General features: G+C 34.7%; 1 pseudogene; it reads left to right on the forward strand.

Annotated features, from left to right (window-relative positions):
* Positions 1–22,741: 22,741 nt before the first annotated feature.
* LOC149166894 (heparanase-like protein 3) lies at positions 22,742–26,952 on the forward strand (annotated as a pseudogene).
* The last annotated feature ends 45,137 nt before the right edge of the window (positions 26,953–72,089 follow it).

Here is a 72,089-nt window from a genome sequence, read left to right on the forward strand (position 1 = left end):
TATCCAGCTCTTAGTACAATCCCTCACTGCTGCTCATATATAGAATAGACAACACATATGCCTTCCTTCAGTCCTCCAAGCCTCCTATTTCCTTGCGCAGTTTCTCCTGGGTCCTCTAGCTGCAGCCTTTGTGATTCTCACCTCACACACAACACTGACCTTTGAAATAACTACGCAATCCCGAAGGAGATAATTACTTTTGCATGGATGAGTTTCCTTTATAGGAAAATTGCTCCAACTGATAGTACAATGTCCTGTCTTTAATCTCAACTAGGTCTTTCTCTGAACTGACATGCATAAGTTATTTATGAGAGAATATTCAGTTATCTAGAGAACACTGGTTGCATGCATGCATGCATTAACTGACTGAACTCACAATTAGTTCCTCCAACTGTTTGGAACTAATTTAATTGGACTTAACTCAATTAGTTGAGCTAACTAATTACAACTCAAATACAACTCATCCTTATCTCTTTAATTAAGGGATAACTTCCTCAATCAAAGGGATAATTGTTGCATGTCTTCACAAAGACTTCATGTTTGATTTTCACCAACTAATTAACTCAAGGTGAATTAATTAATTATTTTTCAAACAGCTGGTGAGACTAAATTCGAATTTTAATTCCCAATTTTAGTTCAAGGACAAATTAAAATTGAAATATTCTAAATGCTATTTTTAGCATTTCTTGTTGCTATTCTCAACACTCCCTCTCAACAAGAAAGGAATTCAACTCGATCCCAATCCTGAACCTTTGGAATGTTCTACATGCAACACTTCTCTCTAGTGTTTTTGCTCCAACAACTCCAGAAACAAAAAAAAAAAAATATCCAACCTGAATCAGTATGATGCCTCTGTCATCAAAGTCTATGACTACTATTGCCTCTATCGACTGAAAACTATACGCTTCTGCTGACTCAATCTTTTGCATTGTTTTCAATCCTTCTCTGCGCTCTTCAGTATCTGACTGCTCTAGCCTCTGTCACTTTGATCTCTGATTGCATCAATCCCACTGATTCCTCCTGCTACTATGTACTTTGGGCTTCCGTAGTAAGGTACGATCCATGAGATAAAACCTCTCAATGGACCCTGCCCAATTTCAGCCTTCTTGGGACTATCACTTCACATTGCCCCACCTCACACCTAGAGGTATGGCTGCATGTGATCCCTTAGCCCAATTGGCTCAAAATTTCCCCCTGCTGGAGGTCTCTACATGAGTGGATGCTTCCACTCTGTCTCCTCTCAGCATCTCCGATTGTGGTTCCTCCACAATTGTCTGAGACTTCTTCTGGGTCTACATGTTGAGAGGTAATTTACTCTCCCTCTCAACCATCAAGCTTCTAACATTTGCCTTTCTCCTCAAGGATTTGCATGCATCTTGAACCTCAAGAGCATACAGGTTCTTGACTCATGAACCGATCTACTTCACTTGTCCCGTGGTGATGTGCCTAAGGAAAACCTTTCCCTTACTGAAGACAACATCATAGCTTTTTTCCTCCACCATCGTGATTGATACCAAGTTCTTCTTTAGTCCTAGCACATACTTCACATCAGTCAAGGTGATAGAAGCTCCATGATCCCTTTGAAAAACAATCGTGTGCACTCCTGAAACACTATACCTTTCATCGTCACCCATCTCTATGAGTATCTTGAGGTCTTTCTCCTCCAAGGTACTGAATAAACTCTTATTGCCAGTTATGTGGAATGAGGCTCCACTGTCAAGAAACCAACTACAACCCATCATCGATGAAACCATGCATGCGATGAGGGTAAAATCCAATTCGAACTGAGAGGCCAATGCCTAACCTTAAGATCCTTTCGAGGACCCCTTCTTGGATTTATTCAATGGACAAGTAGTTGCATAATGGCCCACCTCATGAAAATTAAAGCATCTCACTTTAGATTTGTCAATCTTCTTCCCACCATGGGAAGAACTCGATTTGGAATGAGAATCCTCCTCCTTCCCTTGGCTAGATTTTCTTCATCCTCCTCAGATGAAAAGCCATCTCTGGTGCTCCTCCTGATCTCCTCCTACATCAGATCCGACCACAGTCGTTCCCAATTTGGCAGTTTCTCTCTTCCATTCACCGAGGAGAGCAAGGCTCACCATGTCATCATTGGCTATCGTGATTCCTACACTTCCAAGCTCATCTTTATAGGTGGTGAGCTTGTTCAGATATGTAGAGATCATGTCGCCCTTTTCACACTTGATTTTCCGAAGCTTGTCCTTTAGCGCCAGCTTCCTCTAATTGTCGTTGTTCTAATATAGATCATTCAATGTCTTCCACATTGAAAATGGTGTCTCCTTCCCATGGAGACTGAAGACAATATGGTCTCGAACTCCCTCAAGAAGAATCCTCCTTGCTCTAGCCACACATTTCTTCCATTCTGCCAATACTTGGGCATTAGCTGCTGCTGGCTTGGGGACTTCTTGATCAATGAAGTCCTTCAAACTGTTGTCTTCTAATACCGCTTCCATGCGATCTTTCCATGCTATGTAATTCGAGCTGCCATCCAAGGCATACTCAAGTCTCAATCCATAGAACGTCATTGACCAACCTAAAGTATGAGATGAATTCAATTTGTACCTTCAATCCTAAACTTCAAACTGCGAATTTCCCTTTTCAGTATATTGTTCACAACTTCGATCGTCTTTGCTCCGATACCATGTAGAAATTTCTCTACAGATCAACTAGCTCTGATACCATATAGAAATTCATGCAAATTCTGTACAAATCTACTTTTGAGATCTATGTAGAAAATCTGACTGTAGATCACCTGATAATGCAATGTACTAAAGAAAAATACTTGATCTACTTCTACTATCAAACTTTGTAGAAGCTTAATCGATTTGAGCAAGATCAATCGGAACACGTATAATAGAGAAGAAGAAATCATACACATGAAACACAGAAGAATACTCTGGGGAAAGCCTCAGCTAAAAACCCCGCTATCTGTATTATCATACAAGTGGAAATATCTCAAGATTACAGAAAGCTTTAGCTCACAAGCTCTCCAGCTCTCAGTACAATCCCTCATTGTTGCTCATAGATAGAATAGACAACACATATGCCTTCCTTTAGTCCTCCAAGCCTCCTATTTCCTTGTGTAGTTTCTCCTAGGTCCTCTAGCTGCAACCTGTGTGATTCTCACCTCACACACAACACTGACCTCTGAAATAACTGTGCAATCCTGAAGGATATAATTCCTTCTGCATGGATGAGTTTTCTTTATAGGAAAATTCCTCCAATTGATAGTACAATGTCCCTGTCTTTAATCTCAACTGAGTCTTTCTTTGAACTGACATGCATGAGTTATTTATGAGAGAATATTCAATTATCTAGATAACACTAGTTGCATGCATGCATGCATTAACTGACTGAACTCACAATTAGTTCCTCCAACTGTTTTGAACTAATTTAATTCGACTTAACTCAGTTAACTGAGCTAACTAATTACAACTCAAATACAACTCATCCTTATCTCCTTAATTAAGGGATAACTTCCTCAATCAAAGGGATAACTGTTGCATGTCTTCGCAAAGACTTCATGTTTGATTTTCACCAACAAATTAACTCAAGATGAATTAATTAATTATTTTTCAAACCGCTGGTGAGACTAAATTCGAATTTTAATTCAAGGTCAAATTAAAATTGGAATATTCTAAATTCTATTTTTAGCATTTTTGTTGCTATTCTCAACACTCAGAACCAATTATGTATCAACACATGGATATATGACATTGGCCTTAGTCATTTCAAAAATTATTTAACTCTTATTTATCTAAGACGAAACTAGTTGACCCTCCATGGCTTGAACCTTAAACACCATAAATATAATGTCTCTTATGCCTATTTCATCCCATATAGGCTCTTTTTACAAGCCTTATAAGTTTATTGCCTATTTTCTAGACTCCACATTACATGCCTTCTAAAGAAAATGAGGTCCACCTTCATCAGTTAAAAAAATATAATTTGAAGGTCAATACCTTTGTGAGTGAAAATGGGGCCTAGTAGTCCTCTGAACCAGCTATAATGGCATGTTTTCTGGTTGGATTTGTTGTAGTAGTTGTTGCAAGGTTTCGTGTTCCTATTGTGCATCATTTTTGACTTGTCCATCATGTTCTTGAATCCACTACTTAGTTACTTGTAACTATGTGATATTTGCTTATTGTTTTGCAAACATGTCAACAATTTTCTTGACATATGTATCACATATATACCTTTTATACATCACTAACACATTAAATACGACATCTTTTCTTCTAATAATTTTGTGTTTTACTGGATCCCATAGATAGTGACCAAAATTATCATCCATTTATCCCAAAAAAATATATTTCATTGATTCATCATCTACCTTGGTCCTATGGTCTTTTGGAATATGCATAAATGCTTTACATTAAATAAAATTTAGGTGAGAGCAGTTTACCTTCTTATCAGTCTAAACTTCTGTAGAAATGCCACCATCCAAGGATGTAGTAGATGATCAATTGATCAGGTAACAAGCTTTCCTCACTACCTCTGCCCAAAAGTGTTTTTCTACTCCATAATTTGACAACATACTCCCCACCTTCTCCATGACAATGCAATTCATCCTTTCTACAATACCATTATGTTAAGGAGTACTAGGGATAATCTTATGATGTTTTATGCCAAACCAATTACAATAACCCCCTTCGTCCCCTTTGTTATAAGTCCTCAAATACTTAAGTAGCTTGTTAGCTTCTCTTTCAATAACAACATGAAAATTTTGAAATATGTCAAACAAATCATCTTTGTTTTTCATGCAGTAGGCCTAAATTTTCCTAGATGGATCATCTATGAATTTGACAAAATATGAAACTCCTCCTCAAGGCTTAACATTGACTTAAACTCTTCATTGTTTACCAATATATTAATACCATAAACCAATACCATGCAAATATTATCTATACCATATACCCAAAACAACCATAACTCATTTATCTCATTTCACAACATTATAAAATTAAAAAAAAAATCAAAATATTATAAATTTTAATTTTAATTTAATTTAATTTGGTTTCACATTTACCACGATCAAAGGAAATAAACCTTCTTGGGTTAAGGAGAGTGATTTCGTATGCCATCAAACGAAAAATATGGCAACAAACAAATTTCTTACATTGGCATGTAGGGCATCTATCTGATTAAATATCACTGACGTGGTTAGTGTAAATATTCTCCACATAGTACGTGACTTTGTCCATCAAAACATCTTTGTTTACAAGCTCATATTTTGTTTCCGAGGCCTTTCTGTCATTGTCAATTGCCAACGTGACTTAAGTCCTATACAACTAATAAATTCACTATCTATATATGCTAGAACATTACATCATACAATATGCTTTATTTTGTATTTATACATATGAACATAAATGGAAGAGTATTAAAGAAAAATAGTTTTATTGTGCATACCAAAATCCATTAAAATATCTCCAATTGGCAAAACCGTTGCCCACAGCATCTTTTATTGAAAAAAAATATGGAAATGGCCAAAGCAAATACGCTTTCACCGAGTATAGCTGTACCGGCCAACTTTCCCGTCAGGGAGTAAATGCTTTTACACATTTTTACGATGGTTTGGCGGTAATCCTCTCACCACAGTGAGGTATGGAATGCAAGGCCGCTGTTTATGAAAATTTATGTAGTTGCTGGGCGACCATGAAAATGGGCCTGTTTTTAACTATGTCATCTTTATGTTTCCATCGAATGTTATATATTGTAAAACCTAATTAAAATGTCTCCTTGGCATGTACCTCAGAATTCACTATTAAGAAATAGTAGCGAATCGTTTTAGTGTTTTTTTAAATTAATGTTTTATATGAAAAATGAAATATTTCATTTATACATTTTCTGTTTATAATATTTACGCAACTAAATGTGAAAGTGAAATTTTATAACTTGAGAAGTTATTATGTTTTTATATAATATATATAAAGTAGATAATTTGGTGTGTTTTAATGCATTGATATAATTTTAAGAGATAAATATAAATTTCTTAAAATAATTAATTAGAAATTAGGGTTTTTTTAAGAGGTGCAAATATTCTTGTAAAACTTAACTCATCATTTAAATTAAAGGAGTTGAAGTAAACTAGAAAGTATTGAGTTGAGCTAGTTACATTAAATATATATTAGAACAAATATTATTAATTTTTATTATTTTATTTAACAAAACATGTTTTGTGAGAGATGTGTTAAATGAAATAAATTATAATATTATTTTTGAAAAAATATGTACAAAATTGATATCATAAATGTATTTCACTTTTGCAATTTTGATAACTAATTACTTTAATTATGCTTCTTACTTATAAGAAATAAGTATAACAATGACTCCATTTGTTATAAATAGATGTCACTTTTTACCATATGTAAAGGAATTAAGACATAGCAGCAGCGAATAGGATTCAAAGAACACAATATGCAATAAGTAGGTGACATGTTTTGTGAGGTGACTACAAACTTCATGGAGTAGTTTCCAAAAATTCCTTTTTTTTTTTTCTTTTTTTTTAAAATCCTAGTGTATATCCATTGGGGCATGTCAAAACGAGGTAGAGATAGGGTTAACTAAATAGCGTAAAATCAAAATTTGTTATCATTGTTGATTTTACTGATAAAGTAGAGTTCGATGTAGTTCCACTTCATGTATGTGGTGCTGTATTTGGGACTCCTTATATGCACTTGTGGGATCTGATGTTTCATATTTATGTGGAGAGCCAACCATTACTGCCTACTCAAGGAGAGAAAATCCTTCATCATCAACATGCACAAGGGCAAGTCGAAAATCTTGTTGGTAAGTTCCAACTAGGATAAAAGGTTGAGTGGTTCTAGCAAGAGGTACGTTTTATCATTTTAAAGAGAAAATAAGTCATTAGAAGAGTCCATGAGAAGTAGGTCATCCCTATAGGGGTGCACTAAGTGAAAGAAACAACAACTGGAAGAGTTTCTATAGGTGTACAATGATTTCTAGAAGCATAAAATGATACCACCATTAGAGAAATTTTGACGTTTGAAATGAGCATCCTAAGGAATATTATAAATTAATATTATTAATAATAAAATAAGATTAGATTACATCATCAAATTTTAGAGGGAAAAAATAAAAACTATTTTTCAACTCATATTTTCAACGTATCACTCTATGGTTTTACTCAAATTTATAGTCGTAGCACTTGTTGGATGTGGAATTTAATTCCCTATCCAAGAACTTCTCATGTTGCATACTTTTGATGGACCCTGCTACACGAAAAATGAAAAATACATGAAAATCATTATTACAATCACATGTTTCCATGTATTTCTCATTTTTCATGTAGTAGGGTCTATTGAAAGTATGCAAAATGAGCACTCATTGGATGAGGAATTAAATTATGTATCCAACGAGTTCTCTTGCTCGAAATTTGAGTAAAATCGTACGAAGATAAGTTGAAAATACGAGTTGAAAAAATAGTTTATTTTTTTTATTTTTATCTTTCTACATTTTTACTCAAAAAATTGTGTATTAGCCCCAATGGTCAACATCATCATCTTGAATCCTATTGGTTCTTATAAAGTTGATTTTCGTTGTACATTTTTGTTTTGAGGCCCAATTTTTACCTCAAAATTTCTCTAATCCCCAAGAGGGAAGTGGAGCACTATATCTAATTACTTTCAGAACCTTGGTTGCTAAGTGTTGGGATATACAAGAATCCCATGAGAAAGGGAAATGTGATTCATAAGTAGTTGTAGTATCTACTAGAATAAGGTGTCATTTGACCAAGTAAGTCACCATGTGGATCACCCATTATCATTGTGCCAAAGAAGTATGAGACTTGGTGAATGTGTATTGATTACAGGGCATTAAACAAAATTATTTTCAAAAGCATGTACTCCCTACCCAACATAGATGATTTTCTAGATTAATTGTACAAAGAAAAATACTTCATCAAGTTGGACTTAAATTTAGTGTATCAACACATGGTTTGAGTATGAGAAGAGTATACCTAGAAGACCACCTTCAAAAATGAACAAGGTTTGCATGAATAGTTAGTTATGTTGATTGGTCTATGTAATGCACTAACTACATTCATGAGGTTAATGAATGATATATTGTGCCCTTTTATAGATTCATTTGTTATTATTTATTTGGATGATAAATTAGAATAAAATGTTAATTGGGAGGAGCACATCTCACATTTGATGCATGTGTTAGAGACATTAAAGAAGCACTGACTACTAGCAAATGTCAAGAAGTTTGCATAATAATATTTGGTGTATCTGGGATATGTGAAATGTTGGGAATAGTTGAATATAGATCCTACTAATATTGATGCCATCATGATGTGGTCATTTCCAACTCATGTTTCTAAGGTCTGGATATTGATTGGGGCAACACAATGCCTAAGGAAATTCATAGCATCATTTTCATTAGGAGTAGCACCACTCCACACCATGAGAGTGAGTCACAAGGGTTTCTAGTGGTGAAATGGTTAGCAGAGGGCCTTTGAGAAGTTAAATAAGAAGATCAAGCACTAGTCTTGGCATTATCAAATTTGAAACAACTTTTCGAAATGGAGATAAACGTGAGTGGGTATGTTATGGGAGTAGTCTTAATGTAGGGAGGAAGACTTGAATTCTACCATTCTAAAGTATTTCATGGGTCAGTTTTGAAATACCTATTTATGACAAGGAGCTCTATGCCCTAATGCAAGACGTGAAGAAGTGGAAACATCATTTGATGGGAAAGGAGATAATAATTTACACAGACACCAACCACTATAGTACTTGCAGGTCTAGAGCAAGCCACAACATACTAGCAATTATAAGTGGATGGGGTTTCTATAATAGATTATTTTATTGATCAGGTACAAGAAGGGTAACATGAACATGCTGGATGACATCTTTGAAGACCACCCATATCAAAGATCATAGATTTAGAAACTCTTATGCACATGGAAACTTTCATCCATGATGAATACAATGAAGCATATACACATTATGAGGACTTCAAAGAAGTGTTTTAGAAATTACAAATCTAGATTCATGTGCAAGATGGTGATAGGACATTTGACTACCATCTCTAGAATGTGTTATTCTATAGGTTAGATAAGTTATGTTTTCGTAAAGGTGAGTGATCACAACTAGTTAGAGAGGATCACACCTCCAAGGTTGTAGGTAATTTTACTATAGGGAAGACAATGGCCAATTTGCAGATCTATGCGCATTGACCCAGATGTAAGAAGAGGTAGTTAAGGTCATAAGAGGATGTGTTTTTTATTGAACCAAGAAGTTTAGTAACAAGAAGGAGGGTCTATATCGTCCCCTTCCTTTACACACTCATCATTAGGAAAGTATTTCCATGGATTTTGTGGCAGGTTTACCAACAACCAGGAAGGGACATGACTACCCATTTGAGATAGTTGATAGGTTCAAATAAATTTCTTCCAATGCCTTGTAAAAAGTCTGTTAGTGGGAAAGAAGCATCGCACATGCTCTTTCCAAATCTCTGAGTTAACTTTGGGATACCAAGGAACAATATTCAATTAGGGACAAAATCTTTTTTAGTGTAATTTGGACTACATTATGGGAGAGGATGGACATGAAGTTGAAGTGGTATACAACAATCCATCCATAGATAGATGGGAAAACATAAGTAATAAACAAGAATTTGGCGCAACTTTTGAGGGGTTGCAATTAGAAGCATATGAATACTTTGGATAAAAAATTTGTATGCATGCAACACTCTTATAATGCAAATCCATACTTCTACTAATAAGTCCCAATTTGAAACATATATTGGATATTTTCCTTTACCATTGGATGTTGCATATGGAAATAAAGGAGGTGTTAGGGATGATCTATTAAGGATGCCTGAAGGGAAACACAATTTGTTGAGAATATTAAGAAGATCCATTTATAAGTACATGAGGTGATGCGTAAATCACATGAAAAATACAAGTTTGGGAATGATCAACACATAACAGGTAAGTCATTCAAGATGGGAGGCAGAGTATGACCATTACTCAACAATGAGAGGCCATAAGGTCCTTGTAGGAAATTCAAGGATCTAGAATATTTTCACTTTGAAATACTAGAGAATATGGGAGATAATGCCTATAATATTAGTATACCCCAATACTTGCACATTCACTTAGTGGTGAATGTAGAAAATTTAAAATTCTATGAGTCTTCCATGATGGATCAGGAAGAAGAACAAGTCCTACCTTCTGTAGATGATTTGGCACCAAAAACATAGCTAGAGATGACAAAAGATATAATTTTGTAGAAGAGATACATAATTACATGATAGGGGTAGCATGAACTTTAACAAACTCGGTTGAAAGGACTCCTTCCAAGTAAGGCTTAATAGTACTCTAGATAGAAGGTAGAGAGAAAATTTCCTCACCTCATCTGGAAAAAGATTTTGGGGAGAAAAAACCTTAAAAAATGAGGAGGTATGATTTGAATCAAATCATTATATAGTTTTTCATATATATTGATGCTTTAAAAGTGGAAAAATTAGAGGAATCTGCTCACAATACCAGTTTTATTGGTGGGTCCCAGCTTGGCAAATTGTGGCCTAAAACCTTCTAAAAGGGTTTGACAAATTAAATGAATTTTTTTTGGGTAGAAGTATACAACTTAAGAATGCCACCCGTAGTTTTATTTGACAGGGAGGTACCATTCTAATGGCTCAATAATCTCCTTAATTGAAGTCTATTGCAAAAGTTATGCCACCCAAAATTTTACCTTTTTGTTTTGACCACCATTATTTGAGAGGATGCCACATTAGCTCCCATTATTCATTTAAAAGGGGCTATCCATGCGATCATGATGAGTAAGACCCTAGAATATTTGATATTATAACTCTACTTAAGAGATGAAGGAATCAAACTTAAGTATTAGTAGTTTATCAACCTGTGTTATAATAGTGCCACTAGGAGGAAAGGGTTTCCATTTTATTTGAGTTAATTTTGTTCCATAGATAAGAATATTAACTAAGAGTGGATAAAGAGAGTGATAGGGAGAAATCAGAGAGGATTTGTGCATTGTAGCAGCCCACAGGGCACAAGTCTCACTCCTTTGTACTTGCATCCATTTTCATTTAGAGAAAAAGAGAGAAGATTTGATCTATATTGGATAGTTATATTATTTTTAATCCATATTGATGCTTTTAGAGTGGATAAAGTGGAGCAATAAACTCATGAGGCCATTTTTACTAGCGGGACCTAGTTTGGTAGTTTGTGGTATTAAACCTACCAGGAGTAGTTTTAGGCATTAAGTGGTGTTTTCTTGGAGTAAAACATTTATTCCATAGAATTACACCTTTTCTTCCTATTCTACAGACAAATTTTTTTCCAACAATGTAATAATTACCTCAATCAGGATCTATATGCAAAAGTTATGCCACTTAAAAGTTGACCTTCCTATATTTATCACTATAATTCTATAGGATACCATTTCAGCCCCATTCACTCATAGACAAGGAGCTAGCAACGTGATCATTATCAAGAAGACTATAAGATTCCATATTGTAACTCTAGTTAAGACTTGAAGGAGTCAAACCTAATCACTAATATGCTATCACGTTGTGTTATAACTATGTCACTAGGAGGAAAAGCAGTTCGATTCCTCTCAAGGGAATTATGGTTCATAGACGAGAAGAGTAGCCAAGAGGGATATGGGGAGAGTAGACATAGAGGATTTGTGCATTGTTGTAACTGACAAGCCATAGGCCTTACTTCTTTGTACCCATTTTCTATTTAGAGGAAGGCAATAGACTTGCCTCACCTTCTAGCTAGGTTTTCTCTCAAAAGGGTTTCCCTGGATATATCTTGTGTCAATTATGCTTTGTGAGTTTTCATTTCTTTGTTCTTTATTTTCTACATCATTATAATTTGCATGCTTACACAATAAAAAATAATTTATATATTCAAAAATATAAATAGAAATAAACCCTCATAATGTAGATTTTGATTTATCTTTAGGTATAACTTTATAGATTTGTTGTGATGAGCTATCTAGTGCAACATCCATGACCATTTACAAATCATATTGGTATCATAAAAAATTTCTTTTAGTATAATGTGGGTATTTGTAGGGGATCTAGATCGACTAAGCCAATAGTCATAAAAACCTAGATATGGTCAATGAATATGTAAATAAACCTCCTAATTTTGTAGAGGTTTTCACAACTAAAAGCACAAGTTGTAAATACAAATCATAATGTAAATCTCCATATGACATACTTGATTAATAATCTAGGGCTATTCGAAGAAGATGGGGTTTCTAACATACATGTTCAATTAGAGGGGGAACATGAGACTGGGAAGAAATCAAGGAGTTGAACAAAGAACATGAAAAGGATCAACCGAGTTTGATCGTCATGAGCTATTTATAGTTCATCTTCAAAATGGAGGAAAAGATTGAATCAAGATGTAGCAAGGTGAGATCAACATTGTAATGTTAAATCATTGTTTGCAGCAATTAAAAGTTTATTTTAGTGTTCATCATATGGAGGAGGAACAAAAGATTTCATTTGCATGGCTAAAATTAGAAGGCCTTGCTTGGACTTGGTGGTAAATCCATAAGAAAACTTAGAGGTTGGAGGGAGATCCTCAACAAATTATGTGGGAGGACTTTAAAACCCTCATAATATCATAATTTTACCCTATCAATTTTGTAGAGGATTAATGGATCTGGTGGCACTACTTCAGGTAGAAGATAGGGTAGACTGTATAGGAGTACACCACAAAATTTGGGATGATGGCCATAATGTTGGGTATCTCCCCAAAGAATCCAAACATACCCGTCAAGTATCTGGAGGTTCTACACAATCATCTACAAAAGCAAGTGATGTTATTTAAACCCATATCGATGGACGAGACTTGTGTACACACATAATACTTAGACAACATAGGGAAAAATAAAGGGAAATAATGTGAATTAGCATAGATGTTTCTAAGGAGAGGAAGCATAAGTGGAAAGGGGAAAATATAGAAAGATAGTAGCCACAACACATTAGTGAAAATATCCCAACATCCACTGCAACCACTGTAACATTGATGGTCATACATAGGAGAAGCAATGAAATTTCCATTCAGAGCTTAACCTGAAGAAAAATAATTAAAGATAATAAGAAGAAGAATCTCATGGCCACTAATTCGACCAACAAGGTTGAAGTAGCTTAGACGAGGATGAGAAGACAATATGTACATCAGTGTAGAACAAGGTGAATTTGAGTGGCGTTCAATAATTAGAAGAGAACGAAAATACCAAACTCTTCCATATGAAGGTACAAGTTTCTAAAAAGACAAAGATTGATGCTCTATTAGACTCAAGATGGTAGGTGAATCTCATTGTACTAGAGCTGGTCAATACGTTGGGATTATAATTTTTTGATCATTGAAGTCAATATCTGTTGGGATGGATAAATAAGGATGTAAATATAAATCTAACAAAACAATTTAAAATTAGATTTTCTATCAATTTTGATTTTATTCATGAAGTAGAACTAGTTGTAGTTCCCCTTGATGTATGTTGAGGGGTCTTTGGAAGTCCCTACATTTACATTAGTGATGCAGTCTTCATGCAGAGAGCCAACCAATACGAACTCATCAAGGATGGAAAATTGTTCACCATCAATGAAAAGGAAAGTAAACAATTTTGTTAGTAAGTGTCAATCAAGCTTAGAAGTGAATAAGTTCTACCAAGAAGTATGTTTTACTATATTTAAGAGACAACCAATCTGTAGAAGAGACAATAAGAGCAAAGACATCCTTGGAGGGGTGTATTAAGAAAGAAAAATAATAATTGAAAGTGTTTCTATAGGCATAGAGGGATGTGTTCTTGCAGCCTAAAGGGTTACAACCCAACAGGGAGGTGGAGCATGAGATCCAACTATTTCCTGATTCTACATTTCCAAAAATCGGGTTGTATAGGATGTATATTATAGAAGTAAGTGAGGTGAAGAAACAATTGCAGTAGCTACTAGAATAGGGTGTCATTTGACCAAGTACATCACCATGTAGGTCACCATCGACATTGCACCAAAGAAGGATGGATTTGGTGGATGTGTATTGATTACAGGGAACTGAAAGAAAAAAAAAATCACACTTAAGAAAAGGTACCCACTACCCAGGATAGATGATCTACTAGATCAGTTGCAACAAGTGAAATACTTCACCAAGATGGTATTAAAGTCCATATATCACCAATTTTGAGTTAGAGAAGAAGATACCTAGAAAGCCACATTGAAAACCAAGCAAGGTTGCTATGAATGGTTAGTCATTATGTTTGGCCCACACAATGCACCAACTACATTTATGATGTTAATGAATGATATATTGTGCTCATTTATAGATTCATTTGTTATTTTCTATTTTGATGATATACTAGTATATAGTGCTACTTGGGAGAAAAACATCTCTCATTTGACATAGGTGTTAGAGACATTAAAGGAGCACCAATTGTTAGCAAATCTAAAGAAGTGTGAGTTGTACTACAGTCTTTGGTGTATCTAGGGTATGTGATAGGTGGAGGAGAGTTGAAAATAGATCCTTCCAGGAAGGAGGACATCATGAAGTGGCATGTGCCTACTAATATTTTTTAGGTCAGCAATTTCATTGGGGAAACAAAGTACATGAGGAAATTCATAGCCTTAGTTTCAATAGTAGAGACATATAGGGAAAATTTTAGGGGCTAATATTCGTAAATGGGTTAATTTTTCATGCTTTGTCCCAAAAAAAGATTCATCAATTTCCATTTTTTCTAAAAATGATTCGCCCAAATTTTGCAATATAAAATTATTTTAGCTTAAAAATCGCCTAAACTTTGTATAGACTATATATAATATCATTATAAATTTGAGTATTTTTGCAAATATATGACTAAACATTTATAGTTTTCATACTAAGGGCTACTAAGATTCGCTAAGGTTTGTAAACTTTATGATAGATTTCCATCCTTAAAATTTTCCCTGGAGACATCACTCCATGCCATAAAAAGTGGCAAGAGTTTTTAGCGGGGCAAGGGTCACCAAAGAGACTTTGAGATGTTAAAGTAGAGGATTACTGAAGCACCAATTCTAGCACTACTGAACTTGTTGTAACCCTTCGAAGTGGAGATAGATGCCAGTGTGTATGTTATGGGAGTGTTCTTGATGTAGGGAGGAATGCTTGCATGCTATCATTATGAAGTATTTCATGGGGAATTTTTTAACTACTCTGCCTATGCCAAGGAGATCTATGCCTTATCATAAACTGTGAATAAGTGGAAATACTATCTAGTGAGAAAAGAGATAGTAATCCACACAGATCACCAACCGTTAGAGTACCTAAAGGCCTAATGTAAGCTACAACGAACTGATATTACAAATGGATGGGTTTTCTACAACAATTTTATTTCGTGACCAAGTATAAGAATGACAACAAAAACAAGTCAAGGCTGACATGCTTTCAAGGCCACTCACATCAAATATCGTAACTTTGGTAAATTTGATGCATGTGGATCCATTCACACATGTTGCATATAGAGAGGCATATTCAGATGTTGAGGAATTTAAGGAGGTGTTTCAACAGTTGCATAGCTAGAGCCATGTGCATGATGGTGACAAAATAGTTGACTACTATTTTTACGATGATTTACTCTATAGGTGAGATAAGTCATGTTTGTAAAGGTGAGCACAATGGCTGAATAGAAAGGCTCACACCTTTAAAGTTGCAAGGAACTTTGGTGTAAGGAAGAAAATAACCAACTCGTAGATGTATGTGTATTGACCAAATATGCAAGAACAGATAGCTAGATTCATAATAGGATGCATACATTGATGTACCAGTAAGCTTAGAAAGAGGAAACAATGTCTATATCATCCCTTAGTTGTAGCCAATCATTCTTGGGAAAGCACTTCCATGGACTTTGTGGGAGGTTTAACTATTTCTGGTAGTTGACAAGTTAAGCAAGATGTGTGTTTTGATGCCCTGTAAGAAGACCATCAATAGGAAGGAAACAATAAAATTATTATTTTAATAGGTTTGGGTTCACTTTGGGATATCGAAGTGTATCATTTCAGAAAGGGACGCAATTTCTCAATTCATTTTGGACTACATTATGGGAGAAGATGGACTCAAAGTTAAAGTGGTCTACAACATTCAATCGAGAGACAAATGGGTTGACAAAAGTATCAAATAATACTTTGGTGTAGCTTTTGAGGGGTTAGAATTAAAAACATCCAAATACCTGAGATGGAAATCTAGTGTGTGTAAAATACTCTTCTAACATAGAAATCCACACTTCTGCTTGCAAGTCACCATTTGAAACTTGTTTTGGATATTTTCCACCTTCACCTTTGGATATTGCATATGGGTAGCAAGGAGAGGTGAGGGAGGTTCTTTTAGGGGATTCCTTAAATGAAGAAAAAATTGCTAAAATGAATAGGCATATACGTATACATGTACAAGGGACACAACATAAGTCATAGGAAAAATTTAAGGCCAAACATGATCAACATAAAATAGAGAAGTCCTTCAAGGTGGGAGACAAAGTATATTAAATATAACCAGTGAGCAGCTACAGGGTCCTGATAAGAAAATCATGGCTCTACAATATCGTCCCTTTAATATATTAGAAAAGGTGGGAGATAGTACAACCTTCCATAAAAGAATTGGCACTAGATGTTTAAGAAGAGTTGAGAGAGGATACAATTTTATAAAAGAGGTCTAGAACTACAAGACATGGGCAATATGATCTTTTAATAGATTGGTTTCAAAGGACGACTTCTAGGCAATGCTAAATGGTACACTTGATACAACGTCGAGTAAAAATTACCTCACCTCATTTAGAGGAAGCTTTTAGTAACAAAATGCCTCCCAAAATGGGGAGGTGTGATTATGATTATATGATTATATTATTTTTCATCCATCTTGATTCTTTCAAAGTGGAAAAAGTGGAGAAATCAACTCATGATAATTTTTACCAGTATGACCCATTTTGGCAGATTGGGATCTCAAACCTTCTTGGAGCATTTTGAGGCACCAAATGGTGTTTTTTTGGTACAACTTTGTTGTTTTAGCACCTCACCCGTTTTTCTTATTTCACATAAATTCCTTTCCAATGGTGCATGACTTACCTCAATCGAGATCTATATGTAAGAATTATGCAAATTGACCTCTTTTGTTTTGACCACTATAATTCGAGAGGATGCCACATTAACTGGCATTACTCAAGGAAAAGTGTCTATCCATGTGATCATGACCAAGATGACTCTAGAAGAGTTTGTATTGTAACTCTAGTTAAGAGTTGGAGTCGAACCTAACCACTAGAAGGCTAGTGGGTTGTGTTATAATTGGGCCACTAGGAGGAAAAGAGCATCCATTTTTTTAGGGTTTTTTATTCAATAGGCGAGAAGAGTAGGAAAGAAGGCTTAGGGGAGAGTATACATATAGGATTTGTGCATTGTTGTAGCCCATAGGCCACAGACAATACTTCACTGTACTTGTTGCCATTTTCTATTAAAAAAAACAGAGTTGAGTGATCTCACCTTCCTAATAGGTTTTATGTCAAAACGGTTTCGTAGTATACATCTTCTGTCAATTGTAGCTCTTGATTTTTGATTTCGTTGTTCCCTATTTAATTATAATGTGTATGCATACACAATAAATACTAATTTACCCCCGGATGCGGGTGATGACGTGGTGAGGGAGGACGAGCCACATGCCCTGCATGTGCCGCCTCGTGGTCATTCTTAAGGAGATGGTTCGACTGTCATTCCATAGTGGTTCTGCACACACGCGACGGAATTCATGGCAGTTAATGAGCCGGGACGGATTGCAGTTAATGTTCTGGGGAAGGGGAAGCTCGGAACTCGATTACAGAGAACAATGTGGGAACCTTGGCAAGATAAATCCAGGCGAATGTGGGAGACGAGGAAGAAGGAGCCGAGGCAGGCCAGAAACTCCGCCGCTGTGCACAATTTGGTATGCCGCTGTAACTGGTGGTGTGGCAAACTGCAGTGGTGGAAATTCACAGGCTCTCTGGCTCAGTGGGAGGTTCGAAGGGGTAATTTGCACACAGAGGGAGGGTGCTTGGCAATTAAAGTGGTATGCACATACGAGGGAGGCAAAGAAGCAAACATGGTTAAATTGCGGGAGAGGCAGCCAAGTAGACGAGGACCAGGAAGGGGGTCCTCCTCTCGAACTCCTGCAGCAGACGAACATCATCATTGCTGCTGTTGCTACTGCCACAGGAGAGCCAGAGCAACGCAGCTCCCGTATGGGAAATTTCTGGAAGTGGGCAGTTCGAGCGAGGGAGGGCCACCGCTGCCTGCGTTTGGCTCTGTGGTTTTCACCTTGGGTGGCTCTTGGGATACCACAGGAGTCAATGTCCATATCTCTGTTATGTTTACAAGAATTCCTGAAAGTGGCGAGGCAGGCGCACCAGAGGGCATGGTGGAGACATCTTCAGAGGGGGCGAGCAAGGAGGCAATGGAGACCCTGCCAAAAAGTTCGGGCAAAGAGGATAAGGGCAAGGGTAGCATGGAGGAGCTGCCGCCGGTTGAGCAAGAAAGTTTGGGAAAGGAGGAGGACAAAGACACCGGACCAAACTTGGGGCCGGCACCTCCAGGCATGGATGAGGAAAGATGGAAGGTCATGTGGGCAGGTGTCCCGGAAGGAAGGGGATGGTGCTACGTGGAGGAGGACCCAAGCCTTAGCGAGGAACCCGGCAGCGAGCCCCAAATTCACTCAGTCCCTCCTCTCGCCACCAGAAGCGACGACCAAGGCCCCTGCGGGTAAGTCGGTCACAGCATCATCTGTGCGTCGGTCTAATTGGAATTTTCTGAGTCTGTCTATCTGGCCCATGTATGAAGGGTTCAGCTTTACTTTTCTTTACTGTTATGTTCAGTCAATCATGGTCGACAGCCCCTGCGTGGGCAGAAATGGTTTTGTTTTTAGCAATGAAACGTTGTAGGTTGTTGTTTTTCTCTGCTTCTGTTCCTCCAGAAGCAATGGTTTTTTGGAAATACTCTGTTAGCTTGAATAGTTGCCTAAGGGAGAATTTTGGTTCAGTCGATGCTGCCCCTGCGAGGGAGCTTCTTGTTTCAGAGTCTAACCTTTCCAAGGTGCATCTGCTGGCCTTGGATTGCCTGCATTACTGTCTGTAATTTGATTTTGTACATATAATAGAAACTTTAGATAGTCTTTTAACGACAAAAAAAAAAAAAAATAAATACTAATTTACATATTCAGAAATCTAAAGAGACATAAACCCACATAGTGAATAGTGTATATTTCAAATTATTTTAGGTATAATTTTAAAAAATCTATTTTGTTGACCTTTCTAATGGAACATCCACACCAATTTACAAATCATAAGCAATCTCAATTTATAGTTTAGTTTCCTCCATAAGGGTTTATTAGATTATATCTTGTGTTATTAATGATTGTATTTTTGTTTGTAACTTCTTTATTTTATATCATGGATCCATGAACACAACAATTTAATAAATCTAAAAATTCAAGGAAAATAATCTTCATATTGTAGATTTCTTATTTTAACTATAATTATTATCATATTTCTTATAACAACTATCCACTAGAATATCCACAACAATTTATGAATCATTATTATTAAATCAAACATTACTTTTTAATTCTTATGTTCATATGTGACTATTTATATAGGTACTGGAGAATAAATGATTTAAATTATGCTATCTATAATTATTGTTTATTATTAAATTAAATGTTATTTTCCTTAATATTTGTGAATTATTAATCGTGTATAAAAATAAATTAATATTCATTTTCTTTTTGAAAAATATCTAGGAAGATCCACCCCAAGGGATTACATCCCACTAGGCCTATTAGCAGATACTAATCTTGAGGGCCTAACCCCAAGGGTGTAAAGGAGAAATGACCCAGTGACCTCTCTTGAAGGCCTAACCCCAAGGGCGTAAAGGAGAAATGACCCAGTGACCTCTCTTTCGCAAGGTCTCGACCAATCAAGCTAAAGTACTAATAATAAACTTAACATTTCATTTTTGAATAATAAAATAAACTTAACATTTCATTTTTGAATAATAAAATAAATGTATAATAAATATAAAATTAAAACTGATTTTTCTTTAGTACTCTATACGTATAAACAAGTAACATGGATGTAAACATTGAGACATGCTGGAAATAGTCATCTTCATGTGTAGGAATACATTCTTTACATAAATATTGGAAAACATACCGTTATTCTAAATAAAATAAATATATAAATTTAAATATTTTTGAAAAAAAATTGTATACCATTGTAAAATATTTTTGAAAAATATTTGTATACCATTATAAATTATTTTTAATAGTTAAATAATGTTTTAATTTTTTTTTAACCGCTAAAAAACTATAATTTAAATTCGGTAAGTTAGTGTTATCCGTGAAAATAAAAGTAGATATAGGACTGCAAATATAGATAATTGTAAATGCGGATAAAAGTGAAATTCGGATAATATAAGAATAGTGATGCATATTTTTAAGCCAAAAATTATGTAATTCTTTAAAATTTGTAACTCACTGGATCTTGTGGGCTTAAAAGAATATTACTGCGATACATGGCTTGAATAGGAATAGTAGAGAACGCTCGCTTTGATTCAATACAGTGCATTGGAAAAGATTCAAAGATATTAAACATTCCATCAATTGTTCAAAGAGATATCGAGACGCCTTATTCATGACCGTGGTCCTTCTTGACCATTTCCATGAATTAGAGGAACGAGAAGGTAACGAAGCAGCATAAAAGACAATCAAACGGGCACATAATCAAACAAATACCAAATTAACCAAACAACATAGAAGCGGATTGTTAGATGTAAAGTGAAACAAAAGGCACAAACTGATCCTTCTAAGTAATGTGCATTTTAGGTTTTCAAGTTTATCAAAATAATATATACTTATCTAAAGTCCAGATAACGGACCACATAGCATTTTACTTGGCCGGTAATCTTAATTCTGTGTGTTAAGGGGATACCTTAATCAACGAAGATATGTGAATTTCATTATAAGATATATGTTTCTCTATGACAAACATAACTCTGGAACTATGCTGAGTACCAGGCAAGAACGAAGAACAATTTCGGGGTTAACTATTCGTTTAAGATGTATATATTGAACGCAGTGAGGAAGCTGCGGTAAGTAATTTTTGTGAAATTTGAAAGAGATATAAACACCTATAACACAAAGCTTACCCGGCTAGTTTAATCAATTTGAATGTAATGTTTGAAGTCGAAGTTAGCTCTGAAATCTCTGCATGAAATCCAGCTGAGTCCTCAGGTCCTATTGTTACCAACTGCTATAAAATCAAAAAAGAAAATGTCAAACAAGCAAACTCCTCGTCCTCATAGATTCTTACTCCGGTTGAATCAAATACGAACAACGAGATTACAAGGGCAAACATTTCAGAACCCTTACCATATCCGAAGTCTCAGGTGAGTAGCCCCAAATCTGGAAAGATATTTGAAGTAGAAAACCGAAGTATTTGCAGGCACTGGGTTTTGAGTTGTTTAGATTGATGGACTACTCTTATCCTCAAGAAATATCTTGATAAAATACCTAATCCGAGTATACTAAAACCCCGTGAACCTAAACGCGAATATTATATTGAACAGTGTCAATTAAAAGATCAGAGAAAAGATATGAAAGGTTTTAAAGCAATAAATAAACACTGATATGACAATAGACCGTAGATATTTCAAACAGTCGAATATTATGCTGATGGATGACGGTAAAAGTAAGAAAAATAGTTGATATCAAAGCAATAAAACAAATATTATTTACCCTAACAGGCTCCGGCCATGTCTATCTCCTCGGCTTGGCAGCATTCAATGCTCTGGCGGGTCGTGTACAGGCGTTTGGGGGACGTACTGACAAAAGCACCCGTATCCTACTAACGAAACTGAAAGCCTCCTATCAATTGCACCTATCAATTGCACCGATCGAGTATGACCTGGCATCGCTTCGATTTCGCTCTCATATATTGTGAGCGCGATAATCTCGTTAGTGTGTGGCTGAACTACAACAATGTTATTTTTTGCATAGTACGAAAAGGATTTCGAATATTAAGGAGATGTTGTTTTGGACGCGTACGGATAATAAAGTTTTGGATTTTTTAACAAGTAACCGCTGAAGAATTTCTGTCCATGCATATCCTTTATTGAAAGGGTTCCTTCCGTATCAGAGCAAACTGAAAACCCTAAAGCTTATGACGGATTTAGCTAGACAATCCTCTTGAATTTCGTTACGACCAAGCGGCTGTGTATCATGGCAATCGGCGAGAGTAGAGACACGTAAAATGAAAGTGAACACCTAAACCCTAAACGTGAACGTTTTAGCGGCAGTATCTTCTAAAATTTCTGTACGACCGAGCGCACAATACCTCAAATTTTGTGGCGACCAAACGGCTCTCCATCATGCCAATCGGCAAGAGTCGATTCTCAAATTTCGGTACGACTGATCACTGCACAATACCTCAAATTTTGTGGCGAGCAAACGGCTGTCCATCATGCTAATCGGCAAGAGTCCGAGACAGGAAAAATAAAGTCAACACCTAAAACCCTCAATGTTACTGTTTTAGCGGAAATATCTTCTCAAATTTCTGTACTACAGAGCGGTATCTAGTAATTCCAGCTCTATCTTAAGGACATGTAAAGGGCCTATCTACCGGCGCTCCATATAAAAAACCAAGTGAAAACACTAATTAGTATGCGGCCGCAGTGCGGCACAGTCCTCCGAAATTTCAGTACGAGCCAGGCCGAAATTTCAGTACGGTACATAGAAATGGTCCATAATGGTCCATTATAGTATGTGTTACATATGAAAATCCGTAAGACATTGGGTAGTAATTTAGATGTTTTACTTTTTTCCTTGAGTTTTTATGTCATCCTTAGACATATCTACAAAGTTCAGTACGAGCCAGGCCGAAATTTCAGTACGGTACATAGAAATGGTCCATAATGGTCCATTATAGTATGTGTTACATATGAAGACATTGCGTAGTAATTTAAATGTTTTACTTTTTTCCTTGAGTTTTTATGTCATCTTTAGACATATCTACAAAGTGTACAAGACTTTTTTGTTTGTGAGACAAGGGACCCACTTCCACACAATGATTTTGACTATTAAGTCTACAAAGACATACATACTCTACCCCACTTTGGTTTTGAACCTATGACCTGTTAGAAGGAAACACATGCTCTTAACCATTAGGCCCATTCAAGTTGTATTGGTTAGAGGCATTAACTTCTCTGTACACCAATTTTTTTCTTTACAATGTTACTCTTGGGTATTTTTGTAGTTTTTTTAGTGATGTTATTCCATTGTCACATGCTCGGTACATGAACCATGGTCTCTCGTCACCAATTATTCCTTAATTCTAATGCACTTGCTCGTGCATTGATTGTGGATTTTGTAGATTCAGATGAGCATGATAGGTTAGGTCAGGTCATGTCAGCACATCAAGAATTGGTGCATTGATTGTCGATTTCGTAAGATCTGGATGAGAAGGAATGGTTAGGCCAGGTCATAATGCTGATAGAAATCTAGGATTAATGGTGTCGACAGAGAGTCAGAGGTTTTGGGGAGCCTAGAGATTTGCAGTTTTTTTGTTGTTGGGTATTTTGGGAACCTAGAGATCTGCAGGTTTTTTTGTTGTTAGGTATTGGCGAGGAATTATCTGTCCATTCCAGTTTTATTATATGCACATGAAATGATACTTAGGTCCATCACCATAAAAATCACCAACCCTATAAAGGCCTACATTGATCACACAAACAACTTGACATGCACCATTAGGATGGTTGATGAAGCAGGGCAAGTATGTGAAAACATGGAGGCATAGGTGGTTTGTTCTGAAGCAAGGAAAACTCTTCTAGTTCAAAGAAAACTACATCACAAAGGATTCTAAACCCTATGGTGTTGTTCTCGTGAGCACCCACTTGAGTGTTAAGGGAGATAGAGGCATCTTCAACAAGCCATTTTCCTTCATGCTCAATGAGTAGAGAGACCATGTACTTCATCACAAATAGCGATAAGGAGGAGGAAGAGTGGATCAATTCCACATACCCCTCCATCGTACAACATTCCATCTTAGTTACAGAGAAGGAGGTCATTCATTATGATGGTCAGTGTGCCAATAAATGTATACCCAATTTGAAATGGATCAATTGACTATAAATGATTAGGAATTAGGGTTTCTAGGATTTTCTTTTGGGTTTGTGATGGGATGCCTTAAATCTATTTTCAATTGCAGTTTTAGGATGGATTTTTAATAAATTATATGAAATATCTAGCTGGTTTTTTTTATGGATTCTAGTATTAGAGGCCTTTAGGTTTACAAATGGTGAACCATCTTTTACACTGAGTGCCAGTGAGATGTTAGCAGGGATTGAAGAACCTATCAAGCTTGGCCATGATACTTTCTCTCAACTATATCACCTATTAAGAGCATATAAATTAAACTCAAAATTAATTATATTATTAATCCGAAGAGTTTCCCCTACCATTGAACAATCATTCCTTCTATCATTGTGATATAGGTCTATAGTGGCATTTTTTTAAAATACATTGTATGGTCGATATTAGATGTTCAAGGATGGTCTTTGGGGAGGTCCTTGAAATTCAAGCAATGCTCGCAACTTTATTCAGTACACAGTCGTAGTTCAACATGTGGGGTTTATCAATCCTGTTCATTTGTAAATCATTGTGACAACCAATACTTTGATTTTGGGGTCAGGAAATGAGTTGAGTGGAGGTGGTATTGGCACAAAAGTTAGTGCTACACAATATGTTTTTGATGAAATTGAGCTTGGTAAGATTTTCAAAGACATATATGAGCATTCTCGTGAGAAACCATTAATAGTAGCACTAAATGGATTCTTTGATCTAAACCAGTTTCAAGAGATTCTTCCACAAACAGGGCCAAATGTTTTGAATGTTGTTACACAACATATGTAAAATATTGGAGTAGGTCAATAAGATAAAGATAAAATCCATCATATGCACTTCAATTTACATTCAAAAGTTTGGATAAGAAGTAATTATGTTTCTCTATTGCTCAGGTGTGGATAAACATTTGACCCAGAAGAAACTTAATTTAGGGTACTTGAATCAAAAGCCTGCAAAACTCAGACAAACACAAGCTATGATGCAAAAATAAAGGCCTTGTGAAAGCTCCTAGGCTAGAGAAGCAGTGGATCTTATAACGATGGAAATCATCACGTTTTAGATGCTTTTGTGAATAGTTTTTGGTGAGACTTATTGCATTTTTCTTGTTCTACCTTGGAAATATTCACATCTATATATTTCAGAGAATTATAGTCTATGTTTTATTTAGTAAACCAATTGTTTAGCAAAGAAATTACTCAATGGCACATTTACTATTTTTATAGATACATAATGTTCAAAACCTCAATCCCTATCCTCTATTGTGATCTCTCTCTCGAGTCTCATCTTGTTCCTTAGATTTTTTTTTTTTTTTTTTTAATTCAATTTGTCTACTTGATGCACTTACCTTTTTGTTTCCTTTTCTCTTCATTGGGAAAATGACAAATATCATATGGGAACTTGCTGCATATTAATGAATTCTTTCTTTGCTTTGTGTAGGTATTTAGATTAGCTTGGAATGTCATCTACATATGATACTAAAGTTTATTGTAGACAAAGCTTGATTGGTGGTAACTATGGCCTTCTTAACACAACAAATTTTACACCCAATCTTGATTATTATAGGTGAGCAGTCCATGATCTACTAGACCTCTTCAGATTGTGGGGTTGTTTTAGTTAATGTCAAGAAACTCCAAATAATTCAGTTTGGAATTTGAAAGAACTATCTTTGTTATTGAGGGAGTAAAATATTATTGTTTATATAGAAACAGAGGGAAGTCTTCATGCTTGTCTTTCTGATTTATGATTTAGTGCACTGCTTTGGCATTTGTTGATGGGGAGAGGTGTGCTTTCCATCAATATTACAGGGCCACCCTACCTGCACACATATTCTCATTGTGCAAAGAATGATGTAAGTATCATGTAGTACTCATTTCATTCTTTCTTTATTCTAATTAATATGTGGAAATATAACATTTTCTTGTTTCTTATACTTGCACTTTTGAAAGTTGAATGAAACTCATAAATTTTAATGAAGCAGGAATAAAATTGTATCGAGAACAACGGGCAGCTGCTAAAATGTAATGTTAGCATAATTATCAAACATCTATTCAATTCCCTTTGATCTTAGAAAGGAAGAAAATGCAACACTAAGAACAACAACATACATTTATGTTTGCATTTATTACATCCCTCAATTGTCTGCATTCCTGATTGCATTTCTAAGAACTAATATAATGTGTGAACTTTAGATTGATTTTTTGTGCGATCAATATCTCACTTTTGTTTATTTCTTTTTGTAGATTGAAATATCTTTTTTTTTTTCAAAAGAAAAAAACATGATGATATTATATATAATGCGCAAAATACAGAATGTCATCAGGAGGCTGGCCATCAGACAGGCCAATAGAAAAAGAGCAAAAAGGTAGACTGGAATAACTTTACTCTTGATCAACCTCAACAATGACACAAAAGTTGATATTCTTGTTTCTTCTTATCCAAATTCTACCATGTACAAGAGAAGATCGAATGCAACAGAGTATTTTATACATAAGATTAAGAAATTCATAGCTTGGGCTGGAATTAAAACATCAAAGGTGAAATATTATAGAATGGAATACCACTTAACACCAAAAGATGGTGACCTCCATAGTCAAACAATGCTTTTAAATGGTGCAGTTTTGGAGTTGATTGAAGGTGGGGATATTCCTTTGTTAGATATCATGGTTGATCCTGGATTACCTGTTCTTGTAGCTCCTTTATCTATTACTTTAGTTTCCTTTCCTGGTCTGGAGATCTCTGCTTGTTTATAATACCAATGGTGTAGATATTTATTTGAACATCGATATAGCCTTCTAAATTGGGCTATTTATTGAGGTGTATATTACCAAGTTAGCAACAAATCAAGAAAATGTGTTGTTGGTGCATGTTTCCACATTGTTTATCTTAGGGTGTGAATTGTATAAATTTGTCCAAATTTGAACAATCTTTTAATTTTTATCTTTTAGCTATTATAAGATTCTTCCTTTGGTGTGATTATTTTTCTATTGGGCTCAGGAACAAATCCTTTTACTAGTTTTGGGAACTAGAATGCAATTTTTGTAATTTTTTATTTCATTATTAGTGGCCACTTTAACAAGCTACCAAGTTATACAAGATGCCCTCTCGAGTCCCATGTAATAAGAAATTTTCACCTTTTTTATTTGTTCCTTGAATTGACTATTCATTTATTTCATATATCTTAGGTAAGAACACATTGATTTAATCATGTTTTGAGACTTATCTTTGATACATGTTTGTTATTTTATTAACCACAGATAATTATATAACACTAGAGTAGTAGAAGATCTAGAAGAGTTTGATAGTTGAAACTTAGATTTGGCATAGGGGCTCATTTTCATATCTTTACAAAATCTCTTGGTGGGAAATCAATTCTCATGAGGGTTTCGACTAGGGATCTAGTACAAGATCTTAATCAAAAGATTCAAGAAAAGCTAGGCATTCAAACAAATATTCAAAGCCTAATTTATGCAAGGAAATCACTGCAAGAGGATGCCATCAAATTGAAGGAGTACGACATCAACCAAAATTTTACAATCATCATAAATTTGAGATTGCGGGGTGGAGCCCCAAGATCAAGAATTCCACGTGAAACAACATCAATGTTTAATGGTCCAAATTATTTTAAGGATGCAGTGGGAGGTAAAGTTGCCACACAAACCCAAAATATGACTATCCCAGGGTCTTACCTAGTTGAGAAAACAAAGAAAGCACCATATCTGTTAGTAGAATTGATAGAAATGAGTGGCCTTTTCATTGTTCTCTAAGCTAGACCTTTGGTTTGCCAATTTAATGGCTTCTAGCCCAAGTCTAAAGATCTACATCAATGGTTCTACCCCAAGTGGAACAAAAATTGTGATATATACTTATGTGTAAAGGGATTTTCTGTGGTTCAATTTAACAATCAGACATATCTTGACTATGTCATAAATGAAGGATAATGGTTTTGGGGAAGAGAAGGTCACTTCAGCACTCCATGGCTTCAAGCTTTTGATTCCAGAATAATGGTGGCCAAAAATATGTCAATATGGGTAAGGTTGCACAATCTCTCGCTTCCTTTTTGGCACCATCAAGTTTTACAAGGCATTTGAAATTCAATGGGGAGATTTCTAAAAATGGATTAAGAAAAAATAGACAAAGTTATATTTAATTTTTCTTGCATCTGTGTGGAGATAGACCTATGAAAAGGCCTACCAAATCGCATCCATCTAACTCATCAAGATTTCAAGTGGACACAATGGCTAGAATTTTAAAATACTAAATTTAGGTGTTGGATTTGCCATCAGATAGGGCACCTGTAGAACTCATTCCCTCAAGTGAAAAAGGGGGCAAAGAAAATATCGTAAAATCCAAAGGGATGGAGATTTTCAAATCCACATTCTTTAGATGATGAAGATGAAGAAATGGATGAGAGTCTTCCATAATGAAAGGCACAAACTCAACAAGGCTCCCAAGAGGAGGAGGGAGAATAGAAGCAAAAGGATCCTGCTAAACATGGCAAAAAAGCCACCGATTTAGCAGTGATCCAAACTCTAGGAAAGTAGCATGAGGAAAATGACAACATCTAAGGAGTAGTGGAGATAATAGTAAGAGATCAGTAGAAGGCGGTTATAACCTTTCAAAAGGAAGTAGGGGTGATAAAGTGAACTGATACATCTAAGAGTTTGGATTCAGATAAAGAAGTTCCCCTAAAGGTGGAAGGCGACCAACTAGAAATATTATCAGCAGCTCCCAATCAAGGAGTTTGGTAAAAGATGGAAAGATGGAATGGAGAAAAGGGGAAACTAATTGATTAGTAGCATACTCGGCCCCAACAATTTTATGTAATTTAATTTAATTTTATTACTTTTCTTTTTTTGTGTATTAGTTGAAAGACTGTTATGATAAAATGCTTGCTGACATCTACAAAATGTAATTTTGTTCTTTGGTGTTCATGTTGAATAAAATCACGAATTTTTTTCTTCAAAATAAAAAACATTAGACAATAGAAAAATATGATATTAACCCTTTTCTATTGTAACATACCTACTTTTCAAGTCTTTTTTTTGCTATATTGACAATATTGACATTTTATTTATTCTTTAAATCTTTAATTCACTCACTTCGCTACAATTTTTGGTAATTTCCATAGTGCATGCCTTCTTAGACTTGGTTCTCAAGTCTCTCGAGTACATATATGTAGCGTGCCTTCTACTAGGATGCATAAATAAGTTTTCTCTTGGCTGGTAAGGAAGTATTTGTTGCTGCCATCTTAATTACGCATGATTTATTTTATATGGTTATTGATTCTTATATATATTCCCGAAACCATCAAAACTATGGATTTTGAATCCCAATGTTTTGTATGAACTTTGTTAAACTCTACACATTTTTAACTATACACATGAACAGAAAGGAGTATATGTGGAACTTTGTCCCAACCGCTATATCTAAGGTAGAGAGAGAGAGAGAGAGAGAGAGAGAGAGAGAGAGAGAGAGTTTATCCAACCTATATGACGCGACAATTAAGAGATTCCTTTCTAAACCTTGAAATTTGTTGGGTTGAAATCAATAGAGAATAGTTATACCCCAACATAATTTTATATTTTTTTCCACTTGTTGGTTGATATGATTCCATTCAAGAGAATACCATGTCAACTTCACATGGAATTCTATCCTGGCCATTTCAATGATATCAATTAAATATAACAATCCAATGGCTCAGCATAATTAGGGTTATTAAATGACCACCTTGCCCCTTTTACTCGATGGTTCTAGACTTTCATTTTCCTTTTTTGGTAACCTAAGTACCTCTCAGTATAAGCCTCACTATGTTGTAGCACCTTTGTCATATTTATATTACTACAGTTGGAATTACAATGTGGAGTCCATATGGTGAAGCCATGATAGGTATTTCACCTCGTTGAGGATTTTACTAAAACCATACTTCCTTTCCTTTCTTCATACACAAATTTACTCATCATCCTCACTTGTCTACTAATTATCAGTGTTGCTAGGGCCTCTGGACATGGTGTTTTAGAATTATGGAGTTTTGGAGGACTCTCAAGACTTCAGAAGGTAAAACCCATAATTTCAAAGGCATACAAAGTATCCATTGCTACTGCTATTTAATTCCATATTTAAATTATTTGGGAGTTTTCCACAATTTATAGCTTGAGTGTTAAAACCCTCTCAATACGCATTTTCTAGTGGTTTATATGAATTGAACCCTCTTCCCTTCGGTGCAATCTATTGGATAAAATACTAGGAAAGATCTTTACCCTTAGATATCTAAGAAATGTCCTTTGACTAGCAGAGAACTTTTCCCAAAACTGGGGTTTCTCATGTTATCATTTTCTTGACTTCTAAGCTTGTGGGTAATTACAACCACAGTCCATTAAATTCATTCTTATGATCCATATATTAAACTTTAACATTTATGAAGGAGTGTTCTTTATTTATTTGCTTTATTCCTCTTGTCCTCGCATTCTCTGCTCTTTGTTTGGGTCATAGTAAAATTAACTAGAGTGGTAATATTCCTGAAAGGTAATATGCACTCTTTTGTAACCCTTTTCTTAGAATTTTTGTTTGGTCATGATAATATTTTTTTTCTTTTGTTTCCTATGCGACTCTAACACTTCGTAATTTTTGATAATTATAGGTAAGACTTAGACATTAAGTTAGTTGATATCTTGTCCTAAGGATTTTTTATACATTTTCAGTACTTTAACTCCATATTTAGTGACTTGTAGGTTGGATTATCTCTCTACTCATACTTGGTACAAAAATAATGAAGGCACACCACTATAAATTGGTTTATGCATTATGTAACCGTATAGCAGGCAACCCTATACCAGGTACCTTTTTTTATTTTAGCTTCGGTTAGTCCAAACCTAATAAGGTTAAGTGATAGAGCTATAATCCTTGATGGTGAAACATTTATGGCCCTTGGCCTTAATTCCTTTTAATCTCCTAGAATTTACAAATAATGTTGCATTGTTCATTTTGAAATCTGGTTGCATAAGGTTTGTGTTAAGCTCATCAAGCAAATATCTAGAACTAATAGAAAGTTATTCTTATGAGAAAAGACTCTATTGGTTTCCTTTTTAAGAGGATAACATATAATTTTTCCTTCTCCTTAGTTTAGAAGAATAATTTATTATCTCTATACCTATAGTTATTTCATTAGTATACATGAATAAATTATGCGCAATGGTATTTTAAATCATAAGGCCTCCCACTCTACAAATGTATGTTTATATCGACATACCATATTCTATATATTCATGTTAGTTTTCCTTTTATTTTTCTGGTAATGACTATGAGTACTTTAGTAGTCACCCGAAACCTTTTGACTAAATTTCCATCTTGGATTTGTTTGTTTCATTCCATCTCTATGATGTGGAGTAATAATTTCTTAATCCTTTCGGAAATCTATTTCTTTTCCTTTGTTATCTAAAAATAATTTAACAGTAATCCATATACATTCTATTGGTTATTTTAACATAGGTCCTTTTTCAATTAGGATAAACTTCACAAAGTAAAAAGGGAAGTTAATTTGACTTATATTCCGGAAGTTAATTTGACTTATTGGAATATAAGGTGTATTCCATAACTCATTTCCCAAATACATGATTTACTTGTTTTTACATAATCATCTTATTCCTATTTAGTATATTGGATATAGTATATTGGATAGATAATGTGACTCTAAGAGATAAAATATCTTTTACCATATATTCATTTTCTTTTCCAAATACATGATTTACTTGTTTTTACATAATCATCTTATTCCTATTTAGTATATTGGATAGATAATGTGACTCTAAGAGATAAAATATCTTTTACCATATATTCATTTTCTATTTTTTTTAAGGTACTTGGAGAAATGTTAACACTACTACATAGTATCGTCCCATATCCAGCAAATAGAATGGAGGAAATATCTATAATTTATTTAGCATCTATTCTACAAATAAATTAAACTTCCATGTCTCCTCATCAGTCTTTTTTTATTATCTACTATGCATAATACCGCACTCCATAGCATAGAGAATTGACTTATTCCCCTTTTATTATTATAACGATTTTTTTTTTTTAAGAAAAGATATTTAAATTCTATATGCATTTCAATGTAATATCAAGTTCGTGTAACTTGTCAACTCTGATATACTTACTAATAACCCATCTAATTGTACACGTATGATTTATTCGATCCTTTAATACTTAATTACTATTTATTCTCTGCATACAACCATTCCCATTTGCATTGATGACTATCATTTTCTGATGGTTTTTTATTCTTGCGAAACTTTTATGGAAAATATGCATGCATGCATAACTGAAACAACTATTACTATAAGTAGGCATGAAATTTAAAATTTGTGTTATTACTAACATAGATCTATCATATACTCAGTTCGCTAGTAAAGAGTTGATATATGCAAGAAACAATTACTTATTTACATAATTCAAGTCATACAATCTTTTTAAAATCTAAGTTCTAACATTAAATCAATTCAATAACAATGTGAAAAAATAAATAAATTCCTAACTGTAATAGAATGCTTTGAAAACACCTAGGAATTGAGCATGTTCCACTAAAGCATGAACTGTCTCTAATAGTCCCCCTGAGCTAAGATCTTCTTGCCTTCAGGAATCAACCGCCCTCTTTGATTCCTATGTGGTTTATTTTATAGATTTCTTCCTAGAAGATTTTAACAGTGTCCTACTCTAAGGTCTGCTAGCCTTTTGACTAGGATTTTTTGTTTTAGTTTTTTTTTGAAAAAATATTCTTTTCTTTCTCTTTAAAACATGCCTTTCTCTCCCAAAAATGCTTTATTCCACCCCACTTAGTATTTCTCTCCAACTATGTGATTAACATAATCTTTCTCTCCCATTATGTTAATTTACTTTCTTTTAATTATTTTCTCTAGGGATTTTTAGGATACTTTTAGGGAAGGTCCATCATGTGGACTTAACCACCGACAATGTTTTCTAGGATGGCAAGAAGTCTTCTAATCTGTAGTGCTCTCTCCTGAACTGTTTCCAAACAATTTATTTATTAGCTCAAATAATAATAAAATTACATCATCACATAAGTCCCATCATGGCTTCTACAACCATTCAATCCAATAATAATTTAATGTCTAAAATTAGTAAATTTTTAAAAGTTAGAGTTGTAGGGGTGTTACAACTACCCTTTCTAACATTATTTTCCTTTCTTTTGACTAGCTTCTTCTTGTCCATACATGGAAAGAGTACCCACCCCTATTCTTATTGTATTCAATTGGAATCCTTCAGCTTGAAGCCATGAGATCAAACTATCTATTCCACATATGTTGCTTAGGATTTGCAGCTACCCCTAGTTGGAAAATCAAAGAAGATGTAGATTTACCTTGACTTGATAATTACTTGTGAGCTTTGTTGCCTTCTTATTAAATTATTTTTATTCTCCTTCATCAAGAAATTATCAAAACGTAAACATGAAGATAAAAAAAGACAATAGACATAAGATATAAGCTGCACATTAGTGAAAAACACCACAACTTGGGGAAAACTTGAACAATCTCCTTCTTATAGAATTAGATCAAATTGAAACTTTAAGACCCAGAAACCTAGACCTCATCCAAGCACCAAGTCAGCCCTTCCAAAAATTTCTTTAATTAAGCCAATGTTCACCAAGTCAAAGATGGTCAATCTGCTCCAAGTCAAAGTTTCAGTCCTACAACTATAGGTCTGCAACTCATCCTTTAATTGTGCAACTACATGTCTAAAACTTGTCCTTCAATCCTACAACTGTAGTTTTGTAGCTCATCCTTCAATTTTGCAACTATAGGTCCACAATTCATCCCTCAATCCTTCAACTACAGCTCTACAACTCGTCCTTCAATCTTGTAACTATAGGTCTACAAGTTTTCCTTCAATCCTGCAACTACAAGTCTATTTTCCCACAAAAACTCTCACATACTTACCTCTAAAACTCGCTTCACATTTCATAAAATAAACGACATTTCTACAGAACTCGCATATCTCTCCGCAGAGATAGCATCAAATTTGCTTATGTTTTGTAGGAGGATTTACACCTATAAATATTTGTTTCCTCATATGAACATACATGTTTCGTTGAGTGAGCCAAATTTACCATTTGGAGGGCCGACTTGGTCTTATGGAGGTAAATTTGAATGTTTTTTATTAAACAATTTTTTTTTCCTTTTCATACAAAGATTCCAAATGGACTTTGACTCGTTTTTAAATATTTAACTCAACAAATCCATAAAAGCATGAAGAAAATTCTTAAACTAGACTTGAGCCTCAAACCCATGCTTGAAACAAATACAATTCTTTTTGTTTATTTACATAAAATTACAAATTAATATGAAAATTGAACCTATTAACTTTTCCAACACTCCCTCTTAACTAGGGAGGTATCACAATGGATCAATAGGTCTATCTCAAGTTGAAATGTTCTCATAAGAAGGGATCTTGATTGATAATAATCACTCATCATCATAGTTAACAGTGTCACATTACCAAGGCCTTGACAGGTACACTTTATCTCTCTGCAAAGTCAGAGCACAATGTTGGGATGGATTCCATGGGACACCACATTGCCTCACTACGGTACATACTCCACCTAGGATACCCATAGTATATCTTTCATTAGATAATTTCCCTCATGCAAATTTCTTTCCATTAAACCATTTTTATCCAAATCCATGTACTTGACATAGGATCTTCCTCCTAATCCATTATATTACATGACTCAATAATGTTTTTCCAAGATGCTTATCCAATCCACCATTCTCTTTATCCACGTCCATGTACTTGACATAGGCTATCATTCCTAATCCATAATAGTACTTGACACACAGAGAGCCATGCTAATTCAAATTGTCATTTTCCCTATCCGTGATGCATGCACTAGACTTATAGTTGTTAGTCATGGCTTAGTACATGAGACATGGAGAGTAAATTCCAATATTACTCCATCTCATATTCAGAGAAGAAATTCATGCTCACCCCCTCTCAACCAGGGAGGATTTATCAAGAAGCCTCAACTTGTGTCATAAGTACTCAGACTTCTCTTACATCAACTACTTTTAATTGTAGCTTTCCTCTACCATCCCTCTTATCACTTAAGACTACTTACCTTACAACATCAAGGGCTCCAACTTTGCCTCCTAACATATCATTATCTTGTACTTGAGGTCTTCACCTACATCATCTTCAAGTATGATCACTACTACTTCTTGCACTACTTTCTAGCTAGAAGATAATCATCACACACTTTATTCAATAGAAAAATTATCCCAATGTTAGTTAATCCACAACCTGACTGTCCTTTCCAATTTGTCTTTATTAGTTAACACAACTCCATCATCTTAAATAATTCTATTTTCTAGTTGCTATCCTCTTCCTCAAAGATCACCAACTCATAGTGACTTCAACTAGCTTCCTTCTAATCTCTGTAGGCTATTCCAAATCATAAAACTAGGATTTGCACTTCTGCCCTAAAATTGACTGATCTAGAATTTTAACAAACAACCCACTTAACTGTGAAAAATATACTCCTCAACCACTACTAGTTCACAAAGAGACCTATTCATTAGATGCCTTCTTGCATTGCTTTAACTACACCACTAATCATGGTCTTTCAATCTACTTTTTCTCTCAATGATAAGGTTTATCCTTATTTATCACACTAGGGTATCACATTAACTGACCTTCACATCGTCTAATTTTCTCCTAAAAAATGTTAGACTTGGGGATTCTTGCACAACCCATTTATAACCCTTTTACTCCACCAAAGATTGTTGGTCTAGGGAATTTTAGACAGCCAACACAATGTTGACAAGATTTATTCCCATAACTGTACCTAAGACTTGTAAAACCAACCCACACAACAATCCTTCAGTCTTATAAAGACACTATATGTAGGGATTCTATGGGAACCTACTTGCCCATCAATACCCTTAGGATACCCAACAAACAATCCAACCTTGGACCAAATATCTACTATAAAAAATAACAACACAAACAAAATTATACATACCTTGGGACCTGTGCATACTGTTGTAGCTTCATAGTCTAGTTAGGGAATCCAACAATCCTATTTGTCCCAACTTTTCTACTACAAATGGTCCTCTAAATTATGCTACCTTCATCACCCTTGAGTATACTCCTACTCTCTCCCCTCTAAGGGAGTTATCAAACCTGTTTAGATCTCACGACACCCTTATGTGTTGAGTTATAGGGCTCGTCCCTTCTCTAAACACATGTTATATATCTCATCCTATAAAATAGAGAAGGTTGTTGGAAAAACCATGCAAAAACATCCTAGACAGTTCTTCCTTCTACTCAAACCTGCTTCTAGTCTCTGCAACCAATTAAGATGTGTTTGGCTTATGTTTTGTTGCACTATGGATGATATTTTCTTCTTCTTGTAGCCTTACTAGCCTTACTCTACCTCCATAAGGACTATAATAAGAGAAATTTGTCATATAAGTGTGCCTAGAAATACTCCTTCCAAACTCGGCCAACAACTCCATTCATGTAGTAGATCAGAACATAAGAAACCACATCAAACCTGACCTTATCTCTAGCTCGACTAGGTTTCTAGGGTCTACAACTTTTCTTGGTGTTTCACAAAGAATTTTATGACATGCTTCTATCTTTAATCTACCATTGGTATGAATCATTGTTATGCTATCAAGCATATTGTCTTAAGGCTTCACATCATTTCTTGTCAAGTTTCATCTTAAGCTTATTTTCATCATCCATATTGTGACTTGGATCCAAAAAATGATATAGTATATCTTGAATCATTGATATGCCTTTTGCACCATTATAAAATATGTATCTTGCCTTATGATCAAATTATTATCATTTTACCTGGATCATAGAATTTTGTAATAATATCTTGTAATAAGTTTGCATACCTTGACAATCCTTGATGCTTCAGGATTTAGATATTTACTCAAAATACCTGAATTATGATTCTTCAAATTTTTCTTATTGTAGAATAGAAGTAGACCTTGTATATTTCCTTCTTCCTTGAACAAAATTAAGATTCAAGATGAAGAATTTAGATTTGTGTTTAGTATCATTGGTATTATTCTATAGTAAAACTTTCCTCCACAGAATGTAGTCCTTGTAGGGAAATTCATACTACCCCAGTGACATCGCTATATATCAATATCTTTCCACTTCAAAATTCACATTTCTGTTGAATTATTAGGAAGTTGAATGCTAGCCAGGATCTTTAAGTTCATTTAAAACTTAATTATTCACAATTTATCAAGTTTAGAACTAAGTTAACTTTTGAAAGATCCATATTGATCAAAACTTGCTAAGTGTCAGAGGACGATCAAGTTTCATTTTTAGATCACGTTGTATCAGAGCATGTTCTAACCAGATTGCAAGCATGGGTGAAAATTTGTAGAATGAAAGGATTCTTGAACTATAAGAAATGAATTCTTCTCTCCAAGTGGAGAACATGGAACTAATAATATTGCTTGAAGAAGCAGAGGACCAATAGAAGAAGTTGTGCTTGATGTTGCAGAATATCATAGAAGATAAAATTGGGGAATGCTCAGCTAACGAAGCTTTCCCCAAGGACAAACAAGTTTGTGGTCATGGGATGATTGATGTATGTACCCTTTGTCAAATTAAGAACATTATGTATATGTTAAATCACAAGAGTGGTTTTCTCAAATCCTCATCTATGACTTCATCTACACAATAGGAGAAGGAGGAGATGGTGAAGATTCAAGAAGAGGACCAAGAGTCTCAAGCAGAAAAGAGGTAAAAGATACTTTTTGTTAAATTCATTCTCTTAACCATGATCATGCTTGTTTTGCATCATTTGAGAAACATACCAAGGGTATTGATATGAAATTTTTGACCAAAATGGGCTACAATGATAAGGGTCTTGGAATTCATAGTCATGGAATTAGTAATACTATTGAGGTGAGAGCACAACCTTCACATGAAGGCTTAGGCTATGTTCAATAATAAGTTGGAGAATGCTCCAAAAATGCATAGTTAAGGAATTATTCAAGTGTGAAATTCATGAAGAAAGAACTCTTGCAGGTTGAAGGAGAATCATACCATGATGATGATGTTGATGGAAAAATATATCCAAAGAGAGATGAACAGTTCAAAGGAAGAACTAAGTCAAGTTCTCATCATCAACCAAGTTCTCCTTGCCAAACTCATAATCCCAAGGAACATCATAAAAGGTATAAATATCCTGAATATTCAAAGGCTTTCTACTACTATAAATAGCATGATGATTTGAATAAAATGTTGTGGAATGTGTTTCCTTGCACTTTTTTTCATGCACCTAACCATTATGTAGCCATGTGAAAAAATGGAAATCATTAGTCAAGAAAATGAATATGTCAATTGGAAGTGAGACTAGGAAGGAAAATCCTTGTCCAAGTTCAAAGAAACTTTTGCCAAGAAATGCTCACAAAAACTTTTTTACTCATTGTAATATGAGTGTAAATTGGATCGAGAATTTTTGGAAGTTGCATCCACATCTTCATCCAAAGAAGTAAAAACAAGTCACGAAATCACCTGAGAAAGAGAAAGTAGAAGAACGTGCAGGGCACAACATACCCATCTCTAAAGTAGCTCTAAAAGAAAGCGAAATGCAGAAAGAAAACCCCCAAGCTTAGTTGGGCAAGAAATGGTTGGATTATTAATCTATTTAAATAATGCATTTATTTTGTATTTCACATGTTTCATATCCCCTGAATTGGGTATTTTGTAAAAGTGATGTTGTGAATAAATCACTTATATGCAACAATGTTTTCTTTGGCATGTTATGCTTGTTGTTAAGTCAATTTTTATGGGAATTTGAGAGTAAAATTAATGACATGTTGTAAAAGGATGCATTTCATTCATGAATATTGTCGTAAGCATCCTAGACTTTGGGATGAGTAGTTGTATTACATCTCACACAGTGCAATTGTATCAAGCACTGATCTACACAAGTATTTCCATTTGAAGCTTGTTTATATTATTTGCAAAAGTCTCTTTTGTATTTCATATTGGTAAATATTTTGCAATAGATGGACATAGTGATGTGGAGACAGCTAAGAATTTAATTGAACAAATGCAGTTGGTACATCAAAAAGTACAAGAGTAACTTAAGAAAAGAAAATCCAAGTACAAAAGGGAGGCATGACAAGCATTGAGTTTATCATGATTTCCAAGTGGAATATCAAGTTTGGATTTATATCAACAACGAAATACTTCAAGGTGAAGGTTGTATGAGTTTCTAAGGAAATATGGTCATGAAGAGAATGTTCATATTCATCTATTGAAGATTTTTCTCCTGAATATTTAGATGAGTTGCAGAAAGACTCAATTCTTGACAGGAGAATCAAGACTTCATGCAGAGGCAATGTGGAGTATCTTTCAGTGGGGTTCAAAGGCACCAATCCAAGTAAAGCAAGATGGATTGAGATTGTGAAAGTGAGGAAGTTGTACTCTCAGTTACCTGCTGAGTAAAAAAAGCATTTTGGTGGTCCAAAAGCTTCCAAGTGGGAAGGAATGACCCAGAATGATATAGGGGATCAAAATATGCTCAAAATTCAAAGTGCTTGGAATCAATAGAAACTAGTGCCAAATAGTGGATCTCATCATTTTGATTCCAATGAAACTTGAATTGACTAAATCTGACATTGTATGCAAAAGTTATTGTGTTCAGAAGTTTTTTCCCAACAACTAAAAAGTTAACTTTCAGAGTTGACTGGGTTGCTGACTGGGCATGTTGTATAGATGATGTCAACAAATGACTGTGCAATGTATAGTGCTAGATTAGACAATCTCATGTTGACACGTGACATGATCCTACAGTCTGGGTTGGTAGTTCTTGATTGGTTGTTGGATTTCATATTGGACCAATGATGAGGCACCATATGGCCCAATGAGAGGGAACCATGTGGACATCGGTGATTGGCTATTTTTTTTTTAATGGGTTGACTGGCTTCGATGGGGTTCAACCCCTCAACCTCCCATACAACAATCCAACATTCTACAATTATGCCAATGGTGTCACTTTTTATATAACAGTGGCATGTTTATCTTTGAATTAGAGTGGTTGGCGAGTTGTGGGGAGGGGTTGGGTCGGTAGGCCCGCCTAACCAGCCTTGGCATCGGTCACATTATATACCACATGTCCAAAACAAAGGAGAGGAAGCGGTAGGGCTATGGATTTAAGCCCCAACCCCAATTCCATGGTATAATGTATGACCACCAATAGAGCTACGACAAACAGGGTGGGTAGATAGGCCTCGACCTCGGGTCCTCTTGAAAATAGATATGACCATGCACAATATCTAGTCATGTGACCACCCTTAGGGGCTAAAAATTCTTTCCTAAGGTCGTATTGGAGCATTTAAACGAGGTGAACAATTGCACCAATTGTGGCGGGGATTTCGCTGGTCCTAGGCAAAATTGTTGCTCTACAGTTAACGGAAAAGGCATATTTCATTGCACAGTTAGCCAGTTTTGCCAATTTGTAGGACAAATAAGAGGAAAATGGAGAAAGAGGCCTAACTTGGTCATTCTTCAGCATTTTTGAGCCTACCAAGAGCCCACACAAGGGTTTTTGGGTGTTCTGAGTTCAATAGCTATGCTATTTTTATGATTTGAGCAATATACGATGGACATTTTGCAGAGCCAATTCTTTTTGTGTTGCAAACAAAGATTGTTTTGAAGCAATATAGAGACCATTTTTAGCATGGAAAGGGCCTAGACATGGGTTTTCTAGCATTCCAGATGCATCTGCAGTATCCATTTCTTCATTAGAGTATCCATTTTCAGTCTAGTCTCAGTATATTGGTGAGAAAAGACCATTTCAACACTTCATTATGAAGCAGATGTTTTTGTGCTTTTTGACATCAGAATGAGTAGAAGGACTTGTTGCCACATTAATTGTGAGAGTCCTTTTTCTTTTATTTCTATCATTTATTGGCTATTGAGTCAACTTGTGAGCGAGAGTTCTCTAAAGGAGAATATTTCTTTGTAGGAGTAATGAGTGCCACTCTAGAAGGAGGTTTACTCTATGAGTCAAAGAATTATAGTGTAATCCTTTTGTTGTTGAGATCAATAGAGTGGCCTAGCCATTTGAGCAGGGCCCAGAGACGTAGCCCAGTAGGGGTGAACTCCATTATCATATGGCTATTCATTTTTACCATGTTGGATTGCATATGATTTTATTTCACCTTTAAGTTCATTGGAAACTTAACTATTCATAGTTGATCAAGTTTGGAACTAAGTTAAATTTTGAAAGACCCATATTTATCAAAACTCGTAAAGTGTCATGGGACAATCGAGTTTCATTTTCAGATGACCAAATAGGTTGCACTTAGCCTCGCTAAGCCACCCTATCTACCAAAGAATCCTTCAGAAACTACAAAAGTTCAACTACCAAAGTATCCATATCTCACATGATGGCTTCATTAGTTGCACCCATGTATCAACTCACTCCCATTCAAACTAAAATCTCATCATGTACTCTAGTTGGCTTGTGCCTCCACCAATGCCTCTACCCCATTGGCTACTTCTACCATTGGGTCAACAAGTCTCCAGTTCACTTGATAGTGTTAACAATGCTTTGATACTAATTTCCACGACATCACCAGTTGTATCACATGTCAAGTTTCTTACTCTAATATCATTTATCATCCCCATATTGGTAGAAACCCAACTTGACTTAGATCACCCCAGTCTCCTGCCACTACAAGTCATGTGGCACCATGACTTTTTTAACTCAAGGGCTAGATCAACTTGGTGTGTACCAGGTATAAACTATGCCTAAGCTAGTATAAGTCTATTGTTATTTAAGATTATTACAATTCTTGACAAAGTCAATGTGTGCAACATTATAACATTCACAGACTAGATATGTGCTAATATGGAACAAACGTAACTTTTATATATGTTGGGTTGTCCAACTCTAGTACATATTTTACAAAGTGGTACAATTGGGATATTCACTCATTGTTTACATCATTACATAACTATCATGTGCCATATAACCCTGGCATAACATTCCAATGGGTTGCAACCAAAATTAGGTGGTACTCTCCCTACTTCCAACTCATATGTAGTCCTTTTTCTTTCCAAATCCCCAAATTGGATGCATCAACTTGCTATATTCCTTGGGGAATCTCAATTGAACTCTAGATTATCCATCGTCTAATGGTTCCAAATATGACCTACTATGCAACATGTTGTAGAAATTACACATTTCATGTAGAAAAACTTTGCTCGATTCATGTTATGTCTACTCCTATAGTGAAATCATTCAATTTCCATGAATTCATGCAACCAATAACAAACCATCATGTCATGCTTGTGCACTCAACATGCATGTCAATATTTTGGCATGGGTACTTTATGTTCTTTCTCATCCATGACATCCAACCAACCCATATATGACCAACTCATCTACTTCGTTACTAGGAGTGATCATCCTTCCATGTAGAAACCCCAAGTTTTGGAGAACTCGCCATCACATTGGAATGCATATCAATTGAGAATGCACCTGCCTAACTGAGGTGTTTTTCCTACCCTCTCATAGTGAAATCAATGAGTTAAGTAAAAGTGTGAAAGTTTGTATTCATAGAGGGTGTTAATTGATGAGTGATATGGTTAAATATTTTTCTAACATTCTTTATATTAGAAGCACTTATTTGGTTTTGGAGTTAACTATGGTTAGCATGAGTTCATTATAGTCAATCTTCTGATATTCATTCAGAATTCTTATAATTTTAATGTGGAAGTTATTACTTATAACAATGTTTTTTTATTTTCAGAACATATAATTAAAAAAAATTGTGAAAGCTTTCTCCACTGAGCATCACTCTTTTAGCAAATCCTAAATTCCCATATTTATACACAAGGCCAATTTTATATCTTCTTTTTTATTATTTTAAATATAAACCAAAATACTTGGGTACAATGATCAAAATTAAACCATTCCTAGTCTTTTTAAATGGTTCAAACTTGTTTTATAAGGGTAGTTTGAAAAAGGCCCTTCAAGAAAAATGTAAGTTTCTGATCTCAGTTGTCATTAATGAAGGACAATAACTATCATAAAATCTCAACTAAAGTATTACATTTTAAATAACTAACTAATGTCCTCATTTCCAATGCTTGGTTCGTATGGGATGATTGGTTTCATCACATCGTACTTGCATTTGGCATGTAACATTTAAAATAATTCCTATCCTAGTTCCATCTCATTTATTCCATGGTGTATCCTTCCACAACATCAAATTCATGTTATATATCACACCTAGATAAATGTCCTACTAATGTATCAGTGTATGCACTATTTTTTTGTCACTTGTTAAAATCATCCCAAAGAAGTTAAGCTACCTTGTATTTGTGAATCCCCACTTGAATTCATGTGTTATAAGAATTAACATCTATTGTCAAATATAGGATATTCCATAAAATATAGTTTACATATTTCATGTTTATGAGGCCCACACTTTCAACAACACCATTTTATTTGTTATTTTTTTCCTACAAAAGTTACCCTAATGTCATTTCCTTCATTATATTTGTGTCCACAATTAGATTTATGTAAGAACAAAATAATTATTCATAGGTTATAGATGTAACTTTTAGTGAAATTCACAGCGTACTAGTAAGATTAATCTCAAACAAGGTGTAAAATGTCAATTTTGAAGAATAGACAATAGACATTAAAAATGTTGAAGATAATCAAGTCTTTTCTCTTTTTTCATAATATTATGTGGTTTCCTATTAGAATTCATAACATGGTTAAAACTTTTAAATTTATTAGGATTATTAATTTAGCACATTAGCGGAACTCTCAACTATTTAGTATGTAATTCATGGCATCTCCAGTAATATCATAGTTAGTGATAATAAAATTCATATCTAATAATTGAATGTAAATATCTCAATAATCCACAAATATCGTACATGTTTGGTGAAGCTCATCTTAGAAATAATGTATATTTTTCTATTTCATAAAAAACATTTATTAGTTATGTTTGAGATTAAAAAATCTATTAATCTTCGTGAAATTTTCTAACCTGCATGTTGTTGATTAATTTAAAATCTGAACTTACACAAAATAAACCTTGTCAACATCACAAAATCTAAAATTGGGATTACAATAATAAGATTTGTGTTGTGTTTATTTGAGTATAACATCATCTAATCGTCAATTCTTTGTTTTGGAAAATGGTCATTCCTCTTTTCGTAATTCCATGAATCTTTATCTATCATACTCTTTTACTTTGTTTTCCCTATTTCTAATAACATTGACATAAGTGCAACAACAATTTGTAAATATTTTAGAAATTCCTATTTCGCCTTGGCTCTTGCCAAGCATATGATCAACGAGATGTGTTTATATCATTATTTCATATAAGAATATTTTTGAAGGTGTGTAGGATTCTTAAAAAATATAGGTAGAACATGAAATATTTTTTATTATCACCAAACTTGTGTTAGGGATTATGTTCTAACATTCCACTCTTTCATGCATTTTTGCATGGTTTGAGAGATAAGTGAACCTTCAATAGCCTCATTAAAAATAACATAGTTGATGGTCTTAGTCAAAACCTTTTTTTAGTTTCATGCTTCTATGGATCTTGGGAAGCTCCATATCATACACATATTAACCTAAAAAACAAGCATTAAAAAAGGATGCAATCATTTTATATTGTCAATTTCCAAGAATCTTATAGCCCATATATACTCATTTAATTTATTTTATAGTATTTTGATAGAATTATCACCCTTAAGCAAATCCATCCTTGAAATTATGTATGGTAAACAATCTACCATCACTAGGGCCCTTAGACTAGGAAAATACCTCTCATCTAATCCAACATGATTATTCTCCCCTTAAATACCTGACACTTAAGGGGTTACCCTAAATTTTTCTCTCAAATTATTGTTCCAACTCCTTAGTCTTAATGTCCTCCTCCTCCAAGAAATGATGGTTGAAGGTTCCAAATCCCCATACAAAATGCATATACCAGAGATATTAGAATTAAATTGCAACTACAAGAACTACTAGATAAGGGCTATATCAGACCAAGTGTGTCGCCTTGTGGGGGGGGAGGGGCGGCGTGGCGGTGTTATTTGTCAAGAAAAAAGATGGCACATTTAGAATGTGCATCACCTATAGATAGTTGAAAAAGTTAACCATCAAAAATAAATATCCATTACGCCGAATTGATGACATATTTGATCAGGTAAGGGCAACAATTTCCTTTTCAAATATTGATTTGAGAACTGGTTATCATCAACTGCGGATAAAAGATGAATATTTCCACAAAACAACCTTTAGGACTTGGTATGGACATTATGAATTTGTAGTGTTACCCTTTGGTCGCACTAACGCGCTAGCAAATTTCATGTGTTTAATGAATAGTGTCCTTCACAAATATCTTGATAGATTTGTGTTAGTATTCATAGATGAAATCCTAGTGTACTCTAAAGATGAAAAGGAACATCAAGAACATCTCAGATTAGTACTACAAACATTAAGAGAACATCAACCCTATGAAATACTTAGCAAATGTGAGTTTAAAAAAAAACATAATTCAGTATTTAGGCCACATTATTTCTGAAGAAGGATTAGTTGTGGATCCTGAGAAGGTTAAGGCTATCATGAAATCGCTTATACCTAAATATGTTTGACAACAATTCTCTCATTCATAGGAATTGTTGGGTATTATCGAAGATTTGTAGAGGGATTCTCAAAATTAGCTTATCCCATTACGTCCTTCCAGAAAAAAGGGATAAAATTACAACATGGTGATGTATTGAATAAAATTAAGTAATAAAGTTAAACTGGATGTGTCCTTAGGAAAGAACTCGAGTTAATGTGATCCTTACCCAACAATCTAGAAAATATAAACTTCCCTTAAATGCTCCTAAAAGTCCTTAGGAGTGGATTAATGTGATTTAATATGATTATGAGGAAAAACCTATTAAATCACTTGGTTTGGGGAAAAAATGAGAAAAGGGTGAATAAAGCGTTGCAGGAGAAAAAGGCGGGCTTCAACAAAATATATACATTTTCATAAATAGGAAAATCTTAGGCTGTGACGTTGGAAGACCCTATAAAGCGGGATGCTGCTAAGGAAAGTCTGCTAGGGAAGTACGACATAAAAATACGTTGACTAAAACAACAAGAGGTTGTTGATTCTAGAGGGAATGTTGGGTTGTGTTATATTCTTTCCACAACTAGCCAAAGTGAAATTTTCTTGGCAAAGAACTCTGCTTACCATTCAAAGACAAAGTACATTGATGTTCAGTATCACTTTGTGTGGGATATGATAGAAGACAAAAAGGTGTTGCTGGTAAAGGTGGACACTTTGAATAATATTGTAGATGCATTGAAAAAACATGTGAGCTCTAAGAAGTTCTCTTGGTGTAGAGACACAATGGGCGTTGCAGGGCTGGATAAATGACTAAGCTCTCTTGTGGAAAGAAAACAACAAGTGGGGGAATGTTGGGTTGTGTTATATTCTTTCCACGACTAGCCCCCTAGGCAAACCGGGGGGTTAGAGGGGTGGTGGAGAGCCCCTCCCCTGTACGGGGGGTTTGAGGGGGGCAGTTAGCCCCCCTCTATGGGGTCCAGGGCAGCACCCCGGGGAAAACTATTTTTGCATCCATGGTTTTGTGCATGGTTTTCGCACATGGTTTTGGGCACGATGGTTTTCGGTCCATGGTATTGGATGCTTCGGCATGCATATATATGTATTGTAACATTGAAAGGAATATAATGAAAAATCAATTTGGTAGTCCCAATTTTGGGTTCCAGGGGAAAATATCTGTATATATTTGTTTTATGTGTTATGCTCTCACCTTTGTTTATTTCTATTTTTAGAATTTGTATGTAGGTAAGTTCTAAACGGGGTTAAAACCTACAAGGAAGGGGATTTGAGCTTGGGGGAGAATCTGTGGTGAAGGTTCATGGTTGACTGGAAAATGGTTCATTATAGGGTGTTCTAGTTGGTAATGTGAACAAAGTGTTGACTTTTGGTTATCTAGAATTTTATGTATGTTATTTCTCAACTGCGGATATGATTATTAAAAATTCAATTAGGTTAGTTTTATAATTTTTTTATCTAACATTATCTGGAAATTATGTCGTCTCTAAAATTTATAGTGGTTTGAATAATATCTAGGCTTGGAGGAATGCTTTCTATTTAATCTAGAGTTGTTAACTTGTTCAAATTCTTGTAAAAAGTATAGGGTATGTATATATTTACATATATAGCCAAGATTTATTAGAATTATAACTTAATTGTATGCATTGTCAATAAGGGAATCGCTTAACTAACTAAGAAGGTTAAAGGGAAACATGATTAATGTAGAGGAGTTGGTTTTGACAATAGGTACAAGATACCACTCAGGCTCCATCAGGAGGAGCATTGAAGAAATATACAACATCATTTAAAACTTCAACATCTTACTGCCCACACCACCCAATAAGACAACAACAGACAAGGTGGAAAATAATTATTAACAAGGACAACTACCATTGTACGCCACATAGAGAGGTGCGACAAGCCACCCACAACACATTTCCACAGAGAAACTTCCCGAAACAACTTCCATCTCAACCAAGTGAGGCACCATCTGGATAGAGTGTTCACCTTTCCTTGGGATGGCTAGATGGATGTACATGGTACCAATGGTATACTCTTTTGAGTAGATATTGTTATTTGTGTTTTTCTCATGTTTCAGAAATGAAACATGCTTAAGGGGGATGGAATGTAATATACCTAGGGGTGATAATATGGTGTAAAGAGGGAGGTACCCAAGAGAATAATGCAATGTAATAATTTAAGGATGATCAATAAATGGTCCATAATTAGTAATTAAAGTGGTTAACCCACATAATGCAAGAGACTACAAGTAGTTAGGAAATAATGTGATAAGCCCATAGTATGTGATGTATGGTATTGGGAGACCCATGGTAATTACCCATGGTATTATATATATGAAGCCTATATAGTGGCCAGAGAATATCCATTGATGGATGTAAAGGATGATTGTATTAACAAGCATATGGCTTGTGGAGTATTCTCCTTTCTTATGCAGTAGTTGTATGGTGTTTCCCTACTTCAAGGGTTTTCCATAGATATTATTCATGTATTGGCTCTTACGTTTATTTTATCAAAAAAATTATTATATTTGCAAGTCAGATTTATATATTGGCTTCTCTCTATACTATTCTAACTAATCATACAGAAAGATGGAAAAATAAAAATGGCATATTGACGTCTGCAACAAGTGTATGGAGTTGAAAATTTATATTGATAATTGTATTTAGATTTCCAATGGAATTTACATAAAAATAAAAAGAAAAATGTGTTAGGTCCCTATAATACTAGTGATTACCCCATTATTATTGTATTTGTATCCCTTATTAATATTGTTGTGCCCCTATTGTCCCAATATTGTTATTACTGTGCCCCATAGAATCCCTCTATTGTTATTTTTGTGGCTTTATATTATTATTGTTAGGTCAGCTGGGTTATATTGTGACTCCTTAGACTCCTATATATAAAAAGGAGGTTTTGTCATTTGAATCATCGAAGAATTGTTCATTTATGTAATGTAAAGGAGTTTTCCCCCTCGAAGAGGCTGAATTCTAAGGCGTTGATCTATCTTTCCTATCTTTTTGTGAGCTAGTTTCATAACAAAATGATAGCCTTGCTCATTTGATAATGTCTATTGGCCTATGTTGGAAGTGCCTCTATTCATAAAAATATTACTAGCAATCACATTGGCGAAAGTAACGGATTTGCACAAAAATACATGTGCAAAGCTAAGGCATCTGTGAGTTCAAGTCTTTGCAGATGGAAAAATGCATATCAATGTTTTCTCAACAATTTGAGTATATATTTTACGCAAATCTTTTGGATTATTGACCTAGCCACCTAGAGTCTCATGCCGGTTGCAAGATAAAAATATTATTACAGTAATTTGTTAACTGAGTGATATGTGGAATAATACATGTGTGAAGCCAAGGAATATATGAATTAAAGATTGTTAAACTAAGATAACTTACGAAAAAGCATGATCTCAAAACACTTCAGAAAAGTGGTAAAAAGATTCAAAATTATAACAAAGTAATCAATATTTGTGCTAGAAAATTCTTAAACAATAACCAAAATAGTTACACTAACAAGAATTGTACCAAGATTCAAATGCCAATTTCATAACTAAGATTAAAATAAACACCAAAGATGTAAGATATTTTTGATAGCTAAAATTGTTGTTGAATATTCATTTTCATTATGATCAATAAAAGAAATTTAGATATAATATAAAATCTCAAATCATATTCTTGAAAACTTATGCAAAAAATTATCTCAAAATTATCCAAAAAATTGTTGAACAACCTAAGAATTGTGATAAAATAATTAGACTTTGTGGTTGAAAAGTCTTGAATAGGAATGAACAAAATTTTAGTAAGAATAATTGTATCTAGATTCAAATGCCAATCATCACAGCTATGATTAAAATAAATACTACAAATAGAATAAATATCTGAGATCCAAAGCTATTGTTGAATGTTCTTTTTCGTCATCATCAATTACGAAACATTATATATAGTATAAAAGTGCAAAACATATGCTCCAAAACTTGTCTCCAGTCAATGCTTATAGTATAACATCTCAAATCAGATCCTCCAAAACTTGTTTTCAAGTAATGTTTTTGGTTCATGCCACAAAATGTATACCTATAAAAGATCTCATCCAAAACATTTTGTGAGGGATTTTACAAAACTGGTAAATAGACTCAAGTTCGGAACAGAGTAATCAGAAGTGAAACCAAAATTGAATACAACCTTTGTAATTCCTCATTTACCATGATCAATATTTTCTATCCCAAAGGTTTCTTATATCGATAATAAGGGTGATAGTTTTCCGATACCTAAGATCTATAGCTTATTCACTATGGCCATCTCACGTTTTGTCTCTTTAACTTATTACATATGCGTTTAAAAAAATAGCAACAATTGTTATATAATAAATTAAATATGTATAATAAATGACAATTTAAATCTGAACGAAAGCTATCTGGAAAAAGGAGGGCATGCGCAAATGGAAGACATTATGTAATTGAACTTACATTTAAGATATTAAACCACCTCGAAATATTTTGGTGCAGAGAATAATGTTTAATTGTGAAAGCTTTTATCAAAAAATTTATACTTAATCCCAAAAGTAAACACATTTTCCCTAATGGGGATTAGGATTGGGCTGTAGTGAACTATAATATAAAAAATGTACCTACAATGAAAAGTAAGAAATTGCATCTAGAGATTGGCTTACTTCATGCTAACATATCCAACAAACATGATCAATTAATGATTAGTGAATATGAAAACAAATGTTCCAATATTTAAGGACACTCAGAATATGTGAAAGCATAAATCTTGATTGTTTAACTATCAACATTTCTCATATCATAAATTTCTTCAAGGAATACCTTAGAATTCCCTAGATTTAATCATTCAGGGGAGTGACTATAATCTCCTGTTTGAGACGTTGATTGAATATATCCTTCTCAATTTTTCTAGCTTCTTCTTGCAAATGTGCAGTTAAAGCATAGTTTTGTTCGTTAAGATTAACAAAGGTAATTAGCAATTTTTTAATTTCCTCAATGGTAAAATCAATTATACTATCAAATTCCATTGCCTTTGACTATTTTATCTTATCCAATTTAGCTATTAGAGTGTCTCTCAAAATTAATCTAGAGTCACATGTGATGTGTGTACCATTTAGATCCTACAAAATTTCTATGTCCTTGACATAGGCATTTTCTCTTCTATTCTCTATGTTTTCACATTCATAAATAATATTATCCATTCTTCTAGTTCTCTAAGACCATGCAAATTTGATTTTCTTCATAGTTCCTACTTTTTTTTTTGTTTTCTGTAGATCAGAAAGTAAATCAAGCTTCTCACTAAAAACAAGTAATTCATTATTTACAAAACAAATGTATCCATCTAGATCGTGTAATGCGCTCAACAAATGACAATCCTTTGTATTAAATGTCGCAAAGGGAATGTTGCTTGCCATGCATATTCAATAATTCACAATATTTTGAATATATTACTGAGATGATGTGATTTCACTTCATAAAGAAGATTGATGGTTTTATCAAGTCTATGTGATGTCCTGGGGAAGAAATTTTCAATGATGATGTCCGTATTTCCAATGGAGTCTTCAACAAAGGAATCAAATTTAAAGCATTTTCGTGCTCTTTTATTCTTGTTTTCAGTCTCAATTTTTCTGTTTCCTATTGACTATCAAACTATGCAAGTACATCATTGGTAGCTTGATGCAATTTCATGAGCCCCATGGCTCCAACCTTAGACAAATCAACACGAGTTTCTACTTGATCAATAGGAGTTTTGTTATGAACATTTACTTTTTCAATTTTCAAATTTTTAATGCCCCTGTCATAGGTTGCATTTGGCAATGCGACATTACGGTCATTGAAGGTATTCATTTCTTGAGCAATTTGCTACATTATTTTATGATTTTGTGCTAAACAAGCACTAACCCAATCACATGGCACAATGTTTTGAGCTTCCATTTCTATAGCTTGTTTAATGCTTCCTATTTTGATAGGACTTCCAGATTTGGTTGATTCTACCATGCACACTCCTTCTTGAGTCAATCTACTAAGAATATTTTTTTCCTCTCTGCTACCTAATAGCCCACCATGAACCAATTTCACACTTGTAGTTGCTTTCCTCTTTTTTGACTCAAATATGAAATCACAACGATATGGGCTATAGAAGGTACATATTTCTCTGCATAACTTTTTCCTGTTTACTTTTTTTTACCTTTCATACTGATGCTTTATTCTTCAATAATTTCTTTAGTATCAATTACTAGCCCTTGATTTTTTGTTGGTGCATTGACTCTCTTCGCTTTTCTCTCTAACTCTTGGAATAAAGTTCTCATAACCAATAGTTTCTAGGTGTTTGCTAAATAGACATTTTTTATGAAAGGATTTAATGGCTTCAAATTCAATTATTTAAAAAGAATCTAAAGTCTTTGTGACCTCTACAACATGAGATGCATTCTTCACTGTGGTTTCTCCAATAATAAATAACAAGGAAATACATTTTCTTTTCTTTTTTCTATCAAATATAACGAGCCAGTCACAGTATTGCATGCAAACTTTGACAACAAAATACCTTTCTATCTATAACAAATTTTGGTAGCAACATTGTCTTACCTTCAAACCCATAAATTCGAATTAGGATATTACTTTCTCTTTCTTCAAGCATACCTTTTCCCAATAAGAAAACCCGGGCTTGCACATATATTCAATGAGGTTCTTGTCCAATTATCATGTAATTGACTTGCTTCACAAAGACATCTTGAATTACAAAGGAGCTTAAATAAGCATTATGCTTCCACAATATAGGATACCATAACTGCACTGGTTCTTGATTCACATTGAATTTAAGATTATATGAAAAGATGTGAAATACATGGCTGGAAACTAGAGCTGTTATCAAATACAACATCATGAAGAATCTATTGGTCATGGACAAATATACTAACTGAAAATCTAATTCATTAAAAATTATATCAACCCAGTTGAATATACAATATTTTTTGTATGAGTGATAAAGCATTTAGAAACGAATTTTGGAACATTTTATTTAGTTTCTCAACCCATCACACAGGCACAGAGCCAACAAATGTCCATAAATGAATGTTTAAATAAAGAAATATCTAGGACAAAAATAACAGAAGGAACTTGAGAATTTGGTGAAATGAATTCTCTAATAATGTTATACTTGACTGCCTATGACTTTAGGAAACTATTTTTTTCTGAAAATTTCAAGCACATATTAGGTTATGATAGCTTGACTGTCCAACTAAATGCCTTCGGGTTTAGAGGAATATTCTTTTACTGGTATCACAATTTTTCTTGTTCTCGAATCAAAATTGTTTGTGCAAAAATGAACAATTTCTTTAAAACTAAAAACTTCTGAAACACATGCAACATTCACCAAGCCTCTAGTCCAAATCTTACCATTGTTATTCTCTTCAATTGGTAGATTCACATACCCCTCATACGTAGTTAAGTAGTATAATTTCTCATCGATACGAGCAAGTGAGTTAATCATGTCAATGCAAATAACTTTTTTCCTTCCCCTGTTAACCATTTCCATTTTGTTCCAGAAAATACTTTCTCAATAAATAACGTTCTCAATGGTAGTTAACTACATAATATTTTGGTTCCTTATATAATCCCTAACTATTACTGTTGCAAGTGTGAAATTTTTATACATGACATTTCCAATAAATAGTAATTGGAGATAACAAAGCTAACATTTACAAAACGTAGTGCAAATAAGTTTTGAAATTCCAAAACCATCTTGTCCATTTATTACACACCTTGTTTCTACTTTAATGTCACCAATATAGACATGCTAAGCAACAAGTTTATGATGTAAAATAAATATGAATTCTTTGTGATGATGACAATTAGCTTACAATCTACCAATAACAACTCTTAGTCCAAAAGCGTGTAAGGAAAATTGTAAATAAAAATTGTTCAGGCATGTGTTTAGTTACCTCTATTATGAAGTGTTTAATCACTTGAATGGTCCCCATTTCTTTGTTGTTGTTGATTTTTATCTATGAATAATCTTACACCAGTTTAAAAAAGTTTAGATATGCATGCAACTTTGGCCAATCATTACAAATTGCTTTGCTTTCTTTTCTGTTAACCATATTTCATTTTTATTCACAAATAAGTAATCTACTATCGATTTTCTCAAGGCTAGCTACCCTGAAATAATATTTAGTTGAAAAATTAGTCCCATTTAAAAAGATTTCATGAATGCATGTAACAATTGTTGAATCATATGGACGTATGCGAAAGAAATGTGCAAAGCGACGAATATGTACAGAAGAAGGAAGATGTGGAAATGGCACCAACACTTATGCATATTTCGCATTGCACTTGTGCACCTTTCATATCTTCTGCACTTCTACAACTATAAATTAGGTTAAGTTATGATAGCACAATTAACAAATCTGAATCATCAAACGCTGAAAAGAAAAACCAAAATGCTTGAAGATTTAATTGTACTCGTACCTCAAAAGTATATAAAATTTTTGTAATCTACGGTCCTTATCACCTTGTAATAATTAAATTAATTATGTATCCATTCTGATCTTCAGATTAGGAATAAGAAACAAATGCATTGTTTCAACCGATATGAAACATACAAGTCTTACAAAAACTTGTTGTATTACATTTATAATTGCCAATGAAGTTCATTGCTTCAAGACAAAATGCATAGCTTATGTAGGATTAGAATCACATAAAGTGTAGTGAAGCATGAATTGCATCATGATCACTCTAGTATGAATGTGAAATATGAGCATTACATTGTTGAACAAGAAAATTTGTCAAAATGTGATCAATAATTGTCTTACATGGAAAAACAAATTTTGCCACTTCTTGTAATTGTTTAGAGTGCGTGTACTCTAATAATTGTTTAATTTATTTTCTATTTGAATTGATGTCATTATTGAAATCTCTAGTATAAAAATATAATCACTATGCATGAACTATGCCTCCTGTATTGCAATTGTTTCAATAAGTGCTGAAACAAATGTTGGAAATAATACTGAGAGGGGGGGGGGGATGAATCAATATTATCAGATCAATAATTTAATTTTCAAAACTGATTTTTATACGCTACTTCAGCTTAGTGAACTAGCGTGTATACGTGATAGTACTTAATGCAACCAGCGTATATGCAGAGATCTTTTGATTTACCCAAATTATCATGCATTGAACTTTAACCAGTATATCAAGAATTCATTAGATAGTGTAGTAAAAGAAGAATAAAGCATCAGACATAAGCAACACACATGAACACCAAGATATAAGGTGGGAACCCAATGTGGGTGAAAACCACCTGCTACTGTTGTCTTTGTCTTCTTTTAATAATAAGAAACTTTTGTTTACAATTTTTGTACTGGTGCAGTCTTATACCAGTACACAGGCTTCTACCTGCAAAAGGCTACAACCTTCTCTCATTCTCCATCTTCTACTGGAAGGGAGCTACAACCCCTAGCTCTTGTACTAGCTGATATGTTTATTAGTACGTAGGTGTCGGCCTATAGAAGGCTACAACCTTCTCTTTTATTCCAAGGACCACATTTCATTAATTTTCAGACTGGATCCATCAACAAAATTATTCAATCATCAAATATATCTACATCAACCATTCTCCTTTTGAACCAACCACAACCAAATCAATCAATCACTTTGACAACCCATCAATCTGATCATTCAGAATGTTGTCACTAGAATACAGTAACCAGAACCCAAGCCAGAACCCAGAACACTGCAACAACAAACAAAAGCAACTAAAACATATTTTATAAGGTATACACTACTTCCATGTGTCGAACTTGCATGCATACGTGCTTTCCTCAAAGCGAACTAGCGTACATATATGCAAATCAAGTTTATGATGTATACGTTGCTTTGATATGCAGAACCAGTGTGTATACGCTTCTTTTCTAAAGTGAACCTCCGTACAGATCTGTAAATGATGATTTAAACACTACAACAATTCCAGACTTCAGTTAGACCCAGATCATCATATTTACAGACTACAACATGCGTCAGTTATTCAGATACATGATCAAACCATGTAAATATAATTCACATCAAGCCTTAATATCCTGATACATCATTAGATCTTATCCTTCATCAAATGCTAAGGTTCATCCTTGGTTCAGATCAAGCACAACACCATAACCCAACAACCTACATACTAGATCTCACACTTCATCAGATATTCAATACCTGCACACCTTGGCCTAATGATCTTCACCTCCTTTTATAGTTTGTAGGCCTTTCTCAATACCATGGACTAAAGCCACTTAGGACCAAATACCTGGGGTCAATACCTCGGACCCGATACCTTGAACCAATACCATCGATCAAAATACCATGGACCAAATACTTCGGACCAAAAACTTAGTTTTCCAAGGTATACGTGCTTTTCATTTTGTGAAAGTGCGTGTGTACATATACACGACTTGTATATAGTGAACCTGAGTGTATACACGTCTTGGCCAATGGTTAACTTGTGTATACCTCTCTTTCTTCATTCTGTGAAGTCTGATCTATAACTCTGTGTTGTTAACCTATTGTACTGTGATCTGTCATCTGAGTGAGTTGCCATTAAGGACAACACCTGTGCCATAATGCCAACAATCTCCCCCTTTGGACTTGATGGCAACACCAAGTCACTCTCCCCCTTTGTCATCAAGGGAAAAGGATCATGCACCCCCTGAGTATATGCTGAATTCTTTGATATGCTGAAGTGTGTTGATTGAGCTCCCATGATAAAGTCCATGCTCCCCTTGAGCACAAGCAAGGCCTGCCAAAAAGATAACATGACTCTATACATACATCACCAATGACCTTCCGATCACCAAAGACTCATACATACATCCATCTCCTAATCAAATGGGGATATACCAAATTTGACTCATCCACCCAACCAAGTGGGGATATACTAATTGTTTATACATGAAAAAAATAAGAAACATTACATCATCCATCCCATGCATAGTGGGGTTACAAATTAGGTCTTTTCATGACCTTTATATTAAAAGATATACATGACATATATAACAGAGACCAAATATCTTAAACAAGACCATGATAGTCATCAACAACTATCATCAGCAGCATCTGTCAACAACATCCAGACCAGTAACCTGTAAATGTCCATCATTAGTGCCCAAAAATATCATCAAACATGTTCTCCCCCTGAACCTGTAACACCTATTCACTGTCAGATCTGATCATTGCATATGTTAGTAAGAGATATCAAAGCATCATCATCAATCAGATATACTTAAGATTATCAACGACTTTATGAGGACCAAGATATTTCCGTGTGTTATCAGAAGATTGTAACCATCATCAAACAGAATAGATAATTGACAGGAACCATAACAGACCCCTTTTTTCTAAGTCTGGCCCATTGCTTTTCTTTAAACCAACATATACGCAATTGTACCCACAGAAACCCACGTATGTAGAAGACTACGCTTTAAGAAACTCACGTATAACCATATTTCTCTTAAGAAAATAGGTTTTAACAATAGGATGATGCACCAACTACTCCCAGATTTTTCCTGAGATATTCAAATGTCTCTCTGGGCAGTGGTTTAGTGAATATATCAACAACCTGTTCTTTGGAGGGAACATACTCCAATTTGACCTTTTTTTCAAGCACTTGTTCACGTAGAAAGTGATATATGATGGGTATGTGCTTAGTCTTGGAGTGCATGACTAGATTCTTTGAAATACTGATGGCACTTGTATTATCACATAGAATGGAGATGGGTGGAGTACATGTGATCTGAATGTCTTGCAAGGTTTGCATCATCCAAAGTAGTTGTGTGCAGCAAGATGCAGCAGCCACGTATTCTACTTCAGCTGTAGATAATGCAATTGAACTTTGTTTCTTGCTGAACCAAGACACTAACCTGGAACCCATATAGAATGCACCACCACTAGTGCTTTTTCTATCGTCAACACTTCCTACCCAATCTGCATCTGTATATGCATGAAGTGTATGATCTGTATCTCTAGGATACCATAAAACAAAGTTCTGTGTTCCTTGAAGATATTTGAAAATCCTTTTGACTGCCTAAAGGTGTGATTCCTTTGGATTTGCTTGGAATCTTCCAACTATTCCCACTACATGCATGAGGTCTAATCAGGTACTTGTTAGATAGAGCAGACTGCCAATCATGGATCTGTAAGTTGGTTGATGTACTACTGTTGATTCATCATTTGAGCTAAGACTGCATCCTGTTACCATTGGGGTACATACTGGTTTAGAATCTTCCATGCCGTACTTTTTCAGGATCTATTTGAGATATTTGGTTTGTGAGAGAAAAATACCATCTTTATTTCGTTGAACTTGTAGACCAAGAAAATAGGTAAGCTCACCAAACAAGCACATTTGAAATTATTGTTGCATTACTGAAGCAAAATTCTGACTCATGGATTCTTCATTGCTACCAAAAATGATATCATCAACATACACAACAATTATTAGCATTTTATCAGTTGCCATCTTTGTATATAGATTGCTATTTGCTGACCCCTTTGAAAAACCCTGTTGGTGGAGATATTTTTCAAGACGGTAATACCATGCGCTTAGAGCCTGTTTTAGACCAAAGAGCCTTTCTGAGTTTGCATACAAGTTTTACATCATTTCCAAGAATGAATCCTTCTGGTTGTTCAATATAGACTTCTTCTTCTAAGCCTCCATTAAGAAAGGTAGATTTTACATCAATTTGATATACTTTGAATTTCTGAAAACTAGAAAGAGCTAGAAACATTCTTATGGCTTCAAGTCTAGCAATAGGTGCAAAAGTTTCTTCAAAATCTATACCTTCTTGTTGAGCATATCCTTTGCAAACAAGTCTGGCCTTGTTTCTAATAGCTTCTCCATTTTCGTTCAGCTTGTTTTTGAATATCCATTTAGTTCCTATAATATTCTTGTCATGAGGTCTAGGAACTAATTCCCAAGTATTATTCTTTTCAATTTTCTCAAGTTCTTCATTCATGCCCTTGACCCAACATTCATCTCTACATGCTTCATTTACATTTTGAGGTTCAGTGGAAGATAGTAATGCTAGATAGCTTGAGGCTTCTGCAATAGTTATTCTTGTCTGCAAACCTACACTTTTTTCCCCTAAAATTTGAGTTTCTAGATGATTTTTCTGAACATACCTGGACAGAGTCTTTTCTTTTATCGTTATCTCTTCCTCTAGTGCTTCATTGGTTTATTCTTCAGAATCAGTGTGATTTGATGTGGGAAAATGATCCTCATCTTCTTCATTGTCATAATATTCGGTTTTTAGCTGTTTTGGATTTTTGCATGCTTCATCAACTACAACATAAATACTTTCAATAATTTTCCCAAGTCTTTTATTATAAAATTTATATCCTTTACTTCAGGAAGAGTAGCCAAGAAGAATACCTTCATCTGCTCTGGGTTCAAACTTACCAAGTTTTTCATCAGTCCTTTTGATGTAACATTTGTTTCCAAAAAATTTGAAGTGTTTTATAGTAGGAGTCTTACCATACCAATTTCATGTGGAGTTTGAGTGTTGTTTACCCGAACTTTTTCTTGGTTGAGAATAGTGATGGCGGGGAATGTAGCTTCACCCCAGAAGGTTGCAGGAGTTCCAGATTCATCTAGCATAGCACGAGCCATTTGTTGAACAGTTCTGTTTATTCTTTCTACCACTCAATTTTGCTGAGGAGTCCTTGTGGTGGAGACCTGCCTTTTTATTCCATGTTGTTCAGAAAAGTCAAAGAATTCATTTGAGGTAAATTCCCCTCCTCGATCGGATCTGAGGCATTTGATTTTGCGATCTGATTCATTTTCAACCAAAGCTTTGAAGGCTTTGAAATTTTTAAATGCTTCATCTTTATGATTTAGAAGACCTATCCAACACATTCTGGAAAAATCATCAATGAACAATATAAAGTATTCTTCTCCACGAGGTGACTTTTTCCTTGATGGTCCACATAAATCAGTATGAACAAGTTCAAGAGGCTTACTAGCTGACCCTTCCTTTTCGGTGAATTGAGATCTAGTTTGCTTACCGAATTGAAATTATTTGCATATAGTATTTTCAGGAATGTTGATATCTGGAAGATCACGAACAACCTTGAATCTACATGCTTTTCTTATTTGAGAAAAGCTTAGATGTCCCAATCTTCTATGCCATACCCAGTTTTCATCATTTTTGCTTAGATAGCATTGTTGTTGTCCTCCCTTGAGTATGTATAAGTTGTTTGGAGTTCTTGTACCTTTAATAACGGTTTCTCCTGTATCAAGCTAACGAACAACACATCCATTTGATCAAAACACTACTTCATTTCCTTGATCACACATTTGACTCACACTCAACAGGTTATGCTTTAAGCCATCAACATACATAACATTCCCAGCTTTAACTTTTTCTTTCAAGAAAACAGAGCCTTTACCTTTTATGACAGCAGGAGTGTCATTTCCAAATGAGACACTCTTTTCCTTTTCTAAGGTATTATATGACTGCAGTTTTTCTTTGTCACCTGTCATGTGTTTTGAGCATCCACTATCAATGTACCACTGGTTTTCTTGTCCTTTTGCATACAAGGCTATACCACATCTTTTTGTTTGCGGTTCTTTCTTTGTCCATATTTTGGGATTTAATGGAGTCTGCTCCTTTTGATATATTTACCAAAATTTACTCCTGCATTCAGATTCTTCATGGCCAAAGTTGTTACAGATTAAGCATTCTATTTCATTTAAAAGAAGAGAAAAGTTATTATAGGAACTTTTCTTGATCCCTGTCACATTCCTTTGATTTCGTGCTTCTCTAGTCATGATGGTTTTGTAAACAACACATTGAGCAACTTTGTGTCCAAAATTATGACATGAGAAACATTGACCATTAAAGAAGTTCCCGCGATTATCAAATATATTGACCTGGTGATTGTAGTTTCTATTGATATTCATCTTTGAAGCAAATTGAGTACGAATTACCTAAGGTTGGTTGTGGCTTTTTTTCATCCTTGAAGTAAATTGAGCTTGATTTACCTAGTGGTCTGCTTTATGCCTTTGCTAACAATTGTCAAACTGTTCACTGCTCTTTGTTGCATTAAGATAGCTTTTAGTGGAGGTTGACGGCTTCTGTGCTTGAGATGCTTCTTCAGTATATCCAAAACCTGTCTTTATTAGAGGAGAATGTTGCACTTTGATAATTTCATTTAAGGTTTCTGATCCTTTACCAAATCTAAGATTGAGAGCTTTTGTTTTCTCAAGATCCTTTCTTAGACCCACAATTTCACATTCTAGTTTTTCATTGTGTTTTTCTCTTTAAGCAAGTTGGTATGTCAAGGTATCTATAATCATATTCTTTTCTTCTAACCATATTTTGAGTTTAGATATTTCTTCATAAAGGTCATCTTCAACTAAAGCATCCAAAAAATCATCATCTTCAAAAGCCATCAGAAGTCTATAGTCATTGCTATTTTCATCTTCATCACTATTTGATAAACCATCACTATCTTCATGAGTATAGTGGCTCTTTTTACTTACACTTTGTTTTCTATTCCATTTTGCAGATTCCTTCCCTTTATCATATTTATCTTTATGAGGACATTTGGCAGCATAATGACCGACTCTACCACAGGAAAAACATTTGAAAGGTAGTTTACCTTTGAATCTTCCGGAACCCCGTTAAAGCTTCTTAACAAATATTGATTCCTCTTCTTCTTCTGAAAGATATCCTGATTCATCAAGTTCTTCTTTTCCTTTTGCTGAAGGTTTAAATGCAACTTCTCTCATATCTCATGGACCTCCTTTTCTCATCTCAAAGGCAGTTAAGATTCCGTGCAGCCGTGTCATAGTAATAGTCTATAGATCCTGCTTTTCTTCTATGGCAGATACTTTTGATTCAAACTTAGCAAACAAGGATCTTAAAAATTTTTCAACTAAGGTAAATTCCTTTATCTCTTCACCCAGATTCTTCATGCAATTAACAACCTCATCTATATGTATGAAGTAACTAGCTAAACTTTCATCATTGTGCATCTTGAGAGTTTCATATTGAATTCTGAGAGTTTGCAGTTTAGCACGTTTTACCTAAGAGTCTCCTTCGTAGCTTAGAATGATTTTGTCCCATATTTCTTTGGCAGATTTGAGCTGCATAACTTTGACAAACGCTGATTGTGACAGAATTCCCAACAATGTATTGACAGCCTTGGCATTGGTTTCATATTGCTTTTTACCTACTGTATCTGTAGGAATTGCTGATGGAAATGTATATCCTCCTTACACGATTTCCCAGACATCTGTTCCAAGAGATTGAAGATAGGATGTGCTTCTTACCTTCCAATAAACAAAGTTGCTCCCATCAAAGATTGGTGGTCTTATGGATCGCCCACTTTCTTGATTACTCATGATGATGGTTCTTCCTTCAAGAGATCAAGCTTCTTCTGAAGGACCTGCTTCGATACCAATTGTCGGAAATAATACTAAGAGGGGGGTTGAATCAATATTATTAGATCAATAATCTAATTTTAAAAACTGATTTGTATATGCTACTTCAGCTTAGTGAACTAGTGTGTATACACGATAGTACTTAATGCAACCAGCGTATATGCAGAGATATTTTGATTTACCCAAATTATCATGCATTGAACTTTAACCAGTATATCAGGAATTCATTAGACAATGTAGTAAAAGCAGAATAAAGCATCACACATAAGCAACACACATGAACACCAAGATATAAGGTGGAAACCCAATGTGGGTGAAAACCACCTACTGCTGTCATCTTTGTCTTCTTTTGATAATAATAAACTTCTATTTACAATTTTTGTATTAGTGCAGTCTTTTACCAATATGCAGGCTTCTACCTGCAGAAGGCTACAACCTTCTCTTGTTCTCCAGCTTCTACTAGAAGGGAGCTACAACCCTCTAGCTCTTGTACTAGCTGATATGTTTACTAGTACGTAGGTGCCAACCTACAGAAGGCTACATCGTTCCTTTTTCTTCCAGGGACCACATTTCATTAATTTTCAGACTGTAGCCATCAACAACAGTATTCAATCATCAAATATATCTACATCAACCATTCTCCTTTTGAACCAACCACAACTGAATCAATCAATCACTTTGACAACCCATCAATCTGATCATTCAAAATGCTATCACTAGAATACAGTAACCAGAATCCAAGCTAGAACCCAGAACACAGCAACAGCAAGCAGAAACAACTAAAACATATCTTATAAGTTATATGCTACTTCCATGTGTCGAACCTGTGTGCATACGCGCTTTCCTCAAAGCAAACCAGTGTACAGATCTGCAAATCAAATTTATGATGTATACGTGCAATTTTTATTTACCTTTGTTTTGCAAATATAAAATTAATACATTTGCTTGCTAAATTTTTGGTTCAATATCATTTGTTTGTCATTGAAGACTAGGTGATGGAAGCGAAATGGTGCTCAATTTTTGTTCATGTATTTCATCATTTTGCAAGTATGGTCTTTGTATTTCATATCCCTGATAGATTCATGCTCAGTTCTCTATTTGCTATAGTATGTACCTTGCTAGAGAGTGTATTGTGGATGGTCCTTTAAGTCGTAAGTCTACTGGGGTTTAAGAGACTCTCTGTAATTTGTCTCACTAGCCTCTTGCATCATTTCTCCAAGATTTCCTTAGCTTTCAGGTTCTGTGGTGCCGCTAGTGGCAGGTTTTCCTGCTATTTATTTCTTTGTTCTCTAGGATGGAAGATATTGGAAATGATTTTCTGTTTCCTGGGTTTGGTTATTTATGTACTTACTAAACTGCGCATTGGGGGTTTTCCCAAAATCCCTTTGGCTAGGTGGCCTACCATTTTTCATTCTCCCTATCTGTTTTCTAAGTCTATGCACGCCCAATTTCCTATCCTGCGAAATAATGATTTATTGATCCAGTACTATGGTAACCAGTTTGGTTTCCTTTCCTTTTTATGTTTATGGTATGCATTTGAAATATTGTTGTTGCACCAGGATTGTGCCATCTTTCGACCCCCTTCTCCTCATGCTGGTGTGTTCATGCCCATACAAGTTTATTCATGGAGTTCGGCACTTTTGATTATAGACTTTCATAGGCCAGATTCCTTGCAACAACTGGCAACTGGGTTTATCATTTCTTCATTGAGCTACTCATTTACTCTGTGTTGGGAGCTCTACACTTTTTCTACTGTTTAGGATTAATTATCTCCCTTTTGGCTTGTGATGAATTCCAGGAATAAAATTACTGGCATCTGTAATACTACTAGCTAGCTGTAGTCCTTCCAGAGCTAAATTTTGTACAATGACACTTGGTTTTGGTTTCCTTTTTAAAGGATTCTCAAGACTGCTTTGTATAATCTATTATTTTATTTTTTATTACACAACTAAGCGTAAGGTCTCTAATCACAAGATGTTTTTCCTTGCAAACACTATATCCTCAGTTTCATATGGAATGTGTTATTGAATATCATGACTCGTTTCCTTTTGTTTTATTCTCATTAATGTTAATGGTAGTTCAAGGCCCTGTCGTGAGAGTCATTGTTCATTATTGTTTTCTACTTGTCAATGCTATTTTCTAGACCAATATGTAGTTTATATTATTTGAATCTGGTTACTCTCATTCTGCTCTTATATATATATATATATATATATATATATATCACTCTTTCTACACTTTGCTCTAGTTCCTATGTTGGTATTTGTAATGGATCTTCTTCTTGTGGACTTAATACTTAAATTTGTGTTGTAGTTGTAATGACTCTTCTGCCTGTAGACTTAATACTTAAATCTGTGTTGTATTTATAATGGTGTTTCTTCTTGCCATGTAATTTATTATATGCTATTCTAGATTAAGTGTTTTCCATTCCCTCACATGCGGGACCTCAACAAGCAATAAGGATCTGTAGGGAGAGGCCTGGGTTTGCCATTGTCTCATGATAAGACAGAACATAATCTCCTCTTCTTCACATCTGTTGAACTATAGACCTTGTAACCTTCGTTACAACGCTATAATTTATTTCTCATTTTAACTCTGCTCGCTGCTATTACCTTTGGACTGCTAATTTTACTTCTATTGTGCATATGGGTGATCATGTGCACATTCTCTCAATAATGCACAAGCTTAATCATGTTTCGTAATATAGTTTTATGTCAGTAAATCGAATTCTAACAAGAATATGATTTTTTTACCACGTATTAGATCTAGTTAATTATTATCTACATAACTAGAAATGCAACAACCATCCCATTCAATGTCAACAATATCCTACCACTTCCAGTAAAATCCAAACATACTAATCATAATCATTTGAGGAAGAAGATTACTCTTTTTTATTACGACATAAACATATATTATCACAACAACAAAAATGAACCATTTATATTCATCAACAACAGTAAATTTTTTTCTTCAATAAAATCAAAACAATAATCACACTCATCTCCAACGAATTAAACATATTTATTAACATAGATCTAACTAGAGATTCTAGTTATCTTGCTTACTAGAAAACCTGGACCAGAAAAAGACACTGTCCACCCAACCACAAACTGCCTCCAGTTCTCCCCCGAGCTCGACTTTTTTTCCCCAGAGAATCAACAACCCCATTGATTCTCTCTTTGGGTAAATATTACTCTTCTTCATGATATTGTTTCCATTCCAGTGGCATCACACTTTTGTAAGCTTTATTTCTTTCCTTGCCTAGACTTTTGCTTTTAAAGCCTGCCTTTCTCTCTTGCGTCACTTTATAGACAATTAGTCTCAGCCTTTTCTTTCGGTAATATTTTCTAAGGGATTTTATCTCCCTCCCTTAATGTTTTCTAGAATATTCTAGACTTCTAATCATGAAGAATTTAAAAATCTTATCCTCGAGTGTCTCTTTTGAGTGCATAGTTTCCTTTAATATAGATTTCCTCTTTTTTTTTTTTCAACAAGAAAAATAATTACAATAATTATTTAAAGCATTATGGCTCCACTACCATTTATTATACACATACATTAAAACAAAAATATCTAATAGGGGATATCATAGGCCTTTTGGTTAAGGACATGTCTACAAGTAAAAGGTTTAGAGTTTAGAGTTTGAAAACTAGTTAACTTCATGGAAACAAATAAAAATTAGCAACACTGCATAAGTTAAAAATTGAAATAATTGTACAACCAGTTGGACGATCTCTCTTATATATCATGCTTCTTTAAAATAAATAAATAGAAGTGTAGATACCTAAGAACCCATATATAAATGCATGTGTTTATAGCGTTACAAGGAACCCACAAAAAGTTGTCAAACATATAAAAAATGTGATGTTAGCCATTTATCAACCCAAAAATTTTATAGTCTTGGATCCTTTTGGAACCTAAAATGAAGAGTACATTGTGTTGAAGAAAGGAGAAGATAGAAACTTACATCAACCTGGTTTGAAGTTTCAAATGAACCTTTGTGAGTCTGCTCATAAACAAGTCTTTGTCGGCCAAAACTTCTTCATGGCTAGAAAAAGGTGGAAGGTAAACATGTTGAGAAATGGGACTAATAATAATAGATTCCGTACAATTGATATTTGTTGCGGTGATTGAAAATTTCATGATGAAAAACCACAAGTGCTGCCTAGATGGGTTGAAGAAGAGACCAACTGCATTTGGTCTGTTACAACATGCATAGTAGGAATAATAGTTGTTCCAACTTTAGGATAGACACATATTGTCTTTACATTTATCAGTTGTTAATGATGATAATAATTGTGGTGATGTGGGTGTTTATGATGTTGATATGGGTGTTTCCAATAGATTTGAACAAAAATAGATATGGCCATTATCTAAACAGATAGGTTTTGCAGAGCCTAGAATAAAGATCATTCATGTAAATTCTATAACAAAGGGATCAAATTCGAGTGTCGAAAAGGACCAGAAAGACAAAGACCCTTTATAAACATCCCTTCCCTTTCACTTTCTTTAGCTATGTAAGGTCAAGATCTCAAAGGTGCAATCTAGTGTACTTATAGAGTGTACATGTTCATGTCATAGAGGCACAATCTACTGTACCTACAGAGTGTACATGATCATCTCATAGAAGTACAATTTGGTGTACCTGTTCATTTAGTAATAGGTGCAGGGCCAGTCAAGTCATTAGCAAGTACATAAACTGCGGACCTAAGTAAAATATTTGGGAAAAAACTTTCGGCAATAATCACATATGAGAATTTTGTTGAGGTATGATCTATGTTATGCTTTTCATGCTATCTTATCACTTATTCCACAGGCATGCCTACCTCTGTGGTCACCAAGTTTTTGGGTGGGGATTAATTGGGAATGAAAATTGACCCCAATAAATCTGTAGGGTTCATATTGATCTATATACCTTTTATGGGGCTAACGGGTAGATTGCATGGGCTAGGGGTCAGGATTTCGGTCAAGACCTACATATATGACCTTGTCTCGTGGGCTTTTTATACAATATTCCATTTCGAGCTTCTTTGCTAAAATATCTTGAGCACTCCATGAAATCTTTCTTCTTCTTACCTTCAAAGTTCTATAACCCATAGTTAGAAATAATTAAAGCACACCTCTAAAGTATTACTTGTATAACCTTGCATTGTGGACTTAGGTATCGAATTGGGAAAGATTTTGAACAGTCTAGACTCTGCAACACCTGAAAAAATAATATAATATATTTTTTCTTAGACTTATTTTTATCTTGTTATTCAATTATTTCTATGAAATAACCAATAGTTCCCACAAGTAGAATCCAAATATATTCTTATAGCTAGTTGAGTCAATGACTATTACAAAACTAAATGAAGCTTACATAGTAGAAATTATTGTATTCAAGGCTATTGTATCCAACACCTCAATAATATAAGAAACCTATAACAAAAGCAAATCCAAAGTCCCTATCAATAGCAAATCCATGAAACATGCAAATACAACCTTAATAGAAAAGCATAATATTACATAATAGATGATAATTGTTTAATCACATAACATTATTATTCATGCTACATCTTATAAAACCTTGTAAATTCTATTAAATTATTTAATCTAAGTGCATGACTTGAAAATACCTTTTCAAAAATATAAACGACTTAGTGATCCAGATGACTCCATGAATGCTCAGAATCCAGAAATAGCTCAAAAAACAAAGTTGCCAAATTGAAGTGAAACTAGGAATAGAGTGTAGTTCTCGTCATCTTGATTCCAACAACATGAATGACACTCAAATTTGAGTTCGTATGCTCAATTTATAACTGGTCAAAGTTCTGGTCAAACTTGGCCAAGTGGCAGTCACTAACGAGGAAACAATTGGCGGAATCCCGATGCATGGAATCAGGCTGTTGGAACAGGAAAATTTGTTGCGTACTTAGTTTGCCCAGTGACCATAAAAAATCGGTCAATTTTTTTTAACTAAGTTGTTATATAAAAAATAAAAATAAAAATTATAAATGGGGCAAGCCAGGCCTGATGGACCTACCCACCCCCATTAAAACATATTATAATAAACATATGGGTGGCAGGTGGTCAATGCCCGCCACCTCATCACACTACATATATATATGCCACAACATATCTTGAAGGCCCAACTACCATACGGTGCAATGCCACCATCTAAAATGCCACAAGTGGCAAGGAGCCAGGGCTAGTGGGGTTTCAACCCACCCAATCAACTGGTCGGGCTGTCATTCGGGTGACCCCATACAATGGAGTCCAACCACATTATAAACTCACCGCTGCATATCATATTAAACATAACCATTTTCTAACGGTTATTCAAACCACACTCCAATACTGCCAAATGGTTATGTGGAAAGTTTAAATGATAACCACCACTCCAAAAGAACTTGCCGCGCCAAATTTTGAATACGCCAAAAAAATTACAATGCAGTCGATTGTGGCTAGTTTTGAACCAGCAACCTCTTCCCAACGAAAAACTAAACACACGGTCACGCCAGGATGGTAGGCATTTTGTAGAGGTTGGTTTGCAATTGCATCTGGGAGAGGTAAGATGTGCACCTTCCTCCTGATTCCTGAAGAGGGTGAGAAGACTTCCTTTACTTTTTTTAAGGATTCTTTGACCAGATCGAAGAAATAAATAGGAAGATCATAGAAAATGTGCTTACTTAGTTGGAGGTTGAGTTAGTTCCTGGATATCAAACCAGACTATTGTCAGCTATGGATTTGGAGATAAATTAGCTAAAAATTTCTTTCACACATCCTTCTGCATTAGCATTTTCTTTTGTAGCTAGATTCAAGATTGTGAATTTGAATTTTAGTGAAAAATATATTACATTGCATGATAAAATTAATCTACATAGGCAAACTGGAGAGTTCATTTATAGTGATTTGAGTAAAACTTCACTAGCAACAAAAAAGGTAGAGACCTTATTGGGGAAAGTGATAGATCAAATGAAGCTAGAGAAGTCTAACTCATGAGCTTTGCATACTTGGAATGAAGAATTGAAGAAATTAATCATCAAGCTTGCAGGTAATGCTAAAGACAAGTCATTTGTTCAGAATTTTACAAGGAGCAGAGTCAAAAATTCAAGTATTAAGGAAAATGCTGAAGTTTCCCGCAATTGAACATGTCATGGTCCCAAGGGTAGCTCAAATTGAGAAATAGAAGTAACTTATATCCCATGAGCTATGATGAGCCCCGGAAATGGGTAACTATATGGGATCATTTTACCTATTATTCTCATTTAATCCACCATTATCCATAGTTTTATGCATGCTTTTGAATATATTTATGTTAATTGTGTGAATGGGAATAGTCACTTTTCCACAAAGTCTAATACATGCTTATTGCATATTTTTGGACCAAGATTAGGCATTTATGAGCAGATTGGCAGCGAAATACGAAGAAACAAGCTTGAGGATTTGTAGGAGGGGTGTCTTCTGCACTAAATGACCCCTTCCTTGAGTTCTCCACCATCAGCTCAAAGTTTAACAGTCCACCAAAGATGATTTCAAGGGGCAGCCGAGTAGGTCTAGTGAAGTGGCTGATTAACTGAAGTTTTGGGTAGCCAAGCTCCTAAAATTAAGGAGGACTATTGGGAGTCCTCATTTGCATAAGTAGGAGGGCTTCAAGCCTTAGTATTTTAGTCATTTGTTTGTCTATTTTCACACTTTAGTGCAGCCCTGTATCAACACATTTTCGAGCTTCTTCTTGTAGATAGTTTTTGGGATGTAACTATTATTTTTTGAATAATGAAGATGAATCCAGATTTGCACTAGCTCTAAGCTTTCTTAGGAGGCTATAACTCTTGGGGTTGGGCCCAACCCAAGTTCCCAGTACCTCCTTTGTGTACTTTTATGTGTTTATCTTGCATTCATAGAATAATTTCTGTTATTTAGGTTAAATTCTTTCTTTATCACTTAGGTTGTTTTTGATGATTAAGATAGCTATTCATGCTTCAGGTTGATTTGCTAGTTTGGTAACAGAAAAGATCCACAAAAGGGATACCAAGTAGTCCTTTATCTCATTTCTACCTCCTTGGGACCATGAATTGAGACCAAGGTACACTTGCTGCCACAAAACACTGTTTTTTCCTTCCAATGCAAATGCTAGTGTTAGATTTTGAATTGGAAAAGTTGATATCAATTGTGTTTTCATGTTCAGATCTATTCTTGCTTAGTTTCCATATCTTTCTTGCATGATTTCCTGTCTATAAACTTCTGTTCATCACATTTCTGGTTTTTAGGGCAGATTAGGTCAAAATAGACAATTCTCTGTTTTTTTAGTCTTTGTTGGGATTAGTTTTGGAAAGTAGTGTGCAGAACACCTGTAAGACATCCCTACCTACCCTTCATCCATCATAAAACCTACTCCAATCCCTCACTCAAGATTTCTTTCCTTCATTCGCCACACTTTCCCAAATTGCCCTAATTTCTACATTTTTATGCAACATTGCTTTCTTCACCCTTGAACAAATCCAACCATCTTCATCACTCCCGAGCTTCATTTACCAGGTCCCAAACCTCTTAACACCCTTATCCACCCTTCATTTCCACTTTCCCACCATTTTTCCACCATCAAACCTCTAAAAACCACTTTCGGCCTATTGCTGTAGAACTTCTTGTAGAATTTCCTGTAGAATTTCCTGTAGATCCCCTACAGCTTCCTGTAGATGATAACGAGAGCAGTTTTTTGAGATCTCAGTGCGGTGGAAATCTCCAGAAGGGTGCTAGGGATCCCTTAGGTCCTCTCCACACCTTCCCAACCTCCTGCAAATACCCACTCCAATTCCTTTTGCCAATAAACCTCTGCACAATCAAAAATAGTTAAAACACATGCATAATAATTCTGCATAAAATTACTCAAAAATGAAAAAAGATGATTTTCCCATATTTTCCTTTAGAAGTAGCTAAAACACATGTATCTTACCTTTGGAATAGTCCATGGCATCCATTACAGTAGCTTACATCTCTTTTCTTGCACAAGTAGGGTTAGTTGGTAAAACTAGGGTTTGCTAGAGTTTGCATTTCCTTTCAGCTTTCATCTTCTTTCTGCAAGTAGAATAGCTTCTTTTGAGTTAGCTTTCATCCATCATAGTTAAAAGCTTCTTCTAAGAACTCATAGTAGTTGGCTTAAGCTCCTAGCAAACTTGTGCCAGCTGATCAAGTGATAGCCTGCAGTAAGAGCTAGTACTTGTGCATATAGCACCGTCACTTCCAAGTTTGTTACAAACTACTGGGTTGATAAAAGTAAAGTAGGGATTCCCAGGAGTTGCAACATCATTGCTACAATACTGAAGCTCACCATCTTTTTGGTGTTGTTGCCGGGGAAGCGTCAGAGTATTTTGTGATTACTGCTTTCTTCTATTTTCTACTGCAACATTCTGCTAAGTAGTTTATTTCATTTCAAATTCTGCAATTTCATTTCAGCAAGCGTATATTGGACATTTCCTAATTTCATTTCAATTCTGCAAAAGTAGATTAGACATTTCTTGCTTTCATTTCAATTTAGCAATTTCATTTCAGCAAGATAGATTAGTCCTTTCCTGCTTTCATTTCAATTCTGCAATTTCATTTCAGCAAGATAGATTTTAGTTAGTTACAGTTCAATCTATTTTAGTTTTTGTAGGTACAAGCAGAAAAAAAGAAAGAAAAAAAAACAAAAATCACTCAAAAAAAGAGATTTCATTTCATGCCTCATAGGAATAGAGACAATTCAGGGAAAATCCTACCCAACACCCCCACCACATCACCGAGTCACCCTTCTCTCTTCTTTGG

The sequence above is a fragment of the Pinus tabuliformis genome, chromosome 5_1 (genome assembly GCF_031772625.1).
Source record: "Pinus tabuliformis cultivar Carrire ecotype Pingquan chromosome 5_1, CPIR1, whole genome shotgun sequence".
In the NCBI taxonomy this organism is placed as follows: Eukaryota; Viridiplantae; Streptophyta; class Pinopsida; order Pinales; family Pinaceae; genus Pinus; species Pinus tabuliformis.